The following is a 53,293-nucleotide window of genomic DNA, read 5'->3' on the forward strand; positions in this document are numbered from 1 at the left end:
AGGCACATGGAGCGATTTTTGCTGGAGCTGGAATGGAGAGGCAGGGTAGTCAGCATTTTTTTCCCTTGGTGAATTTGTTACCCTCCGGGATCTGGAAAGGATTCTGGCGGGTATTCCACCTCTATTGAATTGGATGCCAGCATGCAGATGATAGCTAATGTTTACTGAGGACTTGCTAGGTGCTGCTCAGAAGTACATAGGCAAGGCCAGGTGGTCTGTGTGCTTGCTGACATGTGTACATCTCGTGTGTTGTCTCCGCATTCAGCATCAGGCTATGCTGAGTCCCTGGGCGATGCCCTCCCCGTGCTTCATAAGTGCTGCTTGTGCTGGGGGTTGAGGTCTTACTCTGTTCACACCTGCCCATGTGGATTCCATTCTTCAGCTTGCACAGACATTGTCGACCTTCTTTCCAAGTTCTTGTGATCCCTCGTTTTGCCCCCAATTATTGCCCATGTCCTCTTTGAACGATAGTCCAAATATATCCAGGCAACCTGCTTGGTGGAAAGAACTGATGTTGGTTAAGCGTTGGTCAGCTGGTGAACAAAGTACAGACTCAGAGTGATGATGCAGATGAACTGAGCATACGGGTAAGTACGCTCCAGGCCTCCGTCCTTTCCTAATGAGCAGGCTGGGCTGGGGGTGAGTCAGTAGCTGGTGTGCATGTGGTAAAGCAGCCGCTTCCAAATCTTTCCAAGAGAAACAGCCTATTCGCAGGGAGCGGCCTCTGCCAGCTGCTGCCTAGAAACAGGAGGCCGTGGGCTCAGAGACTTTCTGGGCTTTTCAGATCCCTGACCAGCTGCCACTGAGTACCACTGCTTTTGAGGACTGAATTTAATAAAAAAAAATATTGGGAACTTCTGAAAAGGACTAATTGCATAAAATATTGTACCCTACTTCATCAAATCTTAAAAGCCATTGATGGTAAAGTTCACTATTATTTTACATACCACTAAAATAATAAAAAAATGGACAATGAAAGTATATTCCATTGCATGTGAGGGGTTAAAGTGTGAAAACATTTGTGGGTGAGTGTGTGGTGCTTCTGCGGCCATGACTGCCAAAGCTGGAGAGGGAACCGGTCATCGCCCCTCACAGGCCAGCGGAGCTGTGGCTCCTGTTGGTGTTGGCAGGTCTGGCGCACAAATCTAATGTTCTTTTCCTTTATCAGGTTCTGTTGTTGTATTATTGAAATTGGACAGCTAGTACATTTTATGTTTTTCCTTTTTATTTCCACTAAGTACATTTTACAGAACCTCTTTGCTGCTGGCAGCCTGTAAGGAGAGTGAGTGTGAGATGTTTTAGGACCCATCAGACTAAGTCCAGTTTTCAGGCTCCTGACTCAGGACTCAGGTTGTCTTCAAGGCTGCCCCCCTCCTCCCCCGCCCCTTTTTTTGCAGAGATGAAGTTTCACTGTCAGTAATCTTTGGAGTTTAGGAATCGGTTAAAATGCTTTTGTGGGGACTGGGCAGTTCATGGTGCATTGTAGTGATTTGAATTTTCCATGTTTACTTTCAGGAGGGGGCCAGGTGTCCAGTCCGCTGCAGCCAGTACCCCTCTGGGGCAGCATGCCCCGTGCGAGAGGCACCGCAGGAGGGCCTCCTCTCGCTGCCCTGTGCTTCTGGACAGGTGAGGAGGAGTTGTCTGCCACTTTTTTGGGAGGCTGTCGGGATGGAGTTATTAGAGCAAGTTATAAGCTGCACACACCAAGCTGTTATTTTGAGCTAACAATAGAACTGTGTAGGAAGAATCTATAACCCGGAGAGTTTGATATGAGTCAGCAGCCTGTCTCCACCACCATTATTAGACTAGTTTTATGAAGCTAAACTTCTAAAAGTAATAAGTTGATTTAATTTTCCTTTTAAAAAATATTTTCGGAACTTCTGAAAAGGAAGCCTATTCTTTAAAATTATTCACTTTCCAATTGATATAGACCCTTGAAAAAGAAGAAGATTAAAGTGTCTTCCTCTAACTCACGGGTGGGGAATGTTTGGCCTGAGGACTGTATAAGGCCCACAAAATCATTTGGTTTGGCCCTGCCAAAGCATTAGGAGTGAGTTAATTGAATGTTTGACCAAATATTGCAGGGTAATTTTTAAGTTGGTAATTTTGTATGTCTTGCAAATGATGTTATAAATATCCAGCCCTGGCTGGTTTGGCTCAGTGGATAGAGCGTCAGCCTGCGGACCGAAGGTCCCAGGTTCGATTCCGGTCAAGGGCAAATGCTGGGTCGCAGACTCGATTCCCACTAGGGGGCGTGCAGGAGGCGACCGATCCATGATTCTTTCTCATCGATGATGTTTCTCTTTCCCTCCCTCTCCCTTTCTCTCTGAAATCAATAAAAATGTATTAAAAAATAAATAAATATCCAAATGTGCCTTGGAAGAAAAAAAGTTCTGTACCCCTGCTCTAAATGTTCAGGAAGTCTCTGAATTTTTTAGCTTTCAGGATTTGGGAACCCATTTTGCCACAGCAGGATTCTGTACTGTGGCCTCAGCAACGAGATCTGTGGAACTTTTTTTTTTTTAAATTGCAATTTGAAATTGATGCTTAGATGCCTGTGGATTCATGCTGTTCTGAGATTTATGGAGTGCTAACTATATGCTAAGTGTAGTGTGGAGCCCTGAAGGCTTGGAATTATCACAGACATTTTACAGGGGAGTGAGTGAAGCTCACATAGTCTACAAATGGCAAAATTCAGATTAAAACATAAGTTGCCTGATTTCAAGTTTTGGTTGTTAGTACTATTATCATAAATAGCTCAGTTAACAGGGTACATACTTTTAGTGTGTTTTTAAAAAGAAATGAAAAGCTAAAAAGTAAAAAGCACTAAGGATGTCAATTCTAGCTTTAAACCCTACATGCTGGGAATAGAATCTGTCATACTACATCTGATGTAGTAATAGAGCAAAGATTCATTCAGTTACTCCTCTTTTCTCTGAGGATCTACCTCATTCTTTCTCAGTGTTATAAAAATTTTAGGAGGGATTGTTTCCCTATAAAACGTTTGGAAACCTGGCTTTCATAATAACTTAAGTGTTTAAAATAGTTAAAATCACAATTAGAGAGTATGGGCAAGCCCTTTTAAACTTTCCAGAGGGTTTTGTTCCCTCCAATTCTTTATCCTGAGACACCCCCTGCCCATCTTCCAGTACAATCTTCTGTAGCTTCCTTCTGTTGCTCCCTTTGCTGAAGGTCACGGCCAGTGCTTTCTAGGCACTTGCTTTCTAGGCACTTATGGGGGTTTGTAGAACCTTAAGGTCATAGAAACACAGGGGATATTGAGGATGCATCTCGTGTCATATTTATAGGACACATAAATAAAAAAGAAAAAGACACTTGAGAAGACCTTAGGGGGCTTGGTGTTTCTCTGAATCCCAGAGCAAGCAGTCGCAAGCTGAGGACCCACAGAGAAGGGGGATGCTCTGAGCAGCAGAGCTCAGCTGGAAATGCGTTGATATTTCCTATTCCATTTACAGTTTTTGTTTTGTTTTGTTTTATTTACTAGAGGCCCGGTGCACGAAATTTGTGCACTTGGCAGGGGGTGGTGTTCCTCAGCCCAGCCTGTGCTCTCTCACAGTCTGGGAGTCCTGTGATCCATCGCCCTGCAGAGGGAGGCCCCGCCCACCTGCCACAGCCCTCCAGTTGGTGGCCTGGGCCTCCCTCTGTGGAGACTAATCACATTGCACCTGCCTTGGCTGGCCTGGTGCCAGTGGGTGTCATAGTGTGGTGTCCGGATGGTCGTTCCCCTGTTCAGCCATTTGGTCAATTTGCAAATTATGCTTTTATTATAATAGATTTTTTTTTTGAGGAGTAGGAATTCTGTATTTTTCTTATTGATAGCTGAGCATCCATTCTGTCTCTTCTTTTATTTCCATTTATCTCTCAATGCAGTAATACTTTCATTGGGGAGGTAGTGAAATCCTGCTGTGTGACCCAGTGTGGGAATGTGATGAAAAGGCTGGGGAAATTAGATCTTTGTACCTGGGGTCTTGGTGTTGGTGTCTGTCATAAGAATTGTACCAACCAGAGCATTTCCATGGAGAACATAACTGAAGGTGAGGAAGTGGGTGGCTTTGTGTGCAGGACTGGTCTGTTACCGCCTTCTCTGTGGAGGTGAACAGCCAGTAGTGTTCCAGGTACCACACCCACCTCTCTGATCTCCCACCCTCTCAGCTTGCCTTCAGAAATCTTGCTGAAGATTCTGTCCTACCTGGATGCCACAACCCTGCTGTGCACAGGATGTGTGAACAGGCGCTTTTATCACCTGGCCAATGACAAGTAAGGAGAAAGCCAACCGTCTCTTTTGTGTTTTGATGGAGGTCCTGAGAACTAGTAAGATCGTTTTAACCAGTTTTTTAAAACTTAAAAATATTAATTTCAAGAGTATTTTTAGGCATACTATTTCAGATGCTTTACGTACTTGTATGATACTTTCAAAGATTTGCATTTCGGTGCTTAATGAAAGGACGATTCTTTGCATGAATTGAAAAAGCTCAACCTTGGTATTGGTGTGGCCATTGGAGCAGGTGGTGTTTGGTGTGCTGGCCAGGAGCACCTGCTGTGTCCTGAGAAGAACACAGACTTCCCACAGTTTCAGGCAGCATGGGCTGGGCCTGACTGGTCCTGCCTGGGTTTGCAGGATGGTGGTAGTGTGCTCTGCTGGCCAGCAAGCAGATCCTGAATAAGGAAGGGGGAGGGACCCTTACCACTTTCTTGGAAGTTGTCCTTTAAAAATATGAGCTTCTGATGAAATTACTCTCATAAATTTTTCTGTTCCAAAGGATAATCTTAATTGTGTAAATTGACTTATATTTGTAAGTGTCATGGTCAGTCTTTATTAAAAGGATATATTAAGAATTGAATGGGTAAACAATAAATGTTTTTGGAAAGTTAAGGGTATTTCTAAGCATTGCTTCTGAAGAGAGGACAGGAGCACATAATGTAGCCAGTTACACTGGTGACTCCTGGGGGACACATTTGAAGGAGGTCTTCTTGGAGCCCATAACATCCATGGGGCTGCCTCCCTGCCTCATGTATTGAGCCCACAGCATGAGCAATGGTCTCCCCATGGTTCCCTGAAACGCAGATCAGCTGCCTCTGCCTTGTCACTCGGGGTTTTGTTTTCCAGTACTCTGGGATACACTGACATTCAATTGGCCCCCTTTTCTGAACAACTCATTTGAAGGTTTATGTGTCTGACTGGGAGTGAGATTAGATAAACAAGCTTTGGCCTCAAATTCTCCATAGCATTTTAATAGGATGGAGTGTTTGCAATCAAGAGGTGAATGTAGACTGATAAAAGCATCTTAAACTCGACTTTTGTATTTTATAAATAATTAGTCTACACAATACTTTAATTACTTTAATTCTAGAATATGCTTTTATTCTCTTCAGGCTCCTCCTGATGATAAATTGAGTAAGATAGCGTGGGACAGTGGTCCATCCTATGAGTGTCAGGCGTAGACATTGTCACTGGAGGTGTGAGAGGTCCACCCTCTGCTTCCCCTCTTTGTGCTGGTGTTTATTTTTGTAGGTGTTAGTGCCAGGGCAGGTACAAAATAGAGTCAAACTTCTGAGTTGAAAACAAAAATACTTCAAGGCAAAAAGCTTGGCATGAAATGATTTTGTGAGGTGAGAAGTTACCTGAAAAGCCCCAACTAGAAAGAGGTGTCAGGAGGAGTCTGACTGTGTGAGTGTGTTGCGATGTCCATGCAATGCCTGGATCCAGGAGGCGAGTTCCCAAGTCAGATGTCTGAGAAGTGCTCCTGTCTGCTGTGGTTGTCACTGAGTGCCTGAAGCAGTCATTCCCCTCTGGGCCCATGTGTCCTGCAGCCCTCCTGCCATCCAGGGTCTTCCGGTCTATAGGGGAATCACATTCTGCCCGCTGCCTCTTGGCTACCGGCCTTTTCATCCCTTTCTGCACTAAATAGAATGTGGAGACATAAATCAGCAAATAATTAAATTTATTGATGTGAATGTCACCTTTAACATTAAAAAGAAATTTTAACCTCTGTCTCAGTCTCCCCTAAGAGCAGTTTACTTCTCTTCCCTGAAGCAGAGCACTGGCTGGGAGAGAGGTGCCTGGCCTGGCTTTGGCCCCGGCTAACAGCGCTGCTCCTGTGGCTTCTCGTGGCCTCCAGTGGGGTTGAAGGACCACAGACTCTGGGTCACAGCTGAGTTTAAATTCCAGTGTTGCAGCTAATCAGCTTTCTGTATTTGGATCAGTTATTCCATTTCTTCGAGCATTTTTGTGGTGTTATTGAAGAGGCCATGAAGCGGGGTGCGGGGGGTGTGCTGAGAGTGTGAGCTCAGGTGGAAGCTTCATGGATTCAGTCCTGGTTCCACACTGACTCCCGTTCACAGACCCACGCCAGATCCCTGCTCGTCTGGGCCTCAGTTGCATTGTCTGTTTAATGGGGACAGTAGTAGCAGCTGTCCCATGGATTTGTTGTAAGGATTAAATGAATTATGTATAGAGTGCTGAAACAGTGCTTACACACAGTGCTTTACAACTGTAACTGTCATTGTTAGTTATCAGTACTCTTCATTTTCCTCTGTGCTAGCAGCACATATTCACTGCTGAAAAATTAAGACTTAGAAAACAAAAAGAACATGCAGGACAGTTGGTGTTGATATTTCTCTGTGTGTGTCTGTATGTATATACATATCTCCTTTCCGTATACACTTCTTGACATTTTCCCCTAATCAGTCTCCTACTCAGTTATTGGTATAGGAAGGCCATTGTGTGGATGATCCCAATTTCATGCACTCACTTATTTTAACCTGTCCCCAGGAAACAAGCTTAGCCTTTTATAAGTGTTTCTAGGGTTAGGGAATCTAGAACACTTATCTCAGACTGCAGTTCACCTCTACACATGCAGAACTCTTAAGTGTTCAGCTGGACACGTTGCTGGAATTAGACAAGTTGAAAATTATTGTGCATCTCCAAATTAATATATTACAAGGACAGTTAATGGCAGTGTCTTTTAGCATGTTCACTTCTTCCCTCTTTCCCCTCAGTTTTATTTGGATCAGAATCTATTCAACTGCCTTTTCACCTAAGAGATGTAACTGGAGAATTGATCCAGTAGAGAAGACAGTAGCATCTATGAACTTATTGTCAGTTGAGGACAAAGAAGCTGGATATTGGAAGAAGGAATATATCGCAAAACGGATAGCCTCTGTGAAAGCAGCTCTAGCTCAGGTCCTCAAACTTGTCAACCCCTACACAGGCCTCCCCGCCAAAACCAAGGAGGCTCTCAGGTACGCACGCTTCTCCCGCACTGGGCACTGCGCTTTCGTGAGCACTGCTGACCTTGAAGAAGAACGATGGTGTAAGCTCAGACAATTGTGTGCCTGGGACATATGTGCACTTTATATTGTGAGAACCTGTCTCTTGATATTTGTGTGTGTTTATTTGCATGTGTAAAATATATAGTATTTTCCTACTCTGTGCAAGTGGTCTCAAGTTTTTATGAAGAGCAGAAATAACCTAGTACTATGCTCTGGTAAAGCAAGGGTATCTGAGGTATTTCTCCTGGGCAGGACCTTTATTTATTTATTTTATTACTTATCTATGTATCACCAGTACTGAGAACACAGATGTTCCTTAGGTGAAGATAAAATGTTTAAAGGGAGAACTGTTGGGGCAAGGAAAACTCACGTCGGGCACATTCTGAGAACTTTGACGTTGGTGTTAGGGAAGTGGATGCTTTAGAGATGATAAGTGAAATAGACTAGCATTTTTTTTTTTTTTTCCACCGAGGCCAACATTGTTAGCTTGCTTTTATTTTTCCAGAATATCCGGTCTTGGTTGGGTAATCATATTGAAAGAAAAAAGTGGGAAAGAACATGTCATGGAGCACACTGACCTTTTCATAAACCACTCCTCTGTCATGGTTGTGTGGTACGGCAAAAATTTGCCCTGTCTGGCCACACTATCAACCTTAGACTTATGTGGTGTGATGCCCATCTTGATGGACTGGCATAAACCCCCCACCAAAAATGGGTAAGTACTAATTCAGCACAACTTTTGGGTGAGAACATCTTATATGGAAACTAGAGGCCCAGTGCACAAAATTTGTACATGAGCCGGGGGAGTCCCCTCAGCCCAGCCTGCAACCTCTCCAATCCGGGACCACTCGGGGGATGTCCGACTTCCGGTTTAGGCCCTATCCCAAGGATCGGGCCTAAACTGGAAGTCGGACATCCCTCTCATAATCCAGGACCACTGGCTCCTAACTGCTCAACTGCCTGCCTGTCTGATCGCCCCTAACTGCCCCCTTTGCCAGCCCTATCACCCCTAACCGCCTCTGCCTGCTGGCCTGATCACCTCTTACTGTCACCCCTGCTGGACTGGTCACCTCCAACTGCCCCCCTGATGGCCTGGTCACCCCTTACTGCCCCCCCCCCCCGCCAGCTGGGTCACCCCCAACTGCCCCCCCCCCCCCCGCTGGCCTGGTTGCCCCCAACTGCCCCCACCCTGCCGGCCTGGTCACCCCCAACTCCCCATCCCCCACTGGCCTGGTTGCTCCTTACTGTCCCCCTCTGCCAGCCTGGTCATCCCTAACTGTCCCCCCTGCCAGTCTGGTCTCCCCTCACTGCCCCCTCGCTGGCCTGGTTGCCCCCAACTGCCCCCCTGCTGGTCTGGTCTCCCTTTACTGGACCCCCTGCTGGTCTGGTCACCCCACGCAGCCTGCTGTTCAGTCGTTTGGTTGTCCCCCACTAACTCCGCTGCCAGCCTGGTTGCCCCACGCAGCCTGCTGTTTGGTCGTCCATCCAGTTGTTTCAGTCGTGATGGCCCCTGGCTTTTTATATATTAGGATACTAGTTGGCATCACTTTATAATTTAAAAACACCACCAGTGTATTTTAATTTGATTATGTCCTAAGACTTCTCTTTTATCCTGGGTCACTATAGGATAGGAAAAGAATAGGATTATCACAGTGTGATTAGGTCTAAATTTAGGTTCCTCTTCTCTTGGTTATCTAAAATGGTTAGGGAATGACATTGTAGTTAACAAAATTTCCTGGATGATGGAACACGCACTGAGAATCCACTTGATTGTGTCCGTGTGATGGGTGTGAGAGTGCTGGGTAAAGGGTTCTTCCTTCCTCACCTCCTTGATTCTTCAGCTTCTGCTGGGGCCAAGGAGCTGCCAGCAGGAGCCAGGGGGAGGTAAAGGAAAACATGGGTGGGGCAGATATTTGGGTGTGGCCATTTTGCTTTTGATTTATAATGTTGTTTGTGTCCCTTGCTCCTCAACATGCCACTTATTAGCAATGTGCACATTATTAACATGCTCTTCCAAATCAGTTTTAGGTACACTAATAACAATCACAAACCGTGGACATGAGAGCTCACTTCTCTCTTTCCTTTCTTTGACATGCATTGCAAAGACCTCGATGGCCTTCTCTAGTTGCAAAGTACAGTCTGAGTAACTTAACCGACTCCACCTTGGTTGGCTGTGACAGATTTGTTAGGATCTTCCATCTCAACCCAGGCCTCCTAGTGGGGCTGTGGAAGGTAAGACTTGGGCAGCCTCATGGGCTGTGACATCCCTCCCTCTCAATACCACGTCCATTTGCACAGGTGGGACATGTAGGTGTGTAGTCCTTTCAGACTTCTCATGAGCTGCATTCCGTTTTACTATCTTACCAGCTTCATTTTGTAGCAAATGGTCCTCGATTCCGTGGAGGGTCATTCCTGTTCTCTCACAGACGATAGACTACCTTTACTATCATGGGATGTCCTGTCCTTTCCAGGCAATCCACATTCCTTTCTCTTTTTCTGTGTCCTTTCTTGTCAGTCTCTGTCTGTGCATTTTCCCGGGAGTCACTCCCACGTGTTCCTGACCCAGTGTATGTGGCAGTGAGTGCATCTGCCCTCCAGGGAAAGGCATAGGCTCTTTCCTCCCACCAGGCGAGGTTTCTTCATTCACCAGTCCGGCCAAAGACCAGCTCCCTCCTTGGGGCTTGTTTTCGGGGCAGTCACTTCCATGAGAAGCATCTATGCGATATTCCCCATATTCACCATGGGTTCCTCGGTGGCTTTGGCCCATGGATATTTTAAGGTAGCAGTTCCTAAATTTTAATTCAGAGAACTCAGTGTGTGTCCATGTAGGCAGATTCACCGGACTGGTCTCCAGTGTCTCTCTCTGCTACCTCTTTCTCTTCCCAACCTGCCGGGCTTCAAAGTCTCTCCCTCCCCGACTCTAGGTGAGGTACCTGGGGGCAGGGCTACAGTTTTCCTGACTGGAATCAACCTATCTCTGTGGGCCTGTGGAGTTACGGGACTCTGGTTGATCCAATTGGCCTCTGTCTGGCCTCTGTCTGGCCACTGGGTCACCTTCACCAGGCAGTGACACCTGTGAGTTTGGGGAGGAATGGGTGTCAGTTCCTTGTACGGTCCCATTTTCTGGGTCCCTAACCTGATGGATGAGTGAAGATCTGGAATCTAACCATCCCCACTAGGTTTGTCCAGCTAAGCAGGTACTTGAGAGAGGAAGGCCATGCCATGAACGTTAGATATTTGTGGAATTGATCTCATGTTTGTGCAGCTCTTCCCAGAATCTTCTTTATTTTTGCAAAGAGCTTGAGACAACCTGGAACTAACAAGACCTGTTTCCACAGTTACCATGTATAGTACAGTATTTTGCTATTTCACAAATATAAGGATGAGCCTCCTTTTACTGCATGCTCTGCGTGTCTGGGTGAGTCATGGTCCTGCTGTCCATGTGACACATTCCTCTTACTATATGGTAGCACTAACAGTGCCTCAGCCTGAGGTCAGCTTACAGTTGAGGGTCTACCTTTGTCTGCAAGGTGATGCGCTGTGAACTTCACCACGATCTTGGGAAAGATTAAAACATTTCAGCTGAAAAGTGTGATCTTACTAATTAATGTTTCAGAGAGCAGAAGAACTGGCGTTCGTCATGGCCAATCTGCATTTCCATCACCTCGTGGAGAAGAGCACATTGGGCTCGGCCACCCTGTACGTATCCGTCCATTGTACGTTTAGTTTTTGTAAAGTCAACACAAACAATTACAAGTTAATACCATCTTAATATTCTGAGAATAGACACAAAGATATTCTGTTCTTAATCAGCAGACATAAGCCCACAGGCATAATTACTGAGCTGTTACTGAGATAATTGGATTATTCATGAGTGCATATTTGCTTTATCTGTTCTGGGTTAAGGATTCTGTGCCTTGTAGAACATTATTTATAGGGCAGGTACCTACACTGCTGAAAGACGCAGTATGTCCTGCTGCCTCATACTCTGCACTAATGTGAGCTCTCATGCCTTGGGAGGCTCGCAGACCCATGGTTGCTGGCTGAGTCCGGCCTGCAGGTGTTTGCTTGGTCTCTGCAATGCAGGCCTTTCAATGAATGTGAGGGTGTTCAGGTAGGGAACATGTTTTCCATTTCACTACAGATGTCTCACTTCTAAATATTCCCTGAAAAGCTTCTGAGTGCTTTTGTTACCTGTATAGTACTGTTTCGCGTATTGAAGAAAACTTTGCTCATTGTGGCTCTGGGTCTTCTGCCCAGGTCCCTAACCTGTGGGGCTGTTGTAGGTGTAGTTGTAGGTGCGCAGGTGCTTTAACACGGGGCAGTGAGCACAGTGCTGAGCCGCTGAGGAGCAGAGTTGTTGCCATGGGTGGTCTGTGGATCCCTACGGAGCTCACATCTCTGCCTGTCTTTTTTATTTATTTATTTATTTATTTTTTTTGTGTGTGTGTGTGTGTTAATCCTCACCCAAGGATATGTTTCCATTGAATTTTAGAGAGTGGACAGGAAGGGGAGAGACACAGAGAAAAACATTGATATGAGAGAGATACACCAGAGTGGCTGCCTCCTGCCCAGGACCCTTCAGTCCGTGGGCCGATGCTCTATTCCAGGGGTCCTCAAACTTTTTAAACAGGGGGCCAGTTCACTGTCCCTCAGACCGTTGGAGGGCCGGACTATAGTTTAAAAAAAAAACTATGAACAAATTCCTATGCGCACTGTGGGCCCGGGACGAGTCGGCTGCTAAGCAGGACAGGCAGCGGCACCCGGCGGGCCGGATAAATGTCCTCGGCAGGCCGCATGTGGCCTGCGGGCCGTAGTTTGAGGACACCTGCAACTGGCTAGGGCAGTGGTCGGCAAACTCATTAGACAACAGAGCGGCAAACTGCGTCTCACGAGCTGCATGTGGCTCGCGAGCTGCAGTTTGCCGACCACTGGGCTAGGGCTCTGCCGGCCTTTATAGAAGTTGGTAGGAGGAGCAGGGGGCATGGAGTTCCTGGTGTTGGAGGTTATTGGGGTTCCTGCAGGGAACTGATAGGGCTGGTGCTTTGAATGCATGCTAGTTTTTTAAAGAATATTTTCAATTCCAGCACTTACTCTCTGGTATTGACAAATTTGTGTGTGTTTTGTTTTGCTTTTTAGCCCCTATGAGCTGCCTCCTCACACTCCCCTTTTGGATGACAGTCCTGAGTACGGGCTGCATGGCTATCAGCTCCACGTGGACTTACACAGCAGTGGGACCTTCTACCTGTGCAGCACATTTCGCAATCTCTTTACCAAGCAAGGTGACACCAAGTTTCTGTTGCAGTTTGAAATGAAAAGGTTGGGGAGTACATGGGACCCAGTTTTGTATCTGAGTTAAGAAGTGCCCTCCTACCTGGCCACTTCACCCTCCCAGACCCCTGTGTCACCTGAGGACTGGTGAATGGCCCAGGCAGATCTGATCCCTTTAGCTCAGGCTCTGTCTCCACCTTCCTTTTCCTCTTCCTCCTGAACATCCTCCACTCATCTTCTCTGCTGGTAGTTTCCTTCACTGCATTCCCTCTTTTAACTTCAATGAAACTTAGTTTATGGCTCAGAATACAGACTGTGTTGGCGCATGCTCCACTTGTCCTGAGGGAGAATGTATGTTCTGGTTGGGTGGGATGTCATCAGTGTCAGGATCAGGAAAAGGTGGTCGAGAGTGCTGAATTCTACTGCATCCTTGCTGATTTTCTGCCTGCTGGTCTTGCAGTCATGGAGAAAGGAATATTGAAACCTCCAACTATAATTGTGATTTATGTATTTCTCATTGATGCTCTCTCCATTCTGGCTACTTCTAGTCTGAAGCTCTGTTATTTCATTCATAGGCATTGAAAACTGTTATGTTCTCTTGACTGATGGGCCTTTTTATCATTTATGAGGCAACCTTCTTTATTCCGGGTGATAGCTTTGTTCTGAAATCTATTCCACCTGATAAACACAAGCATTCCAGCTTTATTTTGACTAGTGCTAGTGTGATGTGTTTTCCCTCCTTAAACCCATTTATATCTATGCATTTGGTCACTGTGCTTCTTCAGTCCTTTGATATATGGCAATCCATCCCCCTTTTCATGCCATTTATTTGTTGAAGAAATGGAATCTATTGTTTGTCTATACAATTTCTGCATTTTGGATGGTTGCTTCTAGTATTAACACATTTCTCTAGCTGGTAAGATTTAGGTTTTTCTTTCTTTTTTCTTTTTTTTTTTGGCAAGAATCCTTCCTAGATGATGCTCTGTACTTCATATTGAATTTATCAGAAGGATATAGTATCTGCTTTTCTAAATATTAATTATATTAAGAATAATCAGTGGGTTCAGGGAATTCTCAGACTAGTCTTTTTATTATGACTTTCTCCATGATAGTTACCAAATGGTTTACCAAGTAATGGGAACCTATATTCACTTACTTATATTAGTGATTGTAAAATGATGATTCCCTAGTTGTAGTGTTCTTTCTATATCTATTAGTTAGGATTCTTCTGTAAAGAAGAATTTTCTTTTATCAACCACTTAGTTAACATGAAATATGTTAGTATAGGAAAGGCAGGGGACGTGCTTGATTATTTCTCCTTATTAATTTACAGAATAGTGAGTTAATGTTCCAGCAGTCTTCAAAGATGACTTGTAAGTTTTTTTGGGAGGTATTGTTAAAAAATGTCATTTATGTATTTTAGTCTCCTTGCAGTCATTATTCTTTTAATTATTACTGTGCTCTGCTCCTGTTTTTTTTTTTTTTTTTTTTTAAACTTGGCTCCAGTCATCCTTGACAGCTTGATTGCATTCTAATATGACAAGATTGCTCAGGCTCATCTCGTCTGTTTCCTGCCCAGTCTGGAATGAGTAGGTGCCCTGGTTCCTTTTAGTCATGCTACACTATGGTATTTAGAGACCATAGTCTGGATCCTAGAGCTGCATGGTACTCTGGGGTTTTCATTCCTTTTAGGGTTTTCAATAGACAGAACTAAGAAGTTTGTAGATTTTATAATGTGAAGAAATAAGTTATACATTTATTTAAATTAAATATCTTAGAAGCTTTTAATGAACTTCTTAGATTATATATTTGCATATTTTTTCTTAGGCTGAAAGTCTGTTATAAACAACATCACAATATAAATTTCAAAAGAATAAAACTGATATTGCTAATAATGAACCTATTGAATACTCTCTAAATTAAGGATTTCCTTGTGGTCCTTCATGTGCTTACGATATATTATGCTAGGGCAGTGGTCGGCAAACTGCGGCTCGTGGGCCACATGCGGCTTGCGAGCTGCGGTTTGCCACTCTGTTGACTAATGGGTTTGCCGACCACTGACCTAGACTCTCGATTCCAATAATTATAGGCTGTTGTTCCTTGTGATTAAGCCCCTATCCCAGTGGTCAGCAAACCCATTAGTCAACAGAGCAGCAAACTGTGGCTTGCGAGCCGCAGTTTGCCGGCCACTGCGCTAGAGATATAAAATTAAGTCACCTAAAGTAACCTTTCTCTGCGTTGGTGTGCTACAACTTTGATATGCAATTAGTGATTTGTTTCAGTTGATTTTTTATTTCTTAAGATTGTTTTGCTATTTTTCTACATGAAAAAAATTACCACATTTACATGGTTCCAAAGTTGAAAGTCTAAAACAAGGTGGTTCAGTGAGGTTTACGGGTACCTTGCCCCTTGACCCCTATTCTTTCCCTCCCTCCAGAGGTCACCCTTTATAGTAGTTTTTGGCTTATTCTTTAAATGTTTCTCTTTGAATACATAATACTGTACATAAATATATCCATATTTCTCCCAGTTTTTTAAAAAATGGAACACGTTATTCCCTTTTAAGTTCCTTGCTTTTCCCCCAATTAACAATATATTCTGCAGATTATTCTTCAGCACGAGAGAGAGAGATCTTTCTTGTGCTCTTTTTAAACAGGTACATTGAAAATAAAATGAAACAGCTGTGTAGGGTTGTGTTGATTGTTTCTCTCGGTGGTCCCCAGTTGTTGCTGTTACACATAGTGGTATAAGGACTGGCCTTGTTCACACTTCACTTCATAGTCTGCCAGCTTGCCTTGGGGAGACTTTCTTAGAAATAGGATGCTAGGTCAAAGGGTGAATGTACACATATTCTTTTCTTTTTATTCTTTATTGATTAAGGTATCACATATTTATCCTCATCCCCCCATTCCTATCCCAAACCCCTCCCCATGCATGCCCCCACCCCCCTGTTGTCCGTGACCACTGCATGCATACAAGTCCTTTGGTTGATCTCTCCCCCTTACCCCCACCCTCCCCTACCTTCCCTCTGAGGTTTGACAGTCTGATCGATGCTTCCCTGTCTCCGGGTCTGTTTTTGTTAGTCAGTTTATGTTGTTCATTATTTCCCCTAGATGAGTGAGATCATGTGATACTAGAAATATACTTATAAGAACCGAAAATGAGACAAGCAATAAGGTTATGCTGGGAGGCAAATGAATCAGTCTGTAGTGAGTTTCTTTCTGGGCCAACAGTTCTTTTGAGTCCCAATTTCAATGTCAAACAGTTCCTTATGTGTACATGTCAGTGATGATATTTCAGTTCTGGATGGTGGACAAATGGTGGTAATGCAGGTCCGACCTTCTCTGGTTTGGTCTTGGGCAACCTGCCACAACGCACAGCTGCTAACTGCTAGTATTGTAAGGCGTCATCAGCGTCTTCCATCTCTGGACTGTTTCTCTTCTGTCTTCATGGCTGGAGCAGTCCTGTCAATTCCTCTCTGTTGCAGGAATCCACATGGTCTTGGAGGTGTTTTCTGAAAATATACAAACATATTCTCGACCAAAAGTTAATAAAGGAATCTTTTCTATAAATTTGACTTGGGATCCTTTTTCATTTTTTGCCCAAACGATTTTCCTTTGGCTTGTTTTGACACCATGTGTGTTTTTCATGGGTGTCTTGCTGTTAGCATTACAAATGAAAGTTAATTTTCTAAAGTAAAAATTTTCTAGATGTAATTTACTTACAGGATATTTTTCCTTACATGATATTCTTCTACTATCCCCCCTTTTTTGATTTAAATATTAGGAGGCTTTTCGAAATTTTATAATGTAGTCTTGATAGCTTTTAAATTTTAATTTTTTGCACTAAAATATGACTGCTTTAGGTTCATTACATGTTATGCAATTTTACCATGAGAAGAACTACCAATAAAAATTTTAGTTAACACTCTAGGAACAGCTTTTTGTCCAGTACCATTAATTTTTCTAGAATATTTGCTTATTTCACTTAGCCAATTTAAATTAGTCTGAGAACTTGACTACTATTTTACTTTCAAATTTAATACTCTAACAACAATCTTATTTTACCCTGTAAATATTAGTGGAAAGGATTATTTGCTTTCTTGTCTAGGCCCTGAGCATTCCTGGTGCTAGGTTGGATTTAGATATAAAATCCCACTTCCCCATACCATGGGTACAAGCCAACTCAAACAAGTCTTGTTGCAGTGATAGGGCAGCTGCTGTCAGCCAAGTCTCTGTCTGTTACCTGGGTCCCGATTTGAGCTGGGCATGGGAAGCGAAGCAGTCATAGGGGCAGGAGACCTCCCTCAGAAGGGGTGAGGGTTCAGGCCCCTGCAAAGTTGGGGGGGGGTGAGGGTCTGTGCCCCACCTCTGTTGACCCCCAAGTTCTCTCCTGATGGCCCCTCTGCGACTGTGCCTGTCTTAGGTTGTTCCTTCCCTGAGGAATCTTACCCGTCTCTGGCTAACCAGCCATACTCCAGGGCCAAGCAGGGTGATGTGAGGTTCAGTTCTATCTCCTTGGTAGCCTATGCCCCCGTGGCCTCCACGCCCAGCACCTGCCTTGGGATCCCCTTGCTTGCTGGCGGGGCCCCGGCACTAATCACATATCTTGGAGAACCCAGGTTTCTTCTCCAGGGAGGGCCCAGCTCACCCCACTGGGCGAGAGACAGATCCATAGTACGAGCCACCACGAGGCTTCAACCTCAGCATGAACAGAAAGCACAGGCAACAGCTATGGGCAATTGGATTGTGAGAAGAGGGTCCCTCTTGGCCAAAAGGGCAAGAGGGGCCAATATAGAATGCTCAGGTGCCTTCCCAGGGGGCCCACTACACAGTGGAAGGGATTAAATCCTTTCATGTCCTTTTTAAATTGCTGCCAGACATTCAAAGAATTAGTTTGTAAGTTTGTTTGGGATAATTGTACATTATGCTGTTGTAATTCTAAAATATCAAGAGATGTGTTACCTTTGTCTCCAAGCACCAAAAAGATGATTTTTTATTGATTCCCAAGGGTGCGAGGTGCTATTATAGGTAATGGGGGTAGTACAAATCTGGGAAAAATTATAATGACATTGTAGAATAATATCATGTAAGGATATTCTTTGCTCTAGGCCATGGCAATTCCATTTCAAACTGGTTGTCAATTTCTTTTTGTATAGACAAGGTCTTAGTTACATTTTCTGCACCTCTCCCAGGAGCAAGTAGTGATAGTCCCTTCCTTTGGTGTCCACGCAAGCCAGAAACCTCTCTTTAATTTTACACACAAAGGAGCAGTGGTTTGATTTTGTGTCATACAAAAGGGAAGCTGGGTGGCGACCCCTGTGTAATTATACTTCCTAGCCCCACCCATGGTCCTCCTGGATGACCAAGGTGTTTGGAATTATTGGTGACTACATTAGGCAGGGGATCAGCCCATGTAAGGGCTCTTACCCATGAAGGGTCAGGAAATAAGTCCAAAATACTTCCCCATTTTCCCCAGGTAATATTACCGTACAGCTGATGACTGCTAGCATGGCAAGAAAGACATTCTCAGGCGTTCTTGGGGTTCTGGTTACCTCACAATTTCTTTTCTATTTTTTTATTATTTTATTTTTTTATTATTATTTTTACATATGTGTCCTTATTCCCCCACTACCCCCCACCCCCTACTCATGCCCCACCCCCCTGTTGTCTGCGTCCATTGATTAGGCTCATATGCATGCACACAAGTCCCTTGGTTGATCTCTCCCCCTTACTCCCACCGACCCCCTCCTTCCTTGAGGTTTGAGGTTCTGATCGACGTTTCTCAGTCTCTGGATCTGTTCTTGTTCATCAGTCTATGCCTATGCCGTTCATTATATTCCACAAATGAGTGAGATCATGTGATATTTATCTTTCTCTGCCTGGCTTATTTCATTTAGCATAATGCTCTCCATCTCCATCCATGTTGTTGCAAATGGTAGGAACTCCTTTTTTACTGCAGTGTAGTATTCCATTGTGTAGATGTACCACAGTTTTTTAATCCACTCATCTGCTGATGGGCATTTAGGCTGTTTCCAAATCTTAGCTATGGTGAATTGTGCTGCTATGAACATAGGGGTGCATATATCCTTTCTGATTCGTGTTTCTATTTTCTTGGGATATATTCCTAGAAATGGGATCACTGTGTCAAATGGGAGTTCCATTTTCAGTTTTTTGAGGAAACTCCATACTGTTCTCCACAGTGGCTGCACCAGTCTGCATTCCCACCAGCAGTGCAAAAGAGTTCCTTTTTCTCCACATCCTTGTCAACACTTGTCGTTTGTTGAATCATTGATGATAGCCATTCTGACAGGTGTAAGATGGTACCGCATTGTTGTTTTGATTTGCATCTCTCTGATGATTAGTGACTTTGAGCAGGTTTTCATATGTCTCTTGGCCTTCCTTCTGTCTTCTTTCGAAAAGTGTCTGTTTGGATCAGTTGCCCATTTTTTGATTGGGTTGTTTATCTTCTTTTTGTTAAGTTGTATGAGTTCTCTGTAAATGTTGGAGATTAAACCCTTATCATTGATATCATTGGCAAATATGTTCTCCCATGCAGTGGGCTTTCTTGTTGTTTTATTGATGGTTTCCTTTGCTGTGCAAAAGCTTTTTATTTTGATGTAGTCCCATTTGTTTATTTTCTCTTTAGTTTCAATTGCCCTAGGAGCAGTATCAGTGAAGAAGTTCCTTCGGCATATGTCTGAGATTTTTCTGCCTGTAGATTCCTCTAGTATTTTTATGGTTTCCCGTCTTATGTTTAAGTCCTGTATCCATTTTGAGTTTATTTTTGTGTATGGTGAAAGTTGGTGATCTAGTTTCATTTTTTTGCATGTATCTGTCCCATTTTCCCAACACCATTTGTTGAAGAGACTGTCTTGACTCCATTGTATGTTCATGCCTCCTTTGTCAAATATTAATTGGGCATAGTGGTTGGGTCGATTTCTGGGTTCTCTATTCTATTCCATTGATCTATATGTCTGTTCTTGTGCCAGTACCAGGCTGTTTTGAGAAGAGTGGCTTTGTAATACAGCTTGATATCTGGTATTGAGATCCGCCCTACTTTGTTCTTCTTTTTCAGGATTGCAGCAGCTATTTGGGGTCTTTTTTTATTACAGATGAATTTTTTGAAGGTTTGTTCTAGGTCTGTGAAATATGCTGTTGGTATTTTAATGGGGAGTGCATTGAATCTATAGATTGCTTTGGGTAGTATGGACATTTTGATGATGTTGATTCTCCCAATCCATGAACATGGTATGTTCTTCCATCTGTTTATGTCTTCCTCTATGTCTTTTTTCAGTGTCCTGTAGTTTTCCGCGTATAGGTCTTTCACCTTCTTAGTTAAGTTTATCCCTAGGTATCTTAATTTTTTTGGTGCAATGGTAAATGGGATTACTTTTTTAGTCTCTCTTTCTGTAAGTTCATTATTGATGTATAGAAATGCCATAGATTTCTTGGCATTAATTTTGTATCCTGCTACATTGCCGAATTCATTTATTAAGTCTAGTAATTTTTTGATGGAGTCTTTAGGGTTTTCTGTGTACAGTATCATGTCATCTGCGAATAAGGACAGTTTTACTTCTTCTTTTCCAATTTGGATGCCTTTTATTTCTTCTTCTTGTCTGATGGCAATGGCTAGTATTTCCAGCACTATGTTGAACAAGAGTGGTGAGAGTGGGCATCCCTGTCTTGTTCCTGTTCTTAGGGGAAATGGTTTTAGTTTTTGCCCATTGAGTATGATGTTAGCTGTGGGTTTGTCATATATAGCTTTTATTATGTTGAGGCATGATCCTTCTATTCCCACCTTGTTGAGAGTTTTTATCAAGAAAGGGTGTTGGATTTTGTCAAATGCTTTTTCTGCATCAATTGATATGACTATATGATTTTTATCTCTCAATTTGTTTATGTGATGTATCACGTTTATTGATTTGCGAATATTGTACCATCCTTGCATCCCCGAGATAAATCCTGCTTGGTCATGGTGTATGATCTTTCTGATGTACTGCTGGATTCGATTTTCTAGAATTTTGTTGAGGATTTTGGCATCTATGTTCATGAGAGATATTGGCCTGTAATTCTCTTTCATTGTGTTATCTTTATCTGGTTTTGGTATTAGGGTGATGCTAGCTTCATAGAAGGAGCTTGAAAGCGTTCCTTTCTCTTGAATTTTCTGGAATAGTCTGAGGGGGATAGGTTTTATTTCTTCCTTGAATGTTTGATAGAACTCCCCTGTGAAGCCGTCTGGCCTGGGCTTTTGTTTGCTGGAAACTTTTTGATGACTGCTTCAATTTCTTCCATAGTTATCAGCCTATTGAGATTTTTAGAATCTTCCTGAGTAAGTTTTGGAAGGTTGTATTTTTCTAGGAATGTGTCCATTTCATCCAGGTTGTCTAGTTTGTTAGAATAGGGTTGTTGATAGTATTTTTTAACAACCCTTTGTATTTCTGTGGGGTCTGTTGTTATTTCACCTCTTTCATTTCTGATTTTGTTTATTTGGGTCCTCTCTCTTTGCTTCTTGGTGAGCCTGGCTAGAGGTTCTTCAATCTTGTTTATCCTTTTGAAGAACCAGCTCTTGGTTTCATTGATCTTTTGTATTTTTTTTTTTTTTTGGTCTCTATGTCATTCATTTCTGCTCTGATCTTTATTATTTCCTTCCTTCTGCTCACTGTGGGCTTTTCTTGTTGCTCTCTTTCTAATTCTTTGAGTTGTTGAGTTAGATGATTTATTACCATTTTTTCTTGTTTTTTGAGGTAGGCCTGTAGAGCTATAAACTTCCCTCTCAGGACTGCTTTCATTGTGTCCCATAGGATTTGCAATGTTGTGTTTTTATTGTCATTAGTCTCCCGGATGTTTTTAATTTCTTCTTTGATCTCATTGATAACCCAATCATTGTTTAGTAGCATGCTATTCAGCTTCCAAGTGTTTGAATTTTTTGGAATGTTTTTATTGTAGTTTATTTCTAATATTATACCATTGTGGTCTGAGAAAATGCTTGATATGATTTCAATCTTTTTGTATTTGGGGAGACTTTGCTTGTGACCCAATATGTGGTCTATTTTTGAAAATGTCCCATGTGCACTTGAGAAGAATGTATATTCCGCGGCTTTGGGGTAAAATGCTCTGAAGATGTCAATTAGGTCCATCTGATCTAGTGTGCCATTTAGAATTGCTGTTTCTTTGCTGATTTTTTGTCTAGAGGATTTATCCATTGATGTTAGTGGTGTATTAAAGTCTCCTACTGTGATAGTATTGTTGTTGATCTCTCCCTTGATATCTTCCAGGAGATTTTTTATGTATTTGGGTGCTCCTGCATTGGGTGCATATATGTTTACTAGAGTTATATCTTCTTGTTGAATTGCTCCCTTTATTGTTATGTAGTGGCCTTCCTTATCTTTTATTATGGCCTTTACTTTGAGGTCTATTTTATCAGATATAAGTATTGCAACCCCAGCTTTTTTATCATTTCCATTTGCCTGAAAAATGTTTTTCCATCCCTTTGCTCTCAGTCTGTGTGAATCCTTTGCTCTGAGGTGGGGCTCTTATAGACAGCAAATATATGGGTCATGTTTTCTTATCCATTCAGCTACCCTATGTCTTTTGATTGGTGCATTTAAACTATTTACGTTTAATGTTATTATTGACAAGTACATGTTTGTTGTCATATTTTTCCTTAGTGTTTGTGTTTCTTCTTGCCTTTCTCTTTCTTCTTTTTATAGCAGTCCTTTTAGCATTTCTTGCATTGCTGGCTTGGTAGTGATAAACTCTCTTAGCCCTTTTTTGTCTGTGAAGCTCCTGATTCCACCTTCAATTTTGAATGATAGCCTTGCTGGGTATAGTATTCTTGGATTCAGACCCTTGCTTTGCATCACTTTGTATATTTCATTCCATTCCCTTCTGGCCTGGTGTGTTTCTGTTGAGAAATCAGTTGATATTCTGATAGGAGACCCCTTGTAAGTAACTTTCTGTCTCTCTCTGGCAGCCTTTAGGATTCTTACTTTGTCATTGGTGTTCACCAATCTAATTATGATGTGTCTTGGTGTCGGTCTTTTGGGGTTCAACTTGTTTGGGACTCTATGTACTTCTTGGACTTGCATAGTTTTTTTCTTGCCATTATCAGGGAAGTTTTCTGTCATTATTTCTTCAAACAGGTTTTCTCCTCCTTGCTTCTCTTCCTCTCCTTTTGGTATCCCTATTAAGTGAATGTTGTTTCATTTTGTGTTGTCCCAAAGCTCCCTTAGGCTCTCCTCTTGCTTTTTAAGTCTTCTTTCCAGTTGCTGCTGTGTTTGTGTGTTTTTTCCTACCTTGTCTTCCAATTCGCTGATGTGGTCCTCAGCCTCTTCTAGTCTACTGTTTAGGCCTTCCGTTGTGTTCCTTATTGCAGCTATGTCATTCTTCATCTCCTCTTGGTTTCTTTTCATGTTGGTGACATTCTCATTCAGTTCCTTATAGTTCTCATTGAGTTGTGTGTATTTGTCATCCATCCGTTTAAACATCCTTATAACCATTACTCTGAATTCTATCTCTGATAAGCTGCTAGCCTCGAATTCATTTAACTCCCTTTCTGGTGGTTCCTATTTTTCTTTCCTTTGGGGATTGCTTTTTTGTCTTCCCATGTTTTCCTGTAATGTTTTAATTGTAGATCCAATTGCTTTCCTACCCAGGTTCTTTTGGGAATGGTGCTACTGGTGTAATCTCTCAGTTCTCCTGGACTTGTTAATCTAGTGTAGCTCCCTACTTGAGCTATTTGGGTTCTCTTGATGTATGCCTGCAAACTTGAGAGGCACAACTGCGGTGTCTAGAAGTCAGCTGCGAGGAGGGGAGTGTCCCAATTTTTGCTGTCTTGCACCCTTAATTGAAGTCACGCATGCCCAGCAGGGACTCACAGTGGCACCCAGGAACCATCTGTTCGGGTGATGGGGTCCAGGGGGCCTGCTCTCTGGAAAGGCGTGACTGTGGTGCCCAGAGTTCTGCAGTATTGGGGTGGGTAGACCCAGCTTTTGCTGTTGCACCTGTGGTGGATAGGTGCTTACTCCCAGTGGCTGCTCACAGGAGCACCCGTGGTAAGTTTGCCAGCGAAGCACACTGAAGGACTCTGAAGGGCCCTGGCAGTGTAGCTGCGCAATTGAGGCGCCTGTGGGCCGGTATCCAGGATGAGTGAATTCAAAACTTCTACTGCTGGGGGGGAGTGCGCCCCCACTTGTTCAAGATCGCACCCAGGGAGAGCTCACAGTGGCTCCCACTAGCGCCCTGTGGGAGATGGGCTCAGGGTGCCTGCCTGTTGGAACTTCGCCTCTGTGGAGGTGCGCTTGCCGGGCAGAGTTCTGATGCACTTTGAGGGGTCCGGCACTGCAGTTGAGCCGCTGGGGAGAATGTGGGCAGTTATCCAGGAAGAGGGAATTCAGAATTTCTACTGAGGGGCTTCACGCCCTTTTCTGTGCAGAATAACACCCTTGGGGGCTCTCAGCAGCTCTCAAGCGCTGCCTAAGGAGTGGAGTGCCCTGCGCGGCTGGAAATGCGCAAATCTGGATACTCGTAAATCCGGAGTTCTGCCGCTGGGGAGGAGGAGGTTGCACTTACTGCTGCCGAGCGGTGCACCTTTGGAGTTGGAGGTCCCAGGGTCCACGGGTCTGCAGCTGGGGTAGCAGGATTTTGGCTGGAGTGGCTGCTGGGTCGCGGGGCAGTTCCAAGGCCTGTCTGGTTGGTGGTGTTGATGAGTTCCTAAAAAAGGCCGTTCTCCCCTTCAAGATGGCGTGGGCTCTGTGCTGGAGTCCCGCAGTCCGGGGAGTGCCCGCAGCAGTGGTAGTCTCTCCTTATCAAGGAGAGCCTGTCTGCCAGCCCCTGCTGCTCCTGCGAGATTTAACTTTTCCTCACTCACTCACACACACACTACGCACATCCACACACTCTGCTTTCATACCCTCACTTTGCACATATATTGTTGAGAGACACTTGAAAATCCCCCTTGATAAGGTTGCACCATTTTGTATTCCCAACTTAATGGGGATATTACGTTAATAAAATGTTTTATTCCTAAGTATGTTTGTTCTAGGTTTTTAAAATATATTCTTACAAGTTAAGGTGTTTCTATTTCTAGATTAGTTTTTTTTAAAAAAATCAAAAGAAATATTTCTGTTGATTTCTAGAGAGAGAGGAAGGGAGAGAAAGAGAGAAATACAGACGTGAGAGCAAAACATCAATCGCCCCACCGGGGATCAAGCCCTCAATCTCGGGCATGTGCCCTGACTGGATAATTGAACTGGCAATCTTTCTGTTAATGCTGATAAACCTCTGAGAATGTTAGATGTTGTTATGACACACAGGGTGCTAAGCGAAATAAAGGACAATGGAAACCAAGATGGGGATAATTCACCTTTGTCTGCTGTCTTCACAATAAAAACACATTTTCACCCTAAGAAGACTACAGGAGATTGAGGTGTTTTCTTGGCATGTGGTTCTATGGTCAGGCGCCAGCAGAGGGCGCTGTTGTCATCAGAGTCACTTCCATGGTTAGAAAAGTACAACTGGAGTGTCTTCGGCAGTCTTTTGTAGTTCCATGTGGCATACTTAGCAAACCCTGGCTCTGCCAGTGTAGTTGGGCACGACAGCACTTTGCCTCTGTTTTTAAAGAACACTTTCTCTCTGTCAAGGAGAAACAGTTTAGCATCATGTTTCTGGAATTGAGGTGGCACTGTCTGTTGTTTGTCACCAGTGAGCTGTGAGAAACCTGGCTGACTCCAAGGTGGCTGTCTGCAGGGAATGGCGGGAAGTCATTCATTAACAACCAGCTATTGACTGCAGGACTGTGCACAGCTCAGGGGGACAGATGTGTGGCAGACACAGCCTGCTTGCCCTCCACAAGGCGGGGGCAAGGGAGCCTGCTGAGCCAGGTGCCAGGCACATGGGTAGGGGAAGTGGCTCTCAAGATTCCTGGACAGTTCTGAGGGAAGTAGAGAAGGGTGTCGATCTGACACAGTGGGAGACACTCAGAGGCCAGCATCCCTGTGCCTGGTGCTGTCTTCGTCCACCTGAGCCTGTAGCTGAGGCTCTTGCCTTAGACTCCAGCATTGGGCTGGTGGGTTTAGTTCCCCGGCTGGGGACCACCTGCACGACACGCGCACACGTGTGTGTGCGTGCGTGTGTGTGTGTGTGTGTGGTCCTCATTTCCTAACAGATCTCCTGACCACCTGACAGTGTCCCCCTCAGCCGGCCACTGTGTCCAGGAACAGGCTTTCCACCTCTGATGGTGGATAAAAAGGTTCCCTGTCCTTTCTTCTCTCCCCTAAGGTTCATTTGACTGTTTGTCCTTGCACCTTTGCTTAGTCCTCCCCCAAGACCTGGGGTGTTTTCTCTTTGTACTCCTTTGTATTCTGCTACCTGACCAGTCATGGCTGCATGAAGAGTCTTTGTAGAAGGATCCCAATAATCTCTCTTCAAGGAGAATTTATGATCCCCAAACCTGTGCATTTTGCTAACTGCTCTTTGTGTGTTGCCACTAAAATGAGGCTGAAAGGAAGTTTAGGTGAAGAAATATTTGCCACCTGAATTCAATTAATGAGAGGCAAGAGGGAGGGGAGGAGAAGCAGACAGGAACTATTGAAGGAGGAATTTGTAAATGAAAACTAAGGGAAGCTTGCAAACACACCTGGTGGGGTTGTCTGTTTACATTTTGTTTTATGTGCTTTCGGAAATGTGGATGGACTGTTGGCATTGGGTCCCCAAGACCAGCCCCTGGCTCAGGATACAGTTGTGTCATTGCCTACAATATATTACAGCAGTAGGGCATTGGGCAAAATCAGTGAGGGAGAAGGTGCAGGGGGCGATTGTCAGAGTAAACGGGTGAGCCCTCAGGAGCCCTCTTCCCGAGGACTCACACAGGATCTGCTTATTTCCCCGGAATGAGATGTGAGAACACATGTGACATGTTAGCCACCTGAGATGCTCATTGGAGACTCAGCCTGGCCCAGGGTTTTTAAATTAAAAAAAATTAATTTCAGAGAGGAAGGGAGAGGGAGAGAGAGAAATATCAATGATGAGAAAGAACCATCGATTGGCTGCCTCCTGCATGCCTCTGACTGGAGATCGAGCCCCGGGCATGCCTCTCACTGGGGATTGAGCCCTGGGCATGTCCTGACTGGGAATTGAACCGTGACCCCCTGGTTCATAAGTCAATGCTCAACCACTGAGCCACACTGGCCAGGCCTGGCCCAGGGTTTTTACTGGGGTTTGGTCATGTAGGCACTCTCTGCCTGGCACTACCAAACTTCCAGACTCCTGGAAGGAAAGAGACATTAAGCATAAACCACATTGTGGTACAAACCAGTCAAGTGCAGTGAGCCACACCTGCCACTTAGGAATGGATCCAAGTTCTCAGACACCAGCAAGGACCACCCTGGCAAGCAGGCCTTTCTAAGGACAGGCAGCTTGGGCCTGCTGTACAAACTCCTTTCTGCATAAGGTCCATGAACACACGGATGAGGGAATGGCACAGTCAGTGAAAGAGCAGGCAGGAAGCTGTCCAGTGTCTTTGAAGTGCAAATAGAGCTTGAAAAAGGGTGTGATCAGCAATGCCAAGTGCGAAGGAATGTGTATTTTTTGATCTTTGTGTCAAGCTAATGATTACCAATTCTCAGAAGCTGAAGGAAAAATGTGTTGCACAGTACAGTGTGCTTATTCTTGTCATCAGGACCAAGAGGGAGTGATGCCAAGAAGCCAAGGAAACAGAGTTTTAAGTAATAAAGTGAGCTGCTTCTGTCTTTTGACTTTTTATCTGCATTGCTATAAAAATGCATTTAACAGTTAATGTCTTACTATGTGGTTTGAATTTCTGAATATATAGGAGTTATAAAGAAGCAAATAAAAATCACCCAAGGGCAACTGTTTATGTTTTGGTCCATTTTCAGATATGTACTTGTGGACCACATTGTGTGAACAACCCACTTCTTCCCCTCCCATTTGCCTTGTGAGCAGTTTCCCATGTTACCTAATAGTCCTTGAAAATTTGATTTTGAAAAGTTGTATGACATTCCATTGTTTGGTTTTATCATGATTGATTGACTGTTATCCTAATGTTGGGCATTTAGGTCTCCATTTTTCATGATTATTGTGCTATTATCATGAGCATTACTTTGAAAAATCTTTGATGATTTGAGAGGTGAAAGGGACATCTGATTTAAATTTGCATGTCTTGAATATTAGGTTGACTATTTAAAAAAATGATTGACCACAGCAAAGCTTTATGGGCTGCCATCAGCCGGTTGTTTAGGGGGTATCTTTGTAGGATCCAGCTTCAGTACTGCCTCTCATGGGTGTGTGGCCCTGGCCCTCAGTGTCCTTGCCTGCAGAATGTGGTAACATCAGGACCTCACTTACAAGGTTCCTGGTGGATGAGGGTGATGTAGTAAGGGTTGCCTCCAGGATGCTTCGCATGTGTTGCTGCTGTTGTCCTGATTTTTACATTTCTTTCCTTTAAAAAATATTTTTATTGATTTCAGAGAGGAAGGGAGAGGGTGAGAGAGATAGAAACATCTAAAATAATAAAAGTGTAATATACTAATTAGACCAAACAGCCGAATGACCTTTCGGACATCATTCCAGCCATCCTTCCTGATGAAGTCGTGGCGGTGGGGGCTGAGGCAGAGGCGGTTAGGGGTGATCAGGCAGGCAGGCAAGCAGTTAGGGGCAATCAGGCAGGCAGAGTGGTTAGGGGCAATCAGGCAGGCAGGTGAGAAGTTAGGGGTGATCACGTAGGCAGGCGAGTGTTTAGGGGTGACCAGGCAGGCAGACGAGCAGTTAGTGGTGATCAGGCAGGCAGTGAGCAGTTAGGGGCAATCAGGCAGGCAGGCAGAGTGATTAGGGGCAATCAGGCAGGCAGGCAGAGACAGTTAGGGGTGATCAGGCAGGCAGGTGAGCAGTTAGGGGTGATCAGGCAGGCAAGCAATTAGGGGTGATCAGGGAGGCAGGCAGAGTGGTTAGGCACGATCAGGCAGGCAGGTGAGCCGTAAGGAGCCAGCGGTCCCGGATTGCGAGAGGGTGCAGACTGGGCTGAGGGACCCCCCCCCCCACCCCCATGCACCGGGGCCTCTAGTCAATGATAAGGGAGAATCATTGATTGGCTGCCTCCTGCATGCCCCCTACTGGGGATTGAGCCTAAAACCTGGGCATGTGACCTGACTGGGAATCGAACCTTGACCTCCTGGTTCATAGGTTGACGCTCAACCACTGAGCCATGCCAGTCGGGTTACTTTTCTTTTCTTTTCTTTTCTTTTCTTTTCTTTTCTTTTCTTTTCTCTTTTCTCTTCTCTTCTCTTCTCTTCTCTTCTCTTCTCTTCTCTTCTCTTCTCTTCTCTTCTCTCCTTTTCTTTTCTCCCATGTTTCTTCTATTTTGTTGAATTTATTGGGGTGACATTGGTTAATAAAATTATATAGGTTTCAGGTGTACAATTCTATAATACATTATCTATATGTTGTATTGTATGTTCACCACCCCAATTCAAGTTTCATTCCATCATCATTTATCCCCTCCTATCCCCTCTTCTACCTTCCCCTACCCCCCTTCCTCCCTAGTAATCCCCATACTGCTGTGTCTATGAGTTGTTTTTTTCATAATACCTTCACCTTCTTAATCCAGCCCTGAAATCTCCTCCCCTCTGAAAGTTGTCAGTCTTTTCTCTGTATCTATGAGTCTGTTTCTATTTTGTTAGTTTATTTTGTTCATTAGATTCCACATATAAGTGAAATCTTACGGTATTTATCTTTCTTTGATTGGCTTATTTCACTTAATACTCTCCAGGTCTATCCATGCAAAGGGTGATATTTCCTTCTTTTTTATAGCTGAGTAGTATTCCATTGTGTAAATGTACCGCAGCTTTTTTTATCTACTCATCTCCTAATGGACACTTGGGCTGTTTCCAGATGTTGGCTATTGTAATAATGCTGTGATGAATATGGAGGTGCATATATTCTTTCAAATTAGTGATACCTCCAACTTGTTCTTCTTTCTCAAGATTGCTTTGGCTATTTGGAGTTGTTTATGGTTCCATATAAATTTTTGGAATATTTGTTCTAGTTCTGTGAAATACACCATTGGTATCTTGCTAGGAATTGCATTGAATCTATAGATTGCTTTGGGTAGTGTGGACATTTTAATGATGTTAATTTTTGCTACCCATGAACATGGTATACGTTTTCACTTATTTGTTTCTTCCTCAATTTCTTTCTTCAGTATCTTATAATTTTCTGAGTGTAGGTCTTACCTCCTTGGTTTATTCCTGAGTATTTTCTTTTTTACATTTCTTTTCTACCTGAATTTTTGTTTGATAAATTCCATTGTTTTAAATGTTTATAGGACTTATATGAGTTATGTTCTTTGCAAATATTTTCTTCATTTTTTTCTGTTGCCTTTTAATTTGGTCTATATTGTTTTGGATCTCTCAAAGGTATTTTGAATTGTATGTAAACCTATGCTTCCTTTGATTAACATAAAAATTTTGTCCAGTTTATAGGTTCACATGCCTGCCCCTCTTAGGTCTCTCTCTCTTTCTGTGGTGGAGGACCAGGGCCCCTTCTGCATGTGTCCTCCTCCCCTTCTCCCCCCCGCCCCCTACTCCATGGCAGGATGTTTCAAGCTTTACTTGTGTATTTTGTTATTAAAATATATGATCCCCCCCAAACATAAGATTTCTTATTAATGAGCTTTTATCAAAGACTTCTTAGTTATTTCCATCCATTTATTCTTTTAGATGTATTTAATAATTACTTGGGCAGATTAAAAAATATCTCATTTGCATTTTGATCAGATTTGTATTAAATGTGTACATTAATTTGGAAGGAATTGATCTATTTTTATTTAGGGTTTTGGACTATCCATTTAAGTTGGGGGAAATGTTCCTTATGTAGGTCCTGCACCTTTCTCTGCACATTGATACTTCCTTTATGTGTTGCCCCTGTGAGTAAATTCTTTTAGATTATGTTTTTATCAGTTGTTTGTTAAATTTGTTCTATATCCTGTAGAGTTTTTGCAATATGTTTCTCATTAAAATACTGATTAAATATTCAATGCTTACTCTTCAAAGCATAACAGGAAACATTGAGGGGATAAAAGAAGTCATGGTCCTAGAAACTTCTTTTTTCCTACCAAAAACACGGAGTTATTCAACTCTTTAGCATCAGAACCTGATAAGCCCATAAAATCTCTCTTTAAGGTTTGTTTCAGATATTTTTTGCATGTATTGTGCTATCTCATTTTTATTGGTTCCCAAAATAGATGACTATTTTTTGTTCCCTTTATTCCTTGATACTAATTACTTTCTGTGTTTCTAGGTCGGCTTATGTTCCCTAAGCACTTATCATAACAGGAAGGCATTAGAAGTAGTACAGTCCTGTCTGGGTGGTGATTACCTAGAAAAATTAGAACAGATAATTCCTTAGAGCATCTTCATCAATGGTTGTTAGTACATTTTCCCTGCTTTGTAAATTTGGTGACCCATTATAAAATATCAGCTTTACATATCACCACTCACAGAATGGAGAGCCCAGCTACCCACGCATTCTGTCAGAGCTCCTCAGGGAGGGCATGATTTGCGGGGCCCTGTGTGACATGCAGCTGTGGACTCCTTGTCAGGATGTCCAACATTAGGAATGCAATATGGCAACTGCAGAGCATTAGGCTGGGGGCCTTTGCAGCTCACAGGCTGGGCCCTGAGCTGGCTCTGCTGTGACCCAGGACGTGTGTGGAGGAGCCTCGTACCTCTGGAAACCATCAGGGAGCCCTTTTCATCTCCCTGCATTTCTGGACTCGGATTTCTGCTTCAGATTTGGCCTCCAAGTTTGATTTGCTCTTTCTCTTTGGGGATTTGAGTTCTTTTAATCATTTAAAAGGAAGGATGTGAGTTTTTATTTTGTTTTCAAAGAGACTGAAATCAGATTTTGTTACTTTTTCAAAGATATTTATTAAGGTGATTGTGGAAATAGGATCTCTTACTTAAAACAAGTAGTTTGAGGAAAATAAGTCTAATAAGGAACATAAGTAATGGGTCTTCTCATCTTTGCCCCATTGTGAATTATTTGGTGCTAGGACTCGAGATCCCCAGCATGTTGAGCTGAGAGCCACTTCTCAGATCACAAATATCTTATCCTCCATGATTCTTGTGCCTCACTTCTACTGAACTGTTAGGGTTTCTTCTCATTGTTCCAGGACTTTGACCTCTTCTTGGCTTCACTTTCCTAGGTACACAGTCTGGGCTATCCTGTCAGCGTCTCATCCTTTGTAGCCTCACAGAATCCCTTTCCCGATGTCCTGGGCTTCCCTCCATGGATAACTACAACACTGCTCACCTTGACATTGATTTTCTAACTTCATAAATGAGCAGCAGTTCCTTAGGGAAAATTACAAATGTGTGTCCTTTGGGGCTGTCATTACCAAGAGTAGCTTTCCCACCATCTCCAGCCTCACTGCATCTCCTTGGCTTTGGTCAGGTCACAAACTCAGCCCTGACTCAGCTCTGTGGCCAGATGAGCAGGATGCTTTATTCTGAGCCCAGCTTCTAGCTGCCCTCTGAAGCGTGAGGCTGACCTGGACGTGTTTCTCAGGAACATTGGAAGAGAAACAGAAACAACTAACCATATACTTTCCCCTTAAATGTCTTTGGGAGGCTAGGCTAGAAAAAAAATAATTTATACTCAAATGGACTGGACTGATAGAAAATTGGTCCAAAAGCATGCCAGGGAAATAAAACTGAAAATACCGGTCTAAACCTTTAAATACATCATTAGAAAAAGCTATTTTCAAACACTATTGAATTAATGAACAGTGAATTTTTAAAGAGTCTCAGTAAATAATTTGTTCTTTGTAAAATCAAGTTAATTGTCACCATATCAGGAACAATATGACTGACAAATGTGGGCTGTTAGGACCCTACTTAATATGAAAGAAGTAGAGACCTGTGGGTCAGAAGTTTATAGGAGATTTATTGATGCCATCACATCTACCAGGCCTGAGCTGGGGAGGGAAATTTCCTAAATAATTAGAAATTTTACTTTTTCAATCTCTCTAATTCGACTCTTGTAACTTATATAGCAACCAAAAAAGAGAGTGAGAGTTCTGATCCTTCTCATGTTCAGAGACCTTCTCTCTTTTGATATTCCACTATCTATGTTTATAAATAGCTACTTAAATTTCATGTGGATCAACGGTTTGGAAAATAACAGGTATCTGAAAACAATTAGCTGAGAAAGAGAGAGAAGACGTGGACATGCCTTGAGGAGATTTATGTTAGAGACCTAACAGGGAACGGGGACACTAAAGATTTCCTGTCCTTGAGAGTTAGTGCCAACTCTGTGTGATCATTAGACTCTAATGATTATACTGTCTTGTTATTCATTGTTTCTCTGTAGCATCAGGTCTCTGCTGCTTTAAATTGTTAATACTCTGTGGCAAATATTTTTGAGTTTATAGGATCTCCTGATAAATCCGGAGAGTTGCTATGGATGTCTGTTTCATTTCTTTGTGTATACTTATCTGAGGTGGTGGGCTAGGGTCCCATCTCAATCAGTGTTTACCTCATCAGGTTTCTCTGCTTAGTTAACCCGTGTTCTGATTTTCCTACTCAGGGGGTTCTGATCTGACTTAACTCCCTTGTCTCTTTTTTCTATGTGCCTTAGGAAAATCACTCCGTCTGCCAGTTTCTCTTCCCAAAATTCTTTACTTTCCACCTTTTAAGAGGCAAAATGAACTCTAATTATAGTTGAGAAATGATTTTAGAAGGTGCTATGAATGCCCATAGAAGACGTGACCTTTACTCCCAAAGACAGTGGGTTATTTGAGGAATCAGATCTAAGATACAGCAACAATTAAGGACATTTCAGTGCGAGCAGGGGTTTAGAACAGAACCAGATCAGTGTAGGTGGAAGGGTGCTACCAGCCACAGAGGTGACTGAGATGTGAGGACCCAGATCTGAGGCTTGGCCAGGGTCACAGGTTGGATGCAGAAGGGGCAGCCAGTGCAGGGAGCAGAGGGGCCCTCCCAGGGAGGCCAGCACAGCTAGCAGCTCACCTGTATTGAGTGCTGTTTGTTTTGTAACTTTTTATTTTGATCTAATTTCCAATTTAGGAAAAATTAAAAGAGTACAAGAACTTGCACAGACATATTTCTGGTTTTTCACCCTGGATTATTCTGCTTGTTCTAGAACTTCATATAAATGCATCATACAGGGTGTGCTCTTGTTTCTGGGTTTTTGCACTACGTTCCTTTGCATCTAAATTCTTCCTTTCAGCAAAATGCCTTTGAGTTTTGTCTTGCTGTTGCAAGTATTGTTAGCCATTCCTAGCTACTGATGAATAGTAGTCCACTGATTGTGCCACAATTTGCTTACCTGTTTTTGTAAAAAAAATATTTTTGTTCATTTTTCAGAGAGTAAGGGAGAGGGAGAGAGAGAAACATCAATAATGTGAGAGAATCATTGATGGGCTACCTGCTGTGCATCCCCTACCAGGGATCGAGCCCACCACCTGGACATGTGCCCTTGACTGTAATTGAATCCGGGACCCTTCAGTCCGTAGGTCAGCACTCTGTCCACTGAGCCAAACTGGCTAGGGCCCATTTTCCTGTTGATGGACATGAAATTTGGGTTGTTTTCTGCTTTGGGCTATTATGAATAAAACTGCTATAGAATTCTGGTGAAGACTTTCTTTTGACATATGTTTTCATTTCTTTTGGTTAATTACTTAGGGCTTGGAATTGTTGGGTCTTAGAGTAGATTTATGTATTAAAAATAGCCAAACTTTTTTATGTATAAGAACTAGTGGCCCATGGGGTGGGGTGGGGGGGGGTGTTCCTCAGCCTGGCCTGCACCCTCTCCAATCTGGGACCCCTTGAAGGATGTTCTACTGCCGGTTTACAGGAATCGGGCCTAAACCAGCAGTCGGACATCCCTCTCACAATCCGGGACTGCTGGCTCCAGCCGCTCACCTGCCTGCCTGCCTGCCTGATTGCCCCTAGCCACTCTGCCTGCTGGCCTGCTTGCCCCCAACTGCCCCCCACCACCGGCATGCTCACCCCATATGCCCCCTGCCAGCCTGATCACCCCTAACTGCCCCCCTGCTGGCCTGCTCGCCCCCACCTTCCCTCCCCACTGGCCTGCTCACCCCCAACTGCCCCCCTGCTGGCCTGCTCACCCCAAACTTCCCCCCCCGCCCCACACGCTGTCCTGGTCACTTCCAACTGATGCCCACTGATGGCCTGCTCACCCCCAACTGGCCCCCCTGCTGGTCTGCTTACCCCCAACGGCCCCTGCCGTCCCATCCTGGCCTGATCACCCCCTGGCAACCCAAGGTCCCAGCCCCTCCTTTTTTTCTTTTTCTTTTTTTTCCAGGGCCTCCTTGAGCGGAGGCCAGGGCCGGCTGGAAGCAAGTATCTAGGATTTATTTATCTTCTATAATTGAAACATTGTAGCCTTGAGCAGAGGCCAGGGCCGGGCAGGAAGCTTGGCTTCCTTCATCACTGGGGGCAACCGAAGCCTCCTGCTTGCTCCAGTTCCGTGGCTGCCCCCATTTTTGTTGGGATTTATTTATCTTCTATAATTGAAACTTTGTAGCCTTGAGCGGAGGCCAGAGCTGGCCAGGGCGGGCAGGAAGCTTGGCTTCCTCCATTGCCGGGGCAACCCAAGCCTCCTGCTTGCTCCAGCTCCATGGCAGGCCGCCATCTTGGTTGGGTTAATTTGCATATTCACTCCTGATTGGCTGGTGGGCATGGCTTGGCATAGAGGAGTGATGGTTAATTTGCATGTTTCTCTTTTATTAGTGTAGATAGATACCAGACGTTTTTGTAATATGCAAGAAAATTTTATGTATAAGAATGCCACTTTTTTTAATGTGTAAGAAAATTTTATGTGTTTTTTTTTTTTTTTTTTTTTTTAGAATGATTGCACTGTCTTATACTCCTCTCATCAAATGTTCCAGTTGCTCTATATCCTGACCAACATTTGATGTCATTAGTCTTTTAAATTGTAGCTATTCTCCTGTGTGGTGGTAATGGTAGCTCATGGTGGTTTTGATTTGCATTTTCTGATGGCCAGTAATGTTAAGTATTTTTTAATGTGCTTATTAGTCATTTGCATATCTTCTTTTTGAAGTATCTCTTAAGTCTTTTGCCTTTATAAAAATAATGAGTTGTTTTTTCTTTATTCCTGAATTGTAGGAGTTCTTTACGTATTCTGGATACCAGTACTTTTTCTGATACATGTTTTGCAAATACTTTCTCTCAGTCAATGGCTTGCTTATTCATTTTGTTAATATCTTTTAGTACCAGAAATTTCTTATTTTGATGAAATCTCATTGATCCATTTTTTATTTTGTGGTTGTTGCTTTCTTTTTCTGTCTTAAAAATTTTCATACTTCAGGTGATGGAGATATTCTTTCTTTCCTTCTGGCTGTATTTTGGTTTTGGCTTTTACATTCTGGTCTATGATCCATCCTAATTAATTTTTGAGTAACAGATGAGGTTTGCGTTGAGGTTCCTTTTATTTTCTCATAGAGATAGCAAGTTGTTTTTTTGTGAAAAGACTTTCTTTTCTCATTGGATTATTTTGATGTTTTTGTCAGAAATCAATTGCTTATAAAGTGTTAGGTCTATTTCTGGACCCATCTCTTCTATTCTGTTGATCTATTTGTGTGTCTTTATAGCAACACCATATTATCTTGATTGCTGTAGCTCTATAGTCAATCTTGAAGTCAATTTTTTTCTTATTTTCAAGGTTGTGTGGCTATTTTAGGTCCTTAACATTTCCATATAAATTTTAGAATCAGCTTGTCAAATTTTATTTATTTATATATATTGATTATTTACAAATTATCTATTAAAATGCCTGCTGGGATTATGACTGGGATTGCATTAAGTCTATAGATCAAGTTGGATAACTGAATATCTTTTTTTAAAATTGATTTTAGAGAGAGAGAAAGAAAGAGAGAAACATTGATTTGTTGTTCTACTTATTTATATATTCATTGGTTGCTTGTATGTATCTTGTCTGAGGATCTAACCTGCAACCTTGGCACATTGAGGCAACATTTTAACTGAGCTACCCTGCCAGGGATGATAGGTAGATATTTTAGCAATAGTGACCTTACAGTCCCTGAATATGGTACATCTCTACTTTATGCTTGGCAGTAGACTGGCCTTTAGATGGAATATTATTGTTGAGATAATCATGTCAGGTGCTTAGCACACTTAACCTATATAACAATCTACACTGTAATATCAGTATTTATTATTAATTCCATTGATCTGAACAAAGCTTTATAAAGTACTTTCCATTTGTATCTTTATTTAACTCAGCTTGGAGCTTGACCATGGCTGAACAGTCAGTGAATGGCTGGGTAGGGTTTGGAATGAGGTCGTTGTGACTCCCAAGGAGATGTTGGGGCATGCATGTCACTGAAAGCCACTTTGGTAAGGCTGGAATGGCATTTCCCTGCATTTGACATAGTCTTATTGATTGCTTAAGGTTAGGATTTATTCTGAATGGTTTCAGGAACACAGGAATTCAATGAGGTCATGTTAGTTCACAGTGAAGGGACCCAGGTCACTCACAACCTAGAGATAAGGTAGCTTGGGAAGGGGCAAGAGTGAGTGTGGGACTCACAGATGGAGAAATTACCAGACATTTTGGGGAGTCATAAATGTTTCCCCTGCATATTTTATGCTAATTTGTAGATTTTTCTCTCCTGGCAATAATACAAGAGAACAACTTCATGAGAATTTAATCCACTTTGTAAACATTCAGCTAGTATGAAACTAATCAGTGATTGTTCCCCCTTTTTGTATGTATTTTAATCTGTTATAACATGGGCTCTAGACACAGAGCAAGTGTGCATTGTGTCTTTACCACTTACCAGCAGTATGACCTTGGGTAAGATACTGTTAACCTCTCTCTGCAACATTTTCTCACCTGTGGATTCAGAAAACTATAATACCTATTTAATAGTGTTATTTTAAGGTGTTCTTTTAAAGTAGTCTTTTATGCTACTGTAGGTGAAGTGCTTAACACCTGGTGTGCAAGTACTCAAGATTATTACCTGCTTTATATGCACACACGTTCATACACACCTTCATTGTAAAGAGAGAGATGCCTGAGAAGTGAGGGGGTGGAGAGCAGGGGAATATAGATGCACACATAGAGTGAACACCTCTGCTCATGTTCTAAATAAGTCAGAATCCTTACGCATGCTACCGACAGCTTGAGTGAGACCAGAGGCCCTGCCCCTCTGCTGACTAGCTCAAAGCAGATTGTTTAAATGTAGGACGAGCTTTACCTCTTTTCTCTAATGGACACAGCAGTCACAGAGGGTTGGAGTAAAGTGTGCTGACCTTTAAGATACTGTGGATATTACAGTTGTGGATGGGAAGGGGAGGGTGTCTGGTGATGATAAAGTAACAGCAGTCCTTGCCTCCTGCACAGACTTCACGTTCATTAGCTCCGACATTGCCATTGAGATTTTATTGGCTGTTATATGTTGGGGTCCATTTTCAGCAGTGTCCTGAGGACGAGCCACATGGAAAATGAAGTCCTGTTTCTGTCCGGCACCTCCGGCTGCGCCAGCTGGAGGCCTCTCGCTTCTGCGCACGGCCGTGCAGGAACACAGAGCAGGGCAGAGCCACATCTGGTCCTTTCGGATTGTCATTACTGCGCCTCCGCTGAGGCCACTCTTCGTAGAGTTCCTGCCTGCTGCATCGAGTCCTGTGGTGACAGCAGACTTGCCTGGGAGGGCAGTGTCATTTGGCTCTCACTACACACCTCGGGCAGGGGGAGCGAGGCTGCGCGGTTCCTGCTAATTACTTGCAGCCTCTGTCCTTGAAACGAAAGCAGGCTAGGCCACAGCAGTCTGCTGCCCTGGCTAACAGCGCCCTCCCACAGGGCCCCCAACACCTGCCTCAAGTGGGTCTGTCTCTCAGAGCACCTTGTGTCACAGAAGAGGCAGCGGGCAGAGTATGGTCCGCATCTTTGGGCTATACCTGCATGAGAACACTGCATAGAATTGCTAGGGTAGGGCTTTGGCTCCCAAGGCAACCAAGTTTTGGTTTTACTTTATCCTGTGACATCACCAGCAGTGGGTCAAAGAACATGTGCTCTTCCCCATTTCTCTTCCTTCTGCTCTGCCCCATGATTCACATGTCCAGGTGTCTGTCTCTGCAGAAGTCATTCATCCAGGGAAGGTGCTGATACACATGCCGGTCGTGTTTCAGACTGTGAGGAAATGGGTGGGTACCTGGAGCTCAGCTGTGCTGCAGGCTCTCTGACCACAAGCACCTTGGAAATCAGAACATGCGCGTGCCCGGCTTGTGATGGGCCCTTGGTGGCCAGGTTGCTCTTAGGTGGATTTGAGTTGGTCAGCGGAGGGACAGGACCTCTGGTCTCATTCATGCTATTGGTAGCATGTGTAAGGATTTTGACTTATTTAGAGCATGATTAGAAGTGTTCACTTTATGTGTGCATCCATATTCACCTGCTCCGCAACCCCTCACTTCCCTCTGCTCCCAACACTTATCGTCCTGTCTGGGCCATTTCTGGGTTCTCCTTCCTTAGACTGCACCATCCTCATTTTCCATTTCCCTTGCTGTTAGCTTCATCTGCCTCATTAGCAGTCTCTCCATTAGCGATGGGGTGGGTATCCAGGTTCACCCCAGTCCTCTCCCTGCTTTTTCAGAGCACCCACATGTTTTTCTGTCTCTGGGATGCAGGTGCACTGCCCTGGCTTTCAGCCAGACACTTGGGTTAGCAATGCCAGTGCTTCCTCCACCAGGGGCTCCGGTTCTTAGCTGTGAGGCGACCTTCATGCAGCAGCAACCCTGCAGAGTCCTGACTTCTTGTCCTACATCAGTATATAGTAACTTAAAACACATTAATTTTTTTTCAGGATATATTGAAAATGGATATGTGAAGCTCATTGTGATACATTTTCAAAATAGCACAGAGCATCTGCCTCTGATTGGCAAAGTGGGCCTTTCCTGGAGAACTGATGTCTTTGATGGCTGCATAAAGGTAAGGGGCTGCTTTCTTTCCTTAAAGTGCCCTGGTCTCTGTATAGTAAAAATGTCTGTTGATGTATATGTATGATATTGCTTTTAAAGTCCTAGACTTACTGTTCTGGTAGCCGAAGGTGAGTGCATGTCCTTTAGCCACTGCCAGTCGGTCGTGCCTTTATCAGTGTTCCCTGAGAGAGGTGGAGGAGGCCCTGCTACGCAGTGCTGGTTGCAGCCTGTGCCCCTCAAAGCCCTTCGGTCTGTTTGTTCTGTGGAGAAAGAGTGGAGCTGCAGGTTGGACCAGGCCAGTAACATTGACTCAAAACATGGTAACTACTCATCAACCAATTCAAAATTTATTGCAGTTATGACGTCCAGGACACAGCTATTTCCTTGAACAGTTAAATCAACTTAATTCTCTATCAAAACTTAGCCACATGGATGGGAGAGTTGATTTAGTGGTTGGGAGTTGGCAGGGAAGTGGGGAGGAGGGGGAGGAGAGAGAGGAGTAGCAGGAGTAGGGATGCTCTAACATATGTTCATTTCCTTCTGTGGTCCTTGTGCCCATGGCTGCCCCTGGTTTATGCTACTCTCCATCTTTATTTTGTGGGAACGAATAGAATGTTCATATTTAGTGGGATGGATCTCTTGTGAATGCAGAGGTCCTCCAGTAACAAAGCTTTATTCTGCCATACGTGTGTGGACACCTTGCTGGAACTATCTGTGATGATGACTTAGATCAAGAGCCGTATTATCGTCAATGAGCATTAAAAGGACCTTTTTTTGGCGGCTATTTATTTTTTTAAATTTATTCACCATTAAATATATATATATATATATATAAGTTTATATATATATATATATAATTATTAAGGTATTATATGTGTACATATCTTACCATTGCCCCCCCCACCCCACTCCCATACATGCCCTCACCCCCCAATGTTTTGCATCTGTTGGTTATTCTTATATGCATGCATATAAGTCCTTCGGTTGATCTCTTATTTCCCCCACCTCTCCCTAACCTTCCCGCTGTAATTTAACAGTCTGTTTGATGCTTTACTGCCTCTGTATCTATCTTTTTGTTCATCAGTTTATAATGTTTTTCATTATCCACAAATGAGTGAGATCATGTGGTATTTTTCTTTCATTGACTGGCTTATTTCACTTAGCATAATATTCTCTAATTCCATCCAGGTTCCTACAAATGGTAATAATTCCTTCTTTTTTATGGCAGCATAGTATTCCATTGTGTAGATGTACCATATTTTTCTGATCCAGTCATCTGCTGACGGGCACCTACGCTGTTTCCAAATCTTAGCTATTGTAAATTGTGCTGCTATGAACATAGGGGTGCATATATCCTTTCTGATTGGTGTTTCTAGTTTCTTAGGATATATTCCTAGGAGTGGGATTACTGGGTCAAATGGGAGTTCCATTTTCAGTTTTTTGAGGAAACTCCATACTGTTCTCCACAGTGGCTGCACCAGTCTGCATTCCCACCAGCAGTGCACGAGGGTTCCTTTTTCTCTGCATCCTCGCCAACACTTGTCGTTTGTTGATTTGTTGATGATAGCCACTCTGACAGGTGTGAGATGGTATCTCATTGCGTTTTGACTTGCATCTCTTGGATAATTAGTGACTTTGAGCATGTTTTCATGTGTCTCTTGGCCTTCCTTCTGTCTTCTTTCGAAAAGATTCTAATTAGGTCCGTTGCCCATTTTTTTATTGGATCATTTATCTTCCTTTTATTAAGTTGTATAAGATGCCTGTAGATGTTGGAGATTAAACCTTTATCAGTGATAACATTTGCAAATATGTTCTCCCATACAGTGGGGTTTATTGTTGTTTTGTTGATGGTTTCTTTTGCTGTGCAAAAGCTTTTTATTTTGATGTAGTCACATTTATTTATTTCCTCTTTGGCTTCCACTGCCCTAGGGGCAGTATCAGTGAAGAAGTTCTTTCGGCATATGTCTGAGATTTTGCTGCCTGTGGATTCCTCTAGTATTTTTATGGTTTCCCATCTTATGTTTAAGTCCTGTATCCATTTTGAGTTTATTTTTGTGTATGGTGTAAGTTGGTGATCTAGTTTCATTTTTTTGCATGTATCTGTCCAATTTTCCCAACACCATTTATTGAAGAGACTGTCTTAATTCCATTGTATGTTCATGCTTCCTTTGTCAAATATTAATTGCGCATAGTGGTTTGGGTCGATATCTGGATTCTCTATTCTATTCCATTGGTCTATATGTTTGTTCTTGTGCCAGTACCAGGCTGTTTTGAGAATAGTGGCTTTGTAATACAGCTTGAAATCTGGTATTGAGATCCCTCCTACTTTATTCTTCTTTCTCAGGATTGCTGTGGCTATTCGGGGTCTTTTTTTATTTCAGATGAATTTTTGGAGAGTTCTCTCTAGGTCTGTGAAATATGCCGTTGGTATTTTAATGGGGAGTGCATTGAATCTATAGATTGCTTTGGGCAGTATGGACATTTTAATGATGTTGATTCTCCCAATCCATGAACATGGTATGTTCTTCCATCTGTTTATGTCTTCCTCTATGTCTTTTTTCAGTGTCCTGTAGTTTTCCGCGTATAGGTCTTTTACCTCCTTGGTTAAGTTTATTCCTAGGTATCTTAATTTTTTTGGTGCGATGGTAAATGGGATTGCTTTTTTAGTCTCTCTTTCTGTAAGTTCACTATTGGTGTATAGAAATGCCATAGATTTCTTGGCGTTAATTTTGTATCCTGCTACATTGCCGAATTCATTTATTAAGTCTGTTAGTTTTTTTGATGGAGTCTTTCGGGTTTTTTATGTACAATATCATGTCATCTGCAAATAAGGACAGCTTTACTTCTTCTTTTCCAATTTGGATGCCTTTTATTTCTTCTTCTTGTCTAATTGCAGTGGCTAATACTTCCAGTACTATGTCAAACAGGAGTGGTGAGAGTGGGCATCCCTGTCTTGTTCCTGTTCTTAGGGGAAATGTTCTTAGTTTTTGCCCATTGAGTATGATGTTAGCTGTGGGTTTATAATATATAGCTTTTATTATGTTGAGGTATGATCCTTCTATTCCCATCTTGTTGAGAGTTTTTATCAAGAAAGGGTGTTGGATTTTGTCAAATGCTTTTTCTGCATCAATTGATATGACTATGTGATTTTTATCTCTCAATTTGTTTATGTGATGTATCACATTTATTGATTTGCGGATATTGTACCATCTTTGCATTCCTGGGATAAACCCTACTTGGTCATGATGTATGATCTTTCTGATGTAGTGCTGGATCCGATTTGCTAGAATTTTGTTGAGGATTTTGGCATCTACACTCATGAGGGATATTGGCCTGTAATTCTCCTTCATTGTGTTGTCTTTATCTGGTTTTGGTATTAGGGTGATGCTGGCTTCATAGAAGGAGCTTGGAAGTGTTCCTTCCTCTTGAATTTTTGTGGAATAGTCTGAGGAGGATAGGTTTTAGTTCTTCCTTGAATGTTTGGTAAAACTCTCCTGTGAAGCCGTCTGGCCCCGGGCTTTTGTTTGCGGGAAGCTCTTTGATGACTGCTTCAATTTCTTCCATAGTTACTGGCATGTTGAGCTGTTTAGATTCTTCCTGAGTAAGTTTTGGAAGGTTATATTTTTCTAGGAATATGTCCATTTCCTCCAGGTTGTCCAGTTTGTTGGAATAGAGTTGTTTGTAGTATTTTTTAACAATCCTTTGTATTTCGGCGGGATCTGTTGTTATTTCACCTCTTTCATTTCTGATTTTGTTTATCTGGGTCCTCTCTCTTTGCTTCTTGGTGAGCCTGGCTAGAGGTTCATCAATCTTGTTTATCCTTTCAAAGAACCAGCTCTTAGTTTTGTTGATCTTTTGTATTGTTTCTTTGGTCTCTATGTCGTTTATCTCTGCTCTGATCTTAATTATTTCCTTCTGCTTACACTGGGCTTTTTTGTTGCTCTTTTTCTAACTCTTTGAGTTGTTGGGTTAGGTAATTTATTACCATTGTTTCTTGTTTTTTGCAGTAGGCTTGTAGAGCTATGAACTTCCCTCTCAAGACTGCTTTCGCTGTGTCCCATAGATTTTGGATTGTAGTGTTTTCATTGTCATTTGTTGCCATGATGTTTTTTATTTCTTCTTTGATCTCTCTGGTAACCCAGTCATGGTTTAATAGCATGCTGTTTAGTCTCCATGTGTTTGATTTCTTTGGGTTGTTTTTATTGTACTTGATTTCCAGTTTTATGCCACTGTGGTCTGAGAAGATGCTTGATATGATTTCTATCTTCTTGAATTTGAAGAGACTTTGCCTATGTCCCAACATATGGTCTATCTTTGAAAATGACCCATGTGCACTTGAGAAGAATGTATATTCTGTGGCTTTGGGGTGAAATGTTCTGAAGATGTCAATTAATTCCATCTGGTCTAGTGAGTCATTTAGGATTGATGTTTCTTTGCTGATTTTTTGTTTAGAGGATTTGTCCAATGGTGATAGTGGGGTATTAAAGTCTCCTACTATGATTGTATTGCTGTCAATCTCTCCCTTGATATCCTCAAGGAGTATTTTTTATGTATTTGTGTGCTCCTGTATTGGGTGCATATATGTTTACCAGAGTTATTTCTTCTTGTTGGATTGCTCCCTTTAGTATTATGAAGTGGCCTTCTTTATCTCTTGTTATATCCTTCACTTTGAGATCTAATTTGTCAGATATAAGTATTGCTACCCCAGCTTTTTTTTCAGTTCCATTTGCCTGGAAAACCTTTTTCCATCCCTTCGCCCTCAGTCTGTGTGCATCTTTTTTTCTGAGGTGGGTTTCTTGTAGACAGCAGATATATCGGTCGTGTTTTCTTATCCAATCCGTTACCCTATGTCTTTTTATTTATTTTTATTTTTTTAAATAAATCTTTATTGTTCAGATTATTACAGGTGTTCCTCTTTTTTTCCCCCATAGCTTTCCTCCACCTGATTCCCCACCCCACCCTATGCCCTTACCCCCCGCCACTGTCTTCATCCATAGGTGTAAGCTTTTTGTCCAATCTCTTCCCGCACCCCTCAGACCCCCTCCCCCCTGAGAATTGTCAGTCCACTCCCTTTCTATGTCCCTGATTCTATTATATTCACCAGTCCATTCTGTTCTTCAGATTTTTTATTCACTTGATTTTTAGATTCACTTGTTGGTAGGTATGTATTTGATGTCACTTTGTTGTTCATAATTTTTATCTTTACCTTTTTCTTCTTCTTCCTCTTCTTAAAGAAAACCCTTCAGCATTTCATGTAATCTTGGTTTGGTGGTGATGAACTCCTTTAGCTTTTTCTTGTCTGTGAAGCTCTTTATCTGACCTTCAACTCTGAATGATAGCTTTGCTGGGTAGAGTAATCTTGGTTGTAGGTTCTTGCTGTTCATCACTTTGAATATTTCTTGCCACTCCCTTCTGGCCTGCATAGTTTCTGCCGAGAAATCAGCTGACAGTCGTATGGGTGCTCCCTTGTAGGTAACTAACCGTTTTTCTCTTGCTGCTTTCAAGATTCTCTCTTTGTCTTTTGCCCTTGGTATTTTAATTATGATGTGTCTTGGTGTGGTCCTCTTTGGATTCCTCTTGTACGGGGTTCTGTGTGCTTCCTGAACTTGTAAGTCTATTTCTTTCACCAGGTAGGGAAAGTTTTCTGTCATTATTTCTTCTAATAGGTTTTCAATATTTTGCTCTCTCTCTTCTTCTGGCACCCCAAAAATTCGGATGTTGGTATGCTTAAAGTTGTCCCAGAGGCTCCTTACACTATCTTCATATTTTTGGATTTTTTCTTTTTGTTTTTCTTGTTGGGTGTTTTTTGTTTCCTCATATTTCAGATCTTTGGTTTGATTCTTGGGGTACGTTGATCTACAGTTGAGTTTCTGTATATTCTTTATTTCAGACAGTATATGCTTAATTTCTGACTGGTTCTTTTCCATTTTTTTGGTATTTTCATTAAGATCCTTAAAGGTTTCACTAAGTTCCTCAGCGGTTTTTAGAAGATTCTTGAGTAACCTTATAAATGTGGTTCTGAACTCTATGTCGTCCAGTAGTTTGCTTTCTTCCATTTCTCTCATTCGTGACGTGTTTCTTGGTCTCCGCATTTTGCTGCTTCCTTGTGTTGATGGAGTGGCTTTGTGTGGTAGGTGACCTATAGGGGCCAGTAGCTCAGCCTCCCCAATCACTTGAGGTGGACGCCTTTGGTACACCCCTTTGTGGGCTGAGTGCAAAGTCTTGGTGTAGTTAAGCTTTGATTGCTGTTGGTACACTGGGAGGAATTGACCTCCAGGCCAATTGGCTGTGAGGACCCGCTGTGTCTATAATGTAAGAACTGCTGCACTGGAGATACGCTTATGGTGCAGGACTTGTTTCAGTGGGGCTTTGGTGCTCACTGAGTCTGCCTCTTGAATGTGTCACTTATGGATGTGAGGAGTTGAAATCTGGTGTCTCACTCTGACCACTAGGTACACTGGCTTCTGGATCTCCAATGGGGTGCAGGTCAGCTACTGTCTGAGGCCACCCAGCAGGTGCTACAGCGAGAACTACAGTTTTCTCCTCTTTGCTTGGGGTTTGGAGGTTTTGGAGCTGTCTGACCCGGGCTGCAAGTTTGCTAGGTTAAGCTGCAATAGGGCAGACCATTCATATGCTAAAGCCGCTGCTTGGAGCTTGGGTGGGTTTGTAGGTTGTGCGGGGCTGGGTCTCAGGGCGTCACTAGGCTAGGGCGTGGCAAACAGCGATGGCTGCCAGAAGTCGGCTCTGCGTCTCCCACCGTGTCCCTGAGTCCCATGCCCCAGCACAGTAAACAATTATTCCTGCGCGCAGCCCTGCAAGCAAGCCTCCCTCACTTTCCGACCCCACAGCAGACAGTCCATCTTCTCCCCGTAGGAGTTTGGGTCCCCCGCATCTCCCCAGAAACTGGAGTTCGGAGTAATCGAGAGCTTATCTCCCTTCGGGTTGAAAACAGCAGTGCTCCCGATTCGCGCGTCTCCGTACCTCAGCTTTTCTGCGCTTGTGCACCCCTCAATGCTGTTTGCTCTTTCCTTCTAGTTGTAGAACTTCCACTCAGCCAGCTTACCTGTGGTTCTGGGTGATAGACGTTTTGTCTTTTAGTTGTAGTTTCGAAATTGTTGTGCGAGGCAGCAGTTTAGGTGTTTACCTACGCCGCCATCTTGGATCCTCCCTACCCTATGTCTTTTGATTGGGGCATTTAATCCATTTACATTTAAAGTTATTATTGATAGGTACTTATTTGTCACCATTCCCATTCTTTACCCCTGTGTTCCTTCTTCGCTTCCTATTTCTCTCTCTTTTTTTTTTTTTTTTACAGCAGACCCTTTAGCATTTCTTGCATTGCTGGTTTGGTGGTAATAAATTCCCTTAGTCCTTTTTTGTCTGTGAAGCTCCTGATTTCACCTTCAATTTTGATTGACAGCCTTGCTGGGTACAGTATTCTTGGATTCAGACCCTTCCTTTGCATGACTTTGTGTATTTCATTCCATTCCCTTCTGGCCTGATGAGTTTCTGTTGAGAAATCAGTTTCTAGTCTGATGGGGGTTCCTTTGTATGTAACTTTCTGTCTCTCTCTTGCCGCTTTTAAGATTCTTACTTTGTCGTTGGTGTTTGCCAATTTAATTATAATGTGCCTTGGCGTAGGTCTTTTGGGGTTCATTTTGCTTGGGACTCTGTGAGCTTTTTGGATTTGTGTGGGTTTTTTCTTCCCTATATCAGGGAAATTTTCTGTCATTATTTCTTCAAAGAGGTTTTCTATTCCTTGCTCAGCTTCCTTTCCTTCTGGAACCCCTATTATTCGGATGTTGTTTTGTTTCGTGTTGTCCCAAAGTTCCCTTAGGCTCTCCTCCTGCCTTTTAATTTTTTTTTCTAGAAGTTGCTCTACTTGGGTATTTTTTCCCATCTTGTCTTCTAGCTCACTGATGCGGTCCTCTGCTTCTTCTAGTCTACTCTTTTTTTTTTTTTTAAATATATTTTATTGATATTTCACAGAGAGGAAGGGAGAGGGATAGAGAGTTAGAAACATCGATGAGAGAGAAACATCGATCAGCTGCCTCCTGCACACCTCCCACTGGGGATATGCCCGCAACCAAGGTACATGCCCTTGACCGGAATCGAACCCGGGACCCTTCAGTCCGCAGGCCGACGCTCTATCCACTGAGCCAAACCGGTTTTGGCCTTCTAGTCTACTCTTGATGCTTTCTATTGAGTTCTTTACAGCAGCGATGTCATTTTTCATTTCTTCTTGCTTCTTCTTCATTTCCTCTTGGTTCTTGCTCATATTGTCGAATTTGTCTTCCATTCTTTTCAGCCACCTTATGACCATTTCTCTGAATTCTTTTTCTGGAAGGTTGCTTGCCTCCATTTCGTTTACTTCCTTTTCTGGTGATGCCTGCTTTTCTTTCATATGCGGGCTGTTTCTTTGTCTCCCCATGGTCTCTCTTCTCTGGGTGTCTGGTTATGTAGTTCTCTCTCTCCTGCGTTGATTTAAAGGCACAAAATACAGCACTACAGGTACAACACACAAGGCACTGAACAGAAATGTATTCACGATATTAATAAGCTCCAATAAAGGTGACCACCAGAGAAAGGCCAATTAGGGGATAGGAGAGAAAGAAGAAGAGGAAAAAGAAAGAAGGAAGAAAAAAAAAAAAAGAGTGCCAAAATGAAATAGGGAGAAGGGAAAAAAAAAAGTAAGAGAGACAAGAAAGAGACTAAGAAAGAAAGGGGAACAGACTATATATCTTGGGGATAAAACTCCAATAGAACAATCACTAATCCCAGAAAATGCCAGCAACAAGTACCTGGGGATTAATACAAACTACAACACCAACTAATATTGAGTTAGGCAAGGGAAAACAGAAGCACAAAACAAACAAAAAATAAACAAAAGAAGAATAAGCAAAACAATCTCACTTTTAAAAAAGCATAAAAATTCGATATAATCGCCCTAACCGGTTTAGCTCAATGGATAGAGCGTCGGCCTGCGGACTGAAGGGTCCCAGGTTCGATTCCCGTCAAGGGCATGTAACCTGGGTTGCGGGCACATCCCCAGTAGGGGGCGTGCAGGAGGCTGCTGATCGATGTGTCTCTCATCGATGTTTCTAACTTTCTATCCCTCTCTCTTCCTCTCTGTAAAAAAATCAATAAAATATATATTTAAAAAAAAATTCGATATAATCTACATTCAAGCGAACAACAACAAAAGGACAGAGAGAAAAAGAATTTTTTGGATAGTTAAGACAGCAAAGAGAGAGGTGTGTATGGACTTGGAGCAGGGGATTGGAGATTAGATATGTAAGTAGGGTGAAATTTTAACAAGGGGTAACCAGAAAGAATAGGGAAAATCTAAAGCAGGAAAGGGGTAAGACAAACAGGACAATGAAAAAGGGAAGGTTAGGAAGAGAGTGATGGCATAAAGGTAGAGTTGAGATAGAGTAAAACGATGCTAAAGGAAAGATAAAAATAGAATGTAGAACACTAATCCCAAAATAAAATGAAGAGAAAATAAAATGACACTTTAAAAAAAAAGATAAAATAGCAGTAGTAATAATACGGATTGAAAATAAAAATGTAATAATTAAAAAGGTAAAATCAAGTGAGGAAAAAAGAAAAAAAATTAGTTTCTTGAGTAAAAGATGCAAAAAATGAAAATAAAAAAATAAAATATAAAAATAAAATGTGGAGTAGTGAAGGTCATTCACTTCCTCTGTTGTTCTGTTTGGCATGCCTGTTTCTCATTCTGGACAGTATTGCAGTTCCTTGCGTTCCACTGCTCTTCAGTGTTGTAAGCCAGTCCTGATTTTAAGCAGGCGGTGTGTCTTAATTTCTCATATTCCTTTATTTTTGATTACACAAGAGTCAATTTGTGATTCAGCCCCTGGGTGGCAGTGTTTCTGGATTGACTTCCAGGTCTATCTATGGCCTCTCTAGGCAGTGTTAGAGCCTTCTTTCCCTGTGGTACTCACTACCGGTTTGTGGGAGTGGGCTGCCTCAGAGCTGGCTCTCCGATGGTCACTCCCTACTCCGATCCCCAGGTTCCAGAAAAACAACTTTCCCCTGCAGTCTCCCAGGGTGTCCCCAACTGGGTGATCCTATGTATTGGGCTTAGTAATCAGAAGCAAGTATTTAAAGAGGAAAAAGCCCAAGTGTGCGAACTCCGGGGTTGCGTGTAAGTCTAGGCAGCCGGCACACCCCTGAAATTCTTAGTGTGTCCCTGCACGTCAGATCAAAATGGGTTGCTTTTTAGAGAGCCCTTCTGTTAGCAGCTCTGAGGACCCCCTTCCACATTCACAGATCACGCCAGCCCCAACAGCCACGGATTTTTCTAGGCACAGACTTCCCCTGGTCCTCCAGCTCCTGCAAAATGCGCGTTCCTCTCTCCCGCCGGGACCAGAGACCTCACCTTATCCCAGGCGAAATCTGACCTTTCCGTGGTGGAGTGTAGAGCTCCTCTGAACCCGTGTGTTTGCGCCAATTGGGGAGCGTTGATCTGGGGCTCACAGCTGTTCCGTGGGTGCTGCAGTTGTGGATTCTCAGGCTTCCGATAAGCTCCACTTTCTGGTTCCAGATGGCGGAGACTCCGCGTTCAAGCCCGCAGCTCCGGGAGGGGATCCAGCTACAGTGGGGGCTGCCAGGTCAGGGGAACCCCATCTAGCAGTCCCCCACCTTCTTCTGGAGTTCAGCTGTCCCCCAACTTGCCAACAAACACTCCTCGTGCGACCCTCAGCTATTCTTTCTTTCTGCTCCGGGACAAGGCTCGGAACACGTCTGTCTATTCCGCCGCTATTTTTCCCTCTCGTGTATACACATGTTCTTAGCAGCATTGTACACAATAGCTAAGAGGTAGAAGAAACCTAGGTGTCCATTGGCAGGTGAGTGGATAAATACAATGGATACCCATGCAAGGGAATAGTACGCTACCTTAAAAAGGAAGGAAATTCTGGCACCTGCTACAGCATGTATCAGGCTTGAGGACATGATGTTAACTGAAATAAGCCAGACACAGAGAGGAGATACTATTGGATTCCACTTATATGAGTAACCTAGTGTAGTCATATCCACAAAGACAGGAAGTAGAAGGTTGGGTGTCAGGGGCTGGGGGAAGGGATTGGGAGTTGTTTAATGAATTTGGTCAAGAATTTCAGTTTTGCAAGATGAAAAGAGTTCTGGAAGTGGGTGGTGGTGATGGTTGCAAAAACAGTGTTAATGTACTTAATGCCAATGAACTGTACACTTAAAAAGGGGTATGTTATATGTATTTTAACACAATTAAAAATAAATTTAAAATGTAGCTCATTAATAACATTAGTAGATAGAGAATAGACTGACTGCTGTCAGAGGGGAAGGGAGTTGGGAAACTGGGTAAAAAAGTTGAAGGATTAAGCAAAAAATTCTCCCAAACTGGTAGACACAGACAACAGTATAGTGATTACCAGAGGGGAAGTGGGGGGAGGTAGAAGAGGGTAAAGGAGGGGGATAAGTAATGATGGAAGGTGACTTGACTTGGGGTAGGGAACATACAATATAATATACAGATGTTGTATTATAGAATTGTATCCCTGAAGCCTGTATAATTTTATTAACCAATGTCACCCCAATAAATTCAATAAAGAGACAACAAAATAACATTAATAATTATCAGTATCTCCAGTTCTGTCTCCTGCCCCTGAGTTGAGTCCCTGTTCAGTGATGCCCTTTAGATCCAGTATGTCTGAACCCAGCACCTTTCTTCTCCCCAAATCCTCCTCATGTCCAGATACCAACTTCTGCTCAGTTTGTCTCATATTTCTCCCATCTCTTCTTTCCTGTGAGTTACTAGACTGCTCACTGAGGGCTGTTACCAACTCTCCACCAATGGCCCACTACCACCAGTGTCCACGTCCTGGTTTTCCCGCTCCCCACTTACTGCTCTCATTCCTTTACCAGACCTGCCTTGATTGTACCAGTGATGTGAGCAGGTGCAGTGGTGGACAGACCCGCCCTACCCTCGTGACTCTATCTGTGAGCCCAGCCGTGCCCCATAGCTTCCAGTCCTACACACGTGTCCCATCCCATCACGCTCTTTGTGTGTGCTGTGCCCTCTTCCTGTGATTTTGTTCTTTTCCATTCTCCCTCTTCTTTCACTTGACTCTTGTGTGCTTCACTTACACTTTCATACATTTATCAGTTAGACCTGACAGCCAGGTGGAATCAGCCATTTTGTCCTCACACGTATAAATATTTGTGCTTATTTTGTAGAGTTGTTCTGTAATGGATGTAACTCTCTTGGATGAATATGGGAAACCCTTTTGGTGTTTCAGCTCCCCGGTGTGCATGCGATCTTCTGCCAACCCCTCTGATGGTCCTTATTTCGTGGGACCGACATACTGTATTGACTATGAGGACTCGACAGGAACGATGCATGTGGAGCTGGTATGGATCGAGGAGACAGAAGAATACTTCATTGTCAGTCTGGTCCTCTACCTCAGCATAGCAAAAATAAACCACTGGTTTGGAACACAATACTAAATATTAGCATTAGGTGGGAAATTGTTGCTATAGTTTATTTTGGACTAACCAGATTTATTCTTGGTATTGAAAGTAAAAATAAAACAGTAGTCCATTTGATGCCTTCTTATTTCACATTTGAAATTATGATTCATAGGTCATTTTAAAGTTAATGTTTAAAGGATTTAAGTTAAAATTTGACAGATTGAAAATAGCACATTTTGATGAAAAAGTCATCTAAAATAAAGAGAAAAGATATTTAGTTCTATTCTGCCCTTATAATTTAATAAAAACAAGTAATTCTACTTAAGCATGTGATGTGATATGTGTGTGTGTGTGTGTGTGTGTGTGTGTGTGTGTGTGTGTTGTATATTGTATGGATACATTTTTTTCTTTATTGGTTAGAGCCCCAGATGAGAAAACATATTTAAGTGGGAATTCCATGGTATTCATTACAATTAGAAAGTGCTGTAGTTATGGCATTTGGCAGCCATAATAGTATTTTAGTAAAACAAAGTAAATCAGACAGATAGCCTACTTCACAAGGAAATAAATACCTGAAATGCTATCACTTTAAAGAGTCAAGTGGTACAAATGCAGTCTGACATCAGTGCGGACAGAGTTGGACGCATGAGCCTGTGAACACGTCCTCTGCAGAGATGTTTTAAGAGAGTTGATGGATGCTTGGGGTTCACATAGAGGTAACATATATGTAAGCAGATGGTTTTTAGATATTTGGTTTCAAATTTGTTTTAGGTTAAACTGATTTTTTTAAAATTATATTTTTATCTCCAACTTAAAGTTATTCACAGAAGTGAGTTTTGAAATGCTGTGTTGCTCCTGCTGGGTTAGGCATGCTTACATTCCCCTCCTGTCTACTTCTCATTCTTCTCATACTGAATGATCAGTTTTCCTTTTGGAGGTGTGTAGGATAGGGAAGTAGAATAAAGAGCTTGAAGACAGCACTAGGAGATTCCTGCTGCAGACACTGTTCCCCCCGCCCTCCACCCCACCTCCCTGACCTCCCATGGTGTCACCAAAGAGCAGGCATAGAGCACCTGTCCCATCTGGTGAGAGTGGGGAGATGGAGAGGCAGTGTGGCTGGAAAGAGGCAGTGTGGCTGGAGTGTTAAGCTGAGACAAGATCTAGGAGGCAGTTGGCAGAAGCCATGTTTCACATGCAGGATTGAAGTGGAAGACAACCATGAAACAATGTGTTGACACC

At 42.9% G+C, this 53,293-nt stretch overlaps 1 protein-coding gene across 2 annotated transcripts; it reads left to right on the forward strand.

Moving 5' to 3' along the window:
- Window positions 1-885: 885 nt before the first annotated feature.
- FBXO15 (F-box protein 15) lies at window positions 886-52,377 on the forward strand. 2 transcript variants are annotated; one of them, XM_080686594.1, is made up of 9 exons: window positions 886-1,626; window positions 4,174-4,278; window positions 7,021-7,263; window positions 7,799-8,008; window positions 9,399-9,525; window positions 10,910-10,992; window positions 12,433-12,575; window positions 39,469-39,593; window positions 51,821-52,377. In XM_080686594.1, exons 1-9 carry the CDS (start codon window positions 1,502-1,504, stop codon window positions 52,088-52,090), a joined length of 1,431 nt encoding a protein of 476 aa, XP_080542720.1. In that variant the 5' UTR covers window positions 886-1,501; the 3' UTR covers window positions 52,091-52,377. The 2 variants fall into 2 exon arrangements, with proteins under 2 accessions (XP_080542720.1, XP_080542721.1); XM_080686595.1 differs by having other exon boundaries at window positions 983-1,626; window positions 51,883-52,377.
- Window positions 52,378-53,293: the final 916 nt, after the last annotated feature.

Source organism: Plecotus auritus (genome assembly GCF_963455305.1).
Source record: "Plecotus auritus genome assembly, chromosome: 8".
NCBI classification, from domain to species: Eukaryota; Metazoa; Chordata; class Mammalia; order Chiroptera; family Vespertilionidae; genus Plecotus; species Plecotus auritus.

Excerpts from the sequence above, each read along its gene's own strand:
- FBXO15 (XM_080686594.1), top strand. The coding sequence starts at position 1,502 with ATGTTTACTTTCAGGAGGGGGCCAGGTGTCCAGTCCGCTGCAGCCAGT. Across the intron at positions 9,526-10,909 it reads TCCTAGTGGGGCTGTGGAAG|AGAGCAGAAGAACTGGCGTT; the intron begins GTAAGACTTGGG and ends TTAATGTTTCAG. Across the intron at positions 12,576-39,468 it reads CAATCTCTTTACCAAGCAAG|GATATATTGAAAATGGATAT; the intron begins GTGACACCAAGT and ends ATTTTTTTTCAG.